We start from the raw sequence: 72089 nt of genomic DNA on the forward strand, positions 1-72089 counted from the left end.
CCCATACGTGGCAAGATCGGGATGGCTCAAATATTGATTACTTGGATTAGTGAGTCATCATGTTTCAAGGCTAGGCCATTGTCACTTTTATTGCTTTTTTAGTCTTTCAATTTTAGAATATGTTCGTTAGTTTAGGGGTTTGTCCTAGTCACATCTCATGTCAGACTTAGTTAATGTTCCGCGTATTATAATATCTACACTATTGGTACCTCTTATGCCATCTAAAGATTTAACACTTATGTTGGTTTATATTCTCTTTTATTTAGTTTCATTACGTCATGCTTATGTCAAGTGGATTGTCTAGGTCCTCTTGGGATCCTATTCACCATGTCACACCTAGGGAGGTACTTTGAGTCATGACATTATACTATTGGACAAAATGTATGGAAACAATAATCGTGCATGATTCAAATTTTAGTCTTCTGAATTTTGTCATTTAGTATGAAATTATGAACCTAGCCTTGAATTTTGATATTAAAGATTTAGAAACCCTATAAAAATGGGTTTTTGAGCATATGAATCACTCAAGTGAGGTTAGTAGGGTTGAATCTCCATGAAGGAGATTGATATGATTATGGAAACCTCATACTTGATAAAAAAAAACATAGCATTTAAATCATTGGTTAGACCGTCTAAAAAGGTAGAATTATGTGATTTTGAATACCCAAGACCTTTTTGTGAGGAAGTACGTGATTAAAGTGTCGTTATATTTTGTTTGTCTTAGACTTTGTGCATTGTGAGGCATTGAGAAAAGGAAAAACTCTAGCAATTTGTCTTGTTCTCTTCTAGTTCATTGGTTGAGATAGGTTACAACTTACTTGGAGTTAGCCTTTGCTTAATTGTTGATATGTAATGCACGTGGTATTAAATGTTGGTTGGTCTTCAGACAGTGTGATTTACAATTGAATTAAGAGTTTTGTGTATGAATGAACACATAAATGTTAAGCAGTCTATTTCACTGATGTAATAAAATATGAACATGTGAATATTCTATACTTATTGTGTTATCCTTAGAGATAACTGAAGAGGCTAGCATATTGGAATATGTGGCTATAGTAAGAATACATTTACTATTTAGATGATGAGTGAATAGAGGCTAATGTAAGCTTACAGAAAAGCGATTATGTGTGTGGTTAGATCGCGTACCACGCTGGTATAGTAAATAAACACCTAGGATCCACCACAAGTCACGATTAGATGGGAAAGAATAAGACCCTTTAGCATGTGTGAACAGATGAGAGTGAGCCTTATGATTATTTAGAGATAGAGAGAGTGCTAGGATGGATATAATTTCCATAGCTCTATTGACTTGTTTGTGTTTTGAAAAATGTGTTTTTGATCTTATATTGAATGGGGATTTGCTTACTCACTATTTTATGATTTGACAAACTTGTTAAGGTCTACCATTGTTAAAGGAATTATGTTAAGGGAGGGTATATAAAGATAGATAAATACACATCTATGCTTAAGTGTAAATTTGAATACTATGTACCTGATCATTTAATAGGTGATGGATCATGATATTGTAGAAGAATGACGAGGTGAAACTATATTTATGCTTAGTCGCTAATTTCGGCTTGATCATAATTAAGTAGCACTTGAGCCACTGATTCCCCACAATATTCTGCACTTCTAATACTTGTCACCGCTTCATCAATCTGATCCAAGTGATACACATCATGCATATCATTTGGATATTTCATTTATTTGTGAATATTGAAGCTCACTACTTTATCATTGACTCGTAACTTCAACTCACCACCTTCAACATCAACCAAAGCTTTTCCCGTGGCTAATAAAGGTCTACCAAAAATAATTGGCATCTCAATATCAATCTAATAATCAAGCACTACAAAATCAACTGGGAATACAAATTTGTTAACATTCACTAGCACATCATAGACCACACCTACGGGTCTCTTTATTGAATGATTAGCCATTTAGAGTCTCATGTTTGTTGGTTTCAGTTTCTCAAGCCCAAGTTTAGTAAATATCACCAATGGCATCAAATTTATAATTGCACCAAGATCACACAAGGCTTTTACAAAGGTGCACGCATCAATAGTGCATGGAATAGTGAAAGCTTCCGGAACCGCACCACAGTTTTGCGAAAATTCAAATGTTTCACAATCTGTAACCCTCTTCTTTGTTACCAATTCTTTCATATAGTTGGATTAACCAGGCGTTTCAGTCAAGGCTTCTACCAATGAGATATTCACTTTCAAATCTTTTGCTATTATCACAAACTTTTGGAATTTTTTGTTGTCATTTTTCATTTTCAATTTTTGAGAATAGGAGGTATAATCTTTATTTGAGGTAATGTGGATGAATCCTTAACACCACCTTCCTTCACATTTGTCTTTGACTCGCCTTCCACTTATTTTGCTTGTGCCTTACCCATTTCCTTCTGTGATTAATTATCAACAATCACCTTTTAACACTCCACATTATCGAACCTTATTATTTCTTGAAAAGTCTTTCCACTTCTAGTAACTATGGCCGAGACTTAGGTATCATCCCTTTAATTTTCATCTCCATGATTCATTGAACTCGCATAGGGAGTAGCATACAACACATTTTTCCTTCAAGCACCTTAATGGAAATGCATGTGAGCTTACGATAATGGACAAGGCTGAAACGTTGCTCTTCATCTCTTGCAAAATCATATCTAACCCCTCCACTTTGTCGGGAATTTTAGTCAACAAAACATTAGTGTGTGTATTCATTGGCTCGTGTAATTTGACGGGCTGCACACGTATAGCATTTTCACATTCTATTTCATACCACATCTCATTATTATTTTTACTCCAACCTTTATTTCCAGCAAGCATTGAGTAGCTAATCAGATAACCCTCTGAATTTCTACCTCTCATGTAACTCCCATCATTATACAATTTCCAAGATATTGCGTTCATTGAATTTGTCCCACCTCCAATAACATGTTGGATAACATGTCAAGTTGAGCAGTCAATTTAGCAATGCTTTTGTCACGCTCTTTGTTTGTTCTTCTTGTTCCTTCAACATGCCCGAGTGCAGAAGTGACACATAATCTTCACTCGTGTACCAAGCTTGGTTAATTTTGGTCATGTCATCAAGCAACCTCGATGCTTCCAAGAATTGGTGTTTAACTATACTTCCCCAAACAAGATGATCAAACAATCCTTTATTCACCATGTCAACACTTTAATAAAAATATTGTACCAACAACTCATTAGGGAAACTATGTTTTGGACATTGCAACAACATCCTCTTAAAGCGTAACCATGTTTTATGAGTGGGTTCTCTATTCACCCTTTCAAAATTCTGAATGTTTTTCCTCAATTTCATTATTTTAGATAGAGGAAGAACCTCTCAAGGAAAGCTTCAATCAATTCTTCCCATGAGGTAATAGACTTACTGAGTAATTCAATCAACCACCCAGTTTCTTCCCTTCTTAAAGAAAAAGAGAATAATTGCAACCGCATTGACTCTTGTGAAATACCATCAGCCGAAAAAGGGTTGCATACACTCACAAACTTACAGATATTCTCATTAGGAACTTCATGCTCGAATCCCCCAAATAGTCCTCCACTTCTAATAAGCTTCAACATAGACTTGGTTACGAAAAAAGTGGTGTTCTTATGCAGCGACAGTAACCAAATTGCTCCAACTTCATTGTTGATTTGAGAAACCACCTTGTCTTCTTTCCTAACATCATTATCTTTCCCAAGGCAACTAGAGTTGTCACCATTATGTGCACTCATCATTTCACCTATCAAGAGATCACAACAAGAGATCCAAGCGTAATTTTGTTCAACTACACAGCGGCACCATTTTTGATAACGCTCAAATGTTCTCGTTAAAACCAATTAAAAGGGAAAGATATCATCGTCAATAAAAATAACCAATGAAGAGTCCGAATTGAATCCCACAGGGGATGGTGTACGGTTAAAATTCAACTAGTGAGTTAAATCACAATTAATTCCAACGGAATTGATATAACAAATTGGCGGATTATTCCACCAAATTTTGCAACACTAATTTAGACATTCATTTAGCAATATTAAAATAAGCAAAGACTCACGAAATTAGTCGACTCTAGGGAAGTGTGAATTGAATATTGATCTCAATAGGGGTATTGTAGAATTGCTCATTAAAACCAAATAACCAAAAGATAGGCTAGGTCATCTTTAATGATGATAATCTTCTTTCAAACTTATTGAATCCTTTCTAGAATCTCCTTTCGATCTCATCTACATGCTATCCTAAAAAATCCAAAACCTTATATCTATAATTAAGTATAACTTAATGGCAACCATCGAACAGATTACCAACTCATATAAGTCTCTTCCGAGCACCAATGTAAGATCGAAGCTAAAATCAAGTTGGCCACCTTAAGTCATGAATTAATCACTTGGTAATCAGTCAAATCTACGATTAACAACCATAAAACAGAACAATTCAGTAAACTCACTATATAAAATCAACACCCAACCTCATAATTGCACCCCCAAAGAGTTTGGGGTTTTAGACACGCATCACAAAGTGTAGAGGAGTTTTACCTTGCATTAAATTAGCCATGGGTAACCTGAAATTGAGAAATTAAGAGTAAACCACTTTTAATTCAACCTCAATTTATCAAATTCAAGTTTACAAATTCATAAACCCCAAAACTAAAAGTGTTTCACTCAATAGGAAGTACTTCTCTCTCAAGAATATTCAGACTTTTTTACCAAAAATGAACTCCCTATTTCTCTTTCCTTTGGGCTATTTATAGTTTTCCAAATTTGACTCAAGACATAAATTTGTTTCTTACTCAAGGATGTTAGTTAGGTTCGTCAAATACATTCGGTGAATTGTCAATCCAGCTTCAGTTCACCTTATTTTTGCTTCAGGCTTCGGGTATTTGAACCTTATTCAGTGATCACGTACAATTTTTCTTTTATCAATTTGGCTAGGCACGATCATCACCTTTGCTCGCCTTTCGAACCTTCATTTTCTCAATTGGTACCATAAAATTTGGCAATATTCACCCTATTCGTCTTTTAAATAAGACCATCGCCACTTAACCTTTGGTTCGCCAATTAACCTTGAGAAATGACCTAGTGCGTGTCAACTTGGGCGATCCCAGACCCATTACACGATTCGCCCTTTATGTTTGGCAAAAAGCAGTGTAGCTTCTTTTCACATCTTTGGCCTTTCCTTCAAGCATTTATCCTTGCCTTGTCCATCAGCTTTTATAACTGCAAATAATCAAAATATAATCAGAATAGGACATAATTAGGCATTGAGGACACTAATTATTGAGCTAAACCCAAATGAGTTTAAATCTACAACTCATCACTTATCAAAGCAACCACACCAACTTCAACCCAACAAATAGGAGACCTACACCTCCTACTATAGAGAGCCTCAAAGGGAGTCATCCCAATGCTAGAATGATAGCTATTATTATAAGAAAACTCAACGAAAGGCAAGTGATAATTTCCAATTACCATTGAAGTCAATTACATAAGTTGTTAACATATTTTCTAAAGTTTGAATGGTATTCTAGCTTGCCCATGTGTCTAAGTATGAAAAGTCATATTAAGTTTCACTCGGGCACCAATACCCTTTTGAAATGACTTCCAAGACTGAGATGGAAGTCGAGCACTACAATCAGAGATAATGGACAAAGGAATTATATTCAACCTTATCATTTCCTGAATATAATGTTTGGCGTAATCTTCCGATGAGAATGAAGTCTTAATGAGAAAGAAGTGAGCTGATTTCATCATTCAATCTACAATAATCTAAATGGAATCAAATTATTGATGGGTGCGAGGTAAGCTCATGATGAATTCCATATTTAAATCTTCCCACTTCCTTGTAGGGATAGTAATGTCTTGAGCCAAACCACACAGTTTTTTATGCTCAACTTTTACTTGTTGACAATTCGGTCATTTAGCCACAAATTCTGCAATATCCTTCTTCATCCCATTCCACAAACAGACGTCCTAAAAATCATGATCTTAGTTGTTGTCAGGTGAATAGAATACTAAGAACTGTGAGCTTCTGTCGGAATCTGATTCCTCAACTCATCAACATTCATAACACATAACCGGCCTTGATATTGAAGGATACCATCTCCCCCGTGGGAGAAAGCCTTGATGGATTTTTTGGAAACCAACATCACCAAGTCAATTAGTAGTTGATCAAGATCTTCTTAGCCTCCACATCTAATACAAAAGACGATTCTGATCCATTATGAACCATTACACCATCCTCTTCAGAATCAACCAAGCGAATACCCAATTGGGACAATCTATGAACATCACATACTAACTCATTTTTATCATCCTCAACATGAGAAACACCTCCCATCAATAGTCGAATAAAAGCATCTTCCACCACATTCTTCTTATCAGATTGATAGAGGACACTCATGTCATAACTTTAAATAACTCAAGTCATCTAATTTGCCAAAGATTTGGATCCTTTTGAGTGAACACGCACTTCAAGATCTTGTGGTCGGTACACATCTACATCAACACTATATAAGTAATGTCTCCAAATCTTTAAGGGAAAAACTACCGCCGCTAATTTCAAATCATGGGTCGGATAAATCTTTTCATGCACCTTCAATTGCCTTGAAGCATAGGCGATGACTTTCTTATGTTGCATCAAACCATAACCAAGATCAATTCTTGAAGCATCACCATAAACCACAAAACCACTTGATCCTTTCGATCATTCAATATAGGGGCCGAAGTGAGTCTACCCTTTAATCCTTGAAAACTCTTCTCATAAGCTTTCGACCATAGGAATTTCACCTTCTTTTGAGTCAACGGTGTCAAATGCGAAGCAATAGAGGAAAATCCTTCCACAAACCTTCCATAATAACCGGCTAAACCCAAGAAACTATGTATGTCTAAAGCGAACAAAGGTCTAGGCCAATTCTTAACAACCTTGGTTTTCTTAGGATCGACTTGAATACCTTCAACAGAATAATATGGCCAAGGAAAGCAGCGAACCTCAACCGAAACTCACATTTTCTAAACTTAGCATACAACTCATGATCCTTGAGAATTCGCAACACAATCCTCAAAATCTCAACATGCTCATTCTCACTCCGTGAGTAATCCAAAATATCATCAATAAATACAATCACAAACATGTCAAGATATTGCTTAAAGACCATATTCATAAAATCCATACACGTCACTGGGGCATTAGTCAAACCAAAATACATTACCAAAAACTCATAATTACCATACCGAGTTAAAAAAGTCATCTTTAAAATGTCACTTCTTTCACCCACAATTGGTGATAACTCGACCGAAAGTCAATCTTAGAGAAGTAACTCATTGCTTGGAGTTGATCAAACAAATCATATATCCTTGGAATAGGATACTTATTCTTTACTGTGACCTTATTCAATTGTCGATAGTCAATGCACATTCGGAAGGAACCATCCTTCTTTCAGACAAACTGTACAGAAGCACCCCATGGAGAGATACTTGGTCTAATAAAACCCTTATCCAACAAATCCTTCAATTGATCCTATAACTCATTAAGTTCTGTCGGGGCCATACGATAAGAAGGAACAGAGATAAGTTGTTTATCTAAGAGGAGGTCAATACCAAAGTCTATTTCCCTTTCGTAAGGAATACTAGGAAGGTCATCGGGAAAAACTTCCAGAAACTCAATTACAATCGAAAATGGATCAAGAGTAAGGGTTTCAGAATCTGTATCCCTAACACAAACTAGATGATAAATGTAACCCTTAGAAATCAATATCCTAGCCTTTCGACAACAAACAAACTGACCCTTAGGCATAGAATTTACCCATTCCCATGACATGATAGGTTCGTTCGAAACCTTGAATGTGACCAATCGGGTCTGACAATCTTTGAAAGCATAACATGCATGAAGCCTATCCATCCCAAGAATAACTTCAAAATATAACATATCAATATCTACGAGATCAACATGACTAACTCTATGAGAAACAAAAACAGGGATTTTTTTGTTAACTCTCTTGGTAATAATAGAATCACCAATAGGAGTAGATACAAGAAAGAGATTCTAAAGGATTTCAGGACCAACACCAAATCTCATCGCCACATAAGGAGTACCTAAGGATAACATAGCACCCAGATCAAGCATAGCATATACATAAAAATGAAAGACTTTTAACATGTCGGTTACAACATCTCGGAACCACCCAAACCAGAACCACTAGGCTGAACTTTCCTACCATCCCTTCCCTTAGTATAAAGAAATGGGAAATCTCTTATCTTGTGACCATTCTTCCTACAATTAAAGCAACAATCTATACTGTCCAAAGATTTACCATCATGTTTCTTACGACACCATAAGCAACGGGAATAGAAGATCCATTATCACCACATATTTGAAGCTTAGGAGTTATACACCCTATCTTTGTTGAACTTTAAGGTCGGAGCATTGTAAGAACCTTAACTGAAAAACTTTTGCTGGAATTGAGGACACCCATGTCCAGCGAACCTAGAATGAAAAATGTCACCATACCCAGACCTTGCCCACTTGGACTCTTTTACCTTTTTCTTGAGATTTTCCTCTTTAATTTGTTAACCACGTATCATCAAATGAAAGATATCAATCTCTTTAAAGGACATGGTGCTACGATACTCTTTGACAATCAAGTCGAAAACACCCGATACAAATTTACCTATCCTTGCCCTAGAGTCGGCAACCATAGTTGGAGCATACTTAGCCAATTGAGAGAACGTCAAATCATACGTCTTCACATTGATATTCCGTTGTCGAAGATTAATGAACTCAAGAACTTTTGCTTCTCTCATTTCAACGGGAAACAAACAATCAACAAAAGCTACTTTCAATTTCTCCCAATCAAGAGGACCCACATCAACCTCCCTCTCGCTTTTTCATTGTTCAAACCAAACTTGAGCAACACTCTTGAGTTGATAAGAGGCCATTTCTCCCTCTCAACAGTAGACAATCCCATAATTCCTACTATCTTGTACATTTCATCAATGAACGCTTGAGGAACTCCAGAGGATTCACCTTAGTGAAGTCTTTTATCCTTGTCACCGTCGTATCCACATGTGGGTTCATGAGAGCAATAACTTCTCTATTTTCCTGAGTCGTCATAGCTTGAGCCAACACTTAGAAATTGGCTCATAATTCGGCATGAGTCACTTGCTCGGCCAAATTATTAACCAAGACTTGAGGAACCTCGGGCTCCACATTCTCACTTACATTGCTTCTCACATGAGCTCTTCGAGGTGCCATATCCTGAAAACCATCATACAATATTTAGGAGAAAGATCTTCTTTAAGATAGGCTCTATGGCACAACTTTAGAGTAAAAAGAAGTGAGGTTTTCAAAATGATTTGTCTCTTCTTATTCATAAATATGGTGTGCTTCACACTTATGAATAAAACACTACTCAACGCAACTTCTCAGATATCCTAGGACCTTTTTCTAAACCTTGTGTTGTGAATACCAACTTTGTCACTATCTAAAATACAACCTAGATGTGACATTTTGTATAAGACCCTGAGAGACCCTACACAAGCCACTTTACATATATATATATATATATATATATATATATATATATATATATATGATATAATAGAAAAAAGTAAAGGATCTCGTATGAATAGAAAAGTTTGACATAAAAGCGGAAATCTAAATAGTCTTGACAAGCTATCTACTACATCAAAAGAAGTGCTCGGTACGTAACACATACACCACATACAATGTCTAGAAACTAAAGCATAATAAAATGAAGCAAAGGGAAACATGGTCCTCGAAACATAAGGACTCACCAACTCCACGGATCTTCCCATGATCACCAACTAGCCACTAGCGGGAGGAAAAAAAGTGTCACACCTTACATTATTAAACAATGTAGGCACAAGTATGCATTAGTCCATGGAATGTACTAAGTATGAGGGATATGCATAAAACATGAAACATGATTTGAGGACATAATCGAAAACGTGATGTGCATGACCAACCTAAACATAGTAAAACCTTTTCAATGAAGAATCATGAACATGGTCAACATGAGAAGAGCTTCATAAACCTTGAAAAACAGCTTAGTTCATTTTGTGGGATAATTATTATTAATCGATATAGACCATGTAAGCTATAACATGAAATCTGGTGTCCTATTCCTGCACTGAAATGAGATGTCCTTGCTAGCCACGGCAAAGACCTTAAATTTCCAACTTAGATGGATCCATTAGTTATGTATTTCTAAGACAAACCTAAGGGGCACATAGTTAGGGATAAGGAGATTACTAAAAGAGACCCTACTTCTACTAACAGGAGAGCGTCCATCTCAATATCCTCTCGGTTCTAAGTAAAAATCCACACGGAACAGTCATAAACGTAGGCCTATCATCATCCATTGAAATGAAAAACTAAGTTACTAATCCATGCTAAAAAACACCATAGAGTAGCTCTTTTAACCATGTGTGACAAAACCTTTCACAATTTCATTGATTCTTATCTTAAAGCAACCTAGATGATAAAATCTTTCTTTTCATAGATCATGCATAATTTTCCTGAAAACATCATTCACAAGCTCATAACTCCTTCACCAATTCATGCATTCAAGGGTTCATAGTCAAAATCATGATCAATACATGGGCTCATGTCATATCAATTGGAAAGCAGGTAATTGAGTCCAAACAATCCAAATAAGATCGAACCCAAGAAAATGACACAATTAGAACCCATGAAGAATTGAATAAAAACCTAATCAATTTATGGAATTGAATTTGAAAAATAGAGCAATCTTTGGAGATCAATGGGTGAATAGAATCCATTGATGAAGCCCTACATACCTTTCTATTCAAATCCCAAAAATGATGGAGGAATTGGAGGTTTGATGCTTGGAAGCCCTAGCCTTTTTCTTCACCTTGGGAGAGAATTGGAGGATGTAAAGGTGGAAAGGATTTGAGTGAATGAGAGGATTGGGGAAGTTACAAGGGTGGAAGGGTAGTTATAAGGCTTAAAATGAGGGTCAAAATGACATGTGTAGGTATTAGATGCATAGAAAAAGACTCAAATTCCCTTAAAAATAACTACTGGATGGTTCCTACGCTCCGTACTGGTAAACTCTGAAACCAACTTCAGAAACCCAATTTTCACCTTGCTTCTCACGAGATCTTTCTACGGTCTGTCTAAATTCCTTCTGTTCATAGACCTTATCCATAGATCCCAATTTAAGTCCAAAATTTCATCAAGTCTGCAACACTCCTACGAAACCCATCTACGACTCGTCAATCTCCCTATGGCTCATCCTGTAAATTTGTAGGTCAAACTTCAGAAACTTGAATTTCCCAAATCTCAACCCTATTCCTAAGAGTACAATCTACAACCCATAGAACCTTTCAACGAGCCGTAGATTTGTCTCATATGACACAACTAGTAGCCAAAAATGAGACCTTCACTTTCCAAATTTGGCTTTGCAACTTCCGAGGTGTTACAATATATCCACCTTGGGAACATTCATGCTCAAATGAAACTCAAGCTAGCATGAATAGAGTATCAGAGAAACTAACAGCCGATCATGAATGCAAATCTCATCAAAATGCACATAAACATGGAGAATCACTCCAAGCTAAATCATAACATCAAAAATAAAGTTTTTCCTGAACATGCATGCATATGGAAACATGAGAATGACTAAAACACATGAATCAGATATAATAAACCATGAGGAACTAATACTTCAAGGTAGAATATGAGCAGAGGGAAAAAGATGGGGATACCGAGACATCATACCGTATTTGGTCGCCCAAGTAACATCCTCAACTAATTGATTCCTCAATAGAACCTTCACGGAAATAACTTCCTTATTTCTCAACTTCCATACCTGTCGGTCTAAAATATCAACCAGAAGCTCTTCATAGTAAATATTTTATTTAAATCCCAAACCTTCTAAAGGTACTATGGATGTTGGATTTCCAACACATTTCTTTACAAAGAGACAGAGATTCGGATGTACCGACGCTAAATCATTAGGCAAATCAAGTTCATAAACAACTTTGCTAATACGCCTCAGAATTTTATATGGTCCCACATAGCGGGGACTAAGCTTCCCTTATTTCCAAATCTCATTACACCCTTCATGGGTGAAATTTTCAAGTAGACCCAATGATCAACCTCAAACTTAGGCTCTCTTCTTCTAACATCGGCATAAGAGTTTTATCGACTTTGAGTTGTTCTAAACCTTACGCAAATAAGTTGAATCTTTTGCATAGCCTCGTACACCAACTTAGGCCCTATCAAAGCAACCTCTCAAACTTCAAATCAACGAATAGGAGATCTACACCTCTTGCCATAAAGAGCCTCAAATGGAGTCATCCTAATGCTAGAATGATAGTTATTACTATAAGCAAACTCAATCAAAGGCAAGTGATCATCCCAACTACCCTTGAAGTCAATTATAAAAGCTCTTAACATATCTTCTAAATTCTGAATGATACACTTGGCTTGTCCATCTGTTTGAGGATGAAAATTCGTGTTAAGTTTCACTCGGGTACCAAGACCCTTTTGAAATGACTTTTAAAACTGAGATGTAAACTGAGTACCATGATCGAAGATAATGGACAAAGGCACTCCATCAAATCTTACCATTTCCCAAATATAAAGCTTTGTGTAATCTTCCGATGAGAATGAAGTCTTAATGGGAAGAAAGTGAGCCAATTTTTTCTTTCGGTCCACAACAATCCAAATCGAATCAAACTGCTGACGGGTGCGAGGTAAGCCGGTGATTAAGTGCATATTCAAATCTTCCAACGTACATGTAGGGATAATAATATCTTGAGCCAAACCACCCAAATTTTTATGCTCAACTTTCACTTGTTGACAATTTGGATATTTAGCCATTAATTCCACAATATTCTTCTTCATCTCATTTCATCAGTAGACTTCCAACAAATCACGGTACATCTAAGTGGCTCCTGGGTAAATAGAATATCGAGAACTGTGAGCTTCTGTTAGAATCTGATTCCTCAATTCATTAATATTCGAAACACATAAACGACCTTGATATAGAAGAACACCATCTCCCCCTCCGGAGAAAGCCTCAATGACTTTTTCAGAAACCGAATTCTTCAAGTCAACTAGTACCGGATCAACATCTTGCTTAGCCTTCACATTTAATACAAAAGATGATTCCTACCCGTTATGAAATACTACACCACTTTTATCATAATCAACCAAGCGAACACCCAATCGGACCAATCTATGAACATCATGTACTAACTACTTCTTATCATCCTCAACATGAGCAATGACTCTCATCGATAGTCGACTAAGAGCATTAGCCACCACATTCACCTTACCTGGATGATAAAGGACACTCATGTTGTAATCTTTAAATAACTCAAGCCATCTTTTTTTATGAAGATTTGGATCTTTTTGAGTGAACACAAACTTCAAGATCTTGTGGTCGGTAACACATCTATGTGAACAACATATAAGTAATGACTCCAAATCTTTAAGGCAAACACTACCAATACCAATTCAAAATCATGGATAGGATAGTTCTTTTCATGAACCTTTAATTTCCTTGAAGCATAGGCTATGGCTTTCCCATGTTACATCAATACACAGCCAAGACCAATTCGTGAAGCATCACAATAAACCATCTGATCATTCTGGTAATGTTAATATAAGGGCCGCAGTGAGTCTATCCTTTAATTCTTAGAAACTCCTCTCACAAACTTCCGACCATAGGAATTTCACCTTATTTTGAGTCAATGTTATGAAAGGAGAAGCAATAGAGGAAAATCCTTCCACAGACCTTCTATAATAAACGGTTGAACCAAAGAAACTTCGTATGTCTGAAGGGGACAAAGGCCTAGGCAAATTCTTAACCACCTCGATTTTCATAGGATCGACTTGAATACCTTCACCAGAGACAATATGGACAAGGACAGCAATGGACCTCAACCAAAACTCACATTTTCTTAACTTAGCATACAACTCAAAATCCTAGAGAATTTGCAACACAATCCTCAAATGCTCAACATGCTCATTCTCACACCGTGACTAAATTTAAATATCATCAGTAAACACAATCACAAACATGTCAATATATTAATTATATACCTAATTCATAAAATTTATACACATCATCGAGGCATTAGTAAAAAAAAGACATTACCAAAAACGAAGAATGACCATACCGAGTTTTAAAAGTCATCTTCAGAATGTCACTCTCTTTCACCCTCAATTTGTGATAACCCGACCAAAGATCAATCTTAGAAAAGTAACTCACTCATTGGGGTTGATCAAACAAATAATCTATCGTTGTAATCAGATGCTTATTATTAACAGTGACTTTATTCAATTGTCTATAGTCAATGCACAATCGGAGAGAACCATCCTTCTTTTGGACAAACAATACCTGAGCAGCCCATGGAGAGATACTTGGTCTAATAAAACTCTTATTCAAAAAAATCCTTCAATTGATCCTTTAACTGCTTAAGTTTTGTCGGGGCCATACGATAAAGAGGAATAGATATAGGTTGTGTATCTGAGAGGAGGTCAATACTGAAGTCTATTTCCCTTTCGAGAGAAATACCAAGAAAGTCGTCAAGAAACACTTCTGGACACTCATTTAAAATCGAAACTGACTTAAGAGTAGGTGTTTTGGAATCTGTATCTTTAACCTGAACTAGGTGATAGTGGCAACCCTCAGAAATCATTTTCCTAACTTTTAGACAAGAAACATATTGACCCTTAGGCATAGAATTTCCCCCTTCCCATGACATCATAGGTCCATTCGGAACCTTGAATGTGACCAATCGGGTCCTACAATCTATCGAAGCATAACATGCATGAAGTTAATCCATCCCAAAAATAACATCAAAATCTAACATATCAAGCTCTACGAGTTCAATATGAATGACTCTATGAGAAACAGAAATAGGGAAATTTCTATGAACTCTCTTAGCAATAATAGAATCACCAACGACAGTAGAGACATGAAAGGGATTGAAAAGGATTTCAGGACCAACACCAAATCTCATGGCTACATAAGAAGTAACAAAGGATAATGTAGTATTCAGATCAAGCAAAGCATAGAATCAAAATGAAAGACTTTAAACATATCAGTCACAACATCTGAGGAACCCTCGTGATCCTATTGAGTCTTAAGAGCATAGAATGTGTTTTGCTTTGGAGCACTCAAACCGGAACAACTAGACTAAACTTGTATACCATCTCTTCCCTTGGTACCAAGCACTGGGCAATTTCTCATCTTGTGACCACTCTTTCCACAATTAGAGCAATCATCCATACCGGCCAAATATTTACCACCATGTTTCTTACCACACCTTGAGCAAGCGGGAATAGAAGATCCATTAACACTACCTCCTTGAAGTTTAGGGTTAGACACCCGATCTTCGTTGGATTTTGATATCGGAGCATTGGAAGAACCCTGACTGGAAAACTTTTTCTGGAGTTGAGGACACCCATGTCCATCGGACCTTGAATAAGAAAAGTCACCATCGTCGGTCGTTGCCCTATTTGACTCTATTGCCTTTCCCTTGAGCTTTTCCTCCTCAATTTTTTGGGAATGTATCAAATGAGATATATACATCTCCTTAATCAACACGATGGTACGACACTCTTTTACAACCAATTTGGAAACACCCGACACAAACTTATTCATCTTTGCCTTAGAGTTGGTAATCATAGTTGGAGCATACTTAGCCAATTGAGTGAAATTCAACGCATACTCCTTCACACTCATATTCCTTTTGTCTAAGATTAATGAACTCAATCACTTTTTCTTCTCTCGCTTCAAGAGGAAAAAATGCTCAAGAAAAGCTCCTTTGAATTTCTCCCAATCAAGATTACCCGCATCAACCATCCTCTCACTTTTCTATTGTTCAAACAAAACTTGAGTGACACCCTTGAGTTGATAAGTGGACAATTCCTCCCTCTCAGTGGTAGACAATCCCATAATTATTACTATCTTGTGCACTTCATCAATGAACTCTTAAGGATCCTCATCAATATTGGAACCATGGAAATCTAGAGGATTCATCCTAGTGAAGTCTTTTATCCTTGTCATCGTCGTACCCACTTTTGGTTTCACAGGTACAATGTTTTCTCTATTTTCTTGAGTCGCGTAGCTTGAGACAACACTTGGAAAGTGACCCGGAATTTGACATGAGTCACTTTCTCGGCCAAAGGATCAACCGGAACTTGAGGAAGCTTAGGCTCCACATTCTCACCCGCATTTCTTCTCACATAATCTCTTTGAGGGGACATATCCTGAAATGCATCGGACAAGATTCAGGAGAAAGATCTTTATAGAGATAGGATCTATGGCAGGACTTTAGAGTAATGAAAGAAGTGAGGTTTCTTAAATGCTTTGTAGCCTCTTCTTTATAAATTTGGTGTGCTTCATACTCATGAACAAGAATCTACTCAACGCTGCTTTTAAGATATCTTAGGACCTTTTTCTAAACCTTGTGCTATGAAAACCAAGTTTGTCATGATCTAAAGTACACCCTAGACATGACATGGCGTATAAAACCCCAAGAGGCCCACATAAAACACTTGACATACATATACATGATATAATAGAAAAAAGTAAAAAATCTCATATGAATAGAAAAGTTTGACATAAAAGCGTAAATACACCTAACCAAAAAGAATCTAACTAAAAAAAATACTACCATACACACTTCTTTGCATTAGTCGTGACTTCCAATAATGAAATTCTATAGAGGCACCAACGTCCATCCCCAGGCCCAACAGATGCACCTTCTGGCTTTTCTCTCTTTAAAAACATAATGCATAGAACACAATCTCCCCTCAGACATCGAATTTATGCAATAAGCGAAAAGGTATGATGTTTTACATATGACTTTCCAAGTGTATGATCTTAATTGATCAAGCCTTCTTCTAATTGTGTCATTCAAATTTCTTTTATGGGCAGAAATTCCAGGCCAGCATTGCTCCTCCTGCTAAATGCATTTAAAAATTGGAATAGGCTTTGGTGAAATTGCTCGCCACCGAACGAGTTGTAAGTTTCAAACATGTTGTTATTAGACTTAGAACATATAGGGCAGCGACACCTATAAAAAAATGGGGGAGACGAGTATAATATGTAAGTTAATTGTTATCTCAAAATCAGATAGGTTGATTCGCATGAAGAGACAAAATATATAATAATCATGTCACGGATAAAACTTTACTCTTATGGATAATCACAATGTAGAATTCCATATGCATTGTATGTTCGCTGTTCATAATTGTGGTGTCTTTCACCAAGTCAAAAAGAAACTAAATTGAACCATAAGTTTACTATTACTGTATAGTTCCACACAAACTATATGACAAAGTTAATGCAGTAAAAGTCAAATGAAGAGTTGACTCAAACATCATAACAAATGGGACAATGGTTCTACAGTGATTTCTCCACACATAAGTGATTATCATGCAGCTCCACCAAATAGCAAGATTATGTTTCTAAAACATCACAAAAGTAGATAAAGAGAAGTAATCCTAAAGCTTAAGGCATCAGAAAAATAAGGAGACTTTAAGATATGATTGAAAGTTAATTTACTTTGATGTCTCTTTTGAAAGAAATATTTATTCAAATGTATTGAAATCAAGCATACTATGCACGCATATGTTTGAAATCTTTCTAGCATAAGTTTCTTGAACTTCGAAGAGACAGGGTTGAATAAAGGTTAGATGCACATGAAAGAGAAAGAAGTTGTTAGAATGTATGCATCCACCAGTGATCATAGGACTAGGTCCAGCATAGAATAATAGTGCAGAAAATAAATATCTCAAAGTAGATCAGGCACAATGATTTTACGTGGAAACCCCCTTGCTCATAGGTGGTGAAAACCACGACTTGTACTCACAGGATTTCAACCCAAACTCAATTTCGTTCAATTGGAGCAAAGTTTAAGATTGCAAACTGTTGAAACCTAGGAATTGAAACTCTTTAATCCCTTCCCCCTTACTGTAGCAACTCTACTACAAAGGAAAACTAAGCAATAACTTTATTGCTTACTAAACCAACTAACTCTAGTTGATCTAGACTTTAAGAACCAAACAAGGCTAACTCTAGCCACCAACTCCAATATCAACAATGAGAGCTAAACAAGAAGCAACCCTGCTGCACCCAAACATCAACTAACTCTAGTTGACACTCCTAAGCAAGTCTACCCAAGAGAACATCAAAACAATGATGTAAAAAGGCTTGACTAAAACATACATGATTCTACTAACTAACCCTAGTTAATACGACTCAAACTAAAGACTTAGACAAGCAACCGATCTACTATCCTTTATAACTTAGAAGTAGATTTACAATATTAGCACATAAGACACAAAGCTCAAAATACAACAAATATGCTTCAACACTCCATCGGGTCCCTTGTTGAGTATGAGCAGTGTTCTTTATATGGCTTCTTATTTTTAAGCTTATGAATTTTCAGAAATTCAAAACTTTGTTTGACAGATCTTGAGTTTGTGTCTTGTGAGAAGAGACTATATCAAAATGGATACAAACCCCTTGGGACGACACCATTAGTTAATAGCCTGCTTCTTTAAAAAGACGTTCACTAACCACATCAGAGTTGGCAGCTTTTCGACAGCTGTCCTTTCATCTTTTTTCATGTAGCATTCTTTTCGGGACCAAGTCCTTTGTAGTGTGTTCTTTGATGCGTGAGTTATTGAAAAGACTTGCTAATTCTCTCTCTTTTTGAATGAATAATGTTGTTTGTTTATTGTTGTATATATCAATAACCAACAATAGTTTTGACCACTAAAACATACAACCTCGTCCGCCCTTCCTATTGGTGAAGTATGAGCACTTTTCACCAACCAACCTGACAAGACAGCTTTACAGTTGTACACCATTTTGAACCTGGACGAGAGCACTCTGGTAGGAATCGGATCCCTGCATTTGTGAGAATCATCAAAATACCTAGAATACAACATTTTCCCCCTTTTTATGACGACAAATAGACATACCTCACACTGAGTTTATTCATTCATTTCCCCTGTCACCAGTCCCAATACTAGAAGACTTAGTCTTTCATTGATCTTGTCCAATGTTAGATCCTGAAGTTTTTTAAATCATCAAAATTTAACATCTGCTTCAAAATAACATTTTCCCTCTTTTTGATGATGACAAACTTATTCAACTTCTTCTCCCTTTCACCAGTTCCCCTATTAGCATGACTCTTCAGGTAACTGGCATTAGTCCCCTTGTTTCATCATTCCCGAAGTTTATTAAATCATCAAAACTTCACATCAACAATGAAATAGAATTTTCCCCCTTTTTGATGATGACAAACTTGTTCAACTTCTTCCCCCCTTCCCCAGTTTCTCCTATCAGCCTGACCATGTCCTCTTCAAGTAACTAGCATTGATTCCCCCTATCGGCATGACCATGTCCTCTTCAAGTAGCTAACATTTATCTCATACCTTAACAATTTTCCCCCTTTTGACAACATAGAAAAAAGGTTAAAGAAGTAAACCAAATTGACAGAAATGCAATTCAAGAAAATTCATGGCCACTTGGGCAACACTGAGCATGAGTAAAAATGCATAAAGTAATGAGACAAGTTAGTAGAAAAAAGGCCCTTTTCATTCATAAATAAAGGATTATCAATCAAAGCATTTCAAATATTATTACGAATGAGAATCAGGACAATACCCATAGAGCTTCAATAGAAAAGGAGGAACGAGGACTGACACGGGAATTTAGGAAGAGAGAGGGGCTTACGAACAAGGGATTGAAAGAGTAAGATTAGGAGAGGATTTACCTCTGTATGGTTTCTTAGAAGCCTCTCTTGAAGTTCACATTCTTTTCTGCCTGGGATTTATGTTGAACCTTCAGGGCTGCCAGTTCTTCTCAACCTGGTCCCTATGATTATGTTTTCAGAAGTTGAGCCTTCAAACTAACTATTTTAGTATCCCTATTAGCAAGAGCAACTGTCATAGCTTCAAATCAAGCTTGAGTTTCTCATGTTCCACCAACAACATAGACATATTACTTTTGTTACTTATCTTCCTTTCAACACATTCACATTCCAAGTCAAAAGGTACCAATATCTCATGCCATATTTACCATCCTTAGCAGATATGATCTTATGCATATATTCTAGCATATTGAAAAGAATATTGGTAAACTCAAAATTACACAAGGCCTCCAAGATGAACAGATTAGTAGCCGAGGAACCATTTCATTTTTTTATCTAGGAAACAGCACCTTATTAACAAACTCAAAGAACAATTGATATTCCCTTTTAAGATGCTTCTTAGGAATACTTGTACCACTGAGATTTTGGAGTTTGTTGATTTCCTGAGTAAACTATAGTAAGACAGATCCTCCAACAATCAACTGGTCCCTTCCCTGGACATATTCAGAATGTCTCCCAAAATTTCCTCATTCAGATGAAAGGGATAGTTACCTACCTAAGTATTTAGACTCCCATAAGTAACAACCATGATGTAATAGAAATCACTCACTTCTGACTCTTACCACACATGTAAGTGACCTTCAAACAAATGGGTCCCTCCCTGAATCTCTACATCATCAAACAGACTCCTCATGCCTAATTTGGTTTTTCATTTCAAGGTTAGATACCCTCCCATTCGCAATACTTTGAGTTCTCAGGATATCAGCCTTTTCCTTTTTGGATGATGAATACTTTGAGTTCTCAGGATATCAGCCTTTTCCTTTTTGGATATCATCTTTTCCACCTTCTTTTTTTGCTTGCTGAACCTGGTCCCTCTTCACACTCAAAAATATCTTCATCGGGAAATTCTCTAGTAGGAACAAAGGGTTTAGACATTTTGAAGTGTTTTTGAGAAAGGAGAAAAGAGGGTTTTAAAATTTTCTGATTTTGGAAGGGGTTTTGAATTCTCTAGGGAGATTGAAAGAAATCGAAGTGAAAGGGTGTATCAGGTGAAGAAAAGTGTCATTTAGTATTCAAAAGATGGTAAAATGGTTAGATACGTGGATGACCGATATGTGGCAATTGCAACGATTCTCATGTATAATTCAAAATGCAATGTTAATAGTGCACGGACCGAGTCCCTCTCTGTAGTTTGATTGTAATTGCCTAGATCTATCCCGACCTCCCTTTTCCTTCAGCACTTTCTCCATATGTGTATACCAACAAAAGGTATACGAATGAATATTCTAAAACATACATAACTGAAAACCAAGGATACCTGCTCCCTTTGCATATTCATGAGAGGGTTGATTGCTTCAGGCAAGATCTATTTAGTCAAGTTTCAGCATCCCTAATCTTCAATTTGTTTATCTCGGCCAGTTTCTCTAAGAGATTCAGGCTGTTGTTTGATCCATATGAGTTGAGCATACCAAGTTGCATCTGCTACATACTCTCCCTCAGTTATTGAAAGAGCAACCGAAGCAGCATCACCATATTCTTCCAAAATAATCTCCTGATGGATAAAGTAGAACTAGGTCCCTATTTTCTTCAAATGTCTCAAGATTCTGTTAACAACCTTCAAGTGGGATTCCTTGGGACAAGCTTTGTATCTTGTACACACTCCAACACTGAACACAATGTCTGATCTACTAGCAATGAGAAATAGCAAGAATCCAATTATTCCTCTATACATTGTATCATTAACATATGGACCAAGTCTATAAGCATCCAGCTTCGAGTTGGTCTCCATAGGAGTATCAATTGTCTTAGCATCCATAATGTGGAACTTCTTCAGCAACTTGCTGAACTTTTCTTGACAAACAAAGGTACCTTTAGAAGTTTGCCTGATCTCTTTTGAACCATTGTCAAAGAGGAACTTGGACAACCTGTCAGCTGGTTAGGGAACCAAGTGTCATACTTAGCTTTTTTCAAACTTAGTTTGATCAGCTTCTTCATTCTCACCTTCAAAATATGCATTATTAGTTTGAATTGCATCACCTTTGTTAAGCAATCTACCAGACCAGGTCCCTCATCAGGTTCATCATTTGTATCAGTTTCTTTGGGATTGCTGGATTCATGAAGAGGATATTCTTCAGCAAGATCACTGTTAAGACCATCTCTCTAAATCTGCTTCTTCCATCTCCGAATCTTCTTTGTTTTTCAACTTCTCAATTCTTCTAGACTCATCAAAAATCACATGAACACCTTTTTCAATGCACACAAATTTTTTTTAAAATTTTTTTACACCAGATGAGCCTTGTTGGAGGAAGAATATCTCAAAAATACTCTTTCATCATTATTGGGATCAAACTTCCCAATATCATCCCTCCCATTGTTTAGAACAAATCATTTACAACCAAAAGCCTTTAGATAACTCAATTTAGGCTTTCTATTGTTGAGCAGTACATAAGGAGTTTTGTTGAGGATTTACCTGATCAAACACATGTTGGTAAAATAGAAACATAGTCCAAGTGAACCTTGAGAAGTCATCCACGATCTCAAAAATATACTTCCTTCCTTCTATGCTCTAAATCTTCACTAGACCATGCAGATACATATGGAGCAGCTCAAGAGGTCTAATTATATTCACTTGCTTCTTCTATTTGAATGATGAGTTGGTTTGCTTCCCCTTAGTACGAGTATCACAAACTTTTTCATTTGCAAATTTTATCTCTGGAAGACTATGAACTAGGTCCCTTTAAACAAATTTGTTCGGTGGAGAAGCACTCGCATGACCAAGTCTCATATGTCATAGATCAGTATTCTCACCTTGAGCACTAAGGAAAGTGAGAATGTTACTACGAACAGTGCTTAGAGCAACAATAAACATGTTCTTGCATCTCTTTTATGTCAAAATCACCATCTGAGAGATCAAGTTGTGACCACACATTTATATGATAAGAAATTAACTGTATTTCATTAATCACAAATAAAGATTGTACTTCAACCATTGATTTAGTACACAACTTCAATAAAGTGTTCTACGGACTTTCAAGTCCTGCCTACACCAAGAATGTACACATTCTTGCCATTGCCAAAAGAGACACAGCCACCTTTAAGTGCCTTGAGATAGAGGAAGTTTTTAGTTTATCCATTCATGTGCTTTGAGCATCCACTATTCATGAACCAACATTGACTGATGTTACCTCCTCTTACTTGCACAACAAATCACTTGTTAGCCTTGGGAACCATTTGAGATGAGTTCCCAATAAGCAGATAACGGAGTGATAAGAAAATCGTTTGTCCAGTAAGGCAGACTGGTTTTCTTCCACTCAGGACCAAAAGCAAGACCAGGTCCCTTCTTCTGTATATTCCTCTGTTTGGAGTAGTTTGAACAACTTCCTTCATGTTTTTTTCCAGACAGGACAATCTTTCTTAAGATGTTCATTTCGACCACAATACACACATAGCAAATTATCAGCAACAAAAACATATTTGTTGTGAGGATAGTATGGGAGATCTATCTTCCCACAACCCATCCCTCTTCTACTATTGTTACCCTGACTTATTAAATTTGTAAGAATAATAGAAGAAGTGTTCCATTTGAGGGATATGTTTGGTTCCTCTTTTACATAAACTAGGTCCCTCTCCAAAACAAGATTTCATTCTAGAGTCAATTTCATCTTCATTTCAGCAGTGTGCAGCTTATTTTCAAGCTCCAGCTGCAAGCTGTTGGCCTCGTTTTTTCCTTTAGAAACCATAGTAGTCACCTTATTTATCTTTTCCTTCAGTTCTAGATTTTCAACTTCTAGAACAACCATTTGTTTTTCAATATCAAATATTTGGGTAACTAGAGAAATTTTTCCACCTTGAGAGATGGCTGGGCTATTGTTCACGAGATCATTCTGAGTCGTTAGCTCACTGATCAAATCAATTAGTACAACAGCTAGCTTTCTCAATTTACTAATGGAAAAGGTATTCAAGTTTTGCTTGAAATATGATAAGGTTACAACTTCATTAGCATCTTCATCACCTAACTTTGCCATGAAAGCATCATCAATGTGTTCAAAATCATCTAAATCGCTTAAGATATTTTCCCAGACATTGAGATCTTTCTTCACCGCATGATCAATAGTTTCTCTTCTGCTTGACTTGCCAGCAACGTGGTCCCTTCTTTTGCCCTTGTCTCTCAAAATGAGGCCATCCTTTCTTCTATGCATCTTATGAACTTGAAGATATTCAAATAGTGCATCAAGTGTCACTACTTCAGGGTCCCCTGTCTCATCATCAATCACAAATTCATTTATCCAAGATCTGGGAAGAATTTCCAGTATCTTAGAGACTTGCTTGCACGCAGGGATAGGTTCTTCCAGGAACATAAGCTCATTTGTAATGGTGGAGAATCTAGTACGCATTTCATGAATAGATTCACCTTCTTTTATGGTGAAACTTTCAAATTGAGTAGTGAAGAGATCTAACTTAGATTTCTTTGTTTCCTCAGTACCCTCGTACATTGTTCTCAACCGATCTCGGGTTTCCTTGGCTGATTCACAAGACGAAATCAGATCATATTCATTTACTCCAATGCCACACATCGATAGCTTCTTGTCTTTGTGATTTTTCTCAACTTTTATTTTGTCGAAGTCATTATATTGCTAACAAATTTTGGGAACGACTCTTGTGACATATCAATCTTTACTTCCATAGTTGGCACATAAGGACCTTCACAAATAACATACCATGAATGAATATCCTCAGCCATGAGATAGTCACTCATTCGAATATTCCACCATCTATACAACTGACCATCAAAAAGAGGTGGCCTTGTAGGAGACTGACTTTTTTGCAAGTTCAGTGGAGTCACTATTCTTCGTAGGAATCTCCCTCTTGGTGTTAACCATATAGAGAACTCAGGTTGTGATACCAATTGTTAGAATGTATCCGATCACCAGAGATCACAAAACCAGGTCCCTAGACTAAATAATAGTGCAGAAAATAAATAGCTCAAAGTAGATCAGGCACAATGATTTTACGTGAAAACCCCCTTGCTCAAAGGCGGTGAAAAGCACGACCTGTACTCACAGAATTTCAATCCAAACTCCATTTCATTCAAACGGAGCAAAGTTTCAGATTACAAACTCTTGCAACCTAGGAATTCAAACTCTTTAATCCCTTCCCCATTACTGTAGCAACTCTACTACAAAGGAAAACTAAGCAATAATTATATTGCCCACTAAACCAAATAACTCTAGTTGATCTAGACTCTAAGAACCCAACAAGGCTAACTCTAGCCACCAACTCCCATCTCAACAATGAGAGATAAACAAGGAGCAACTTTGCAGCACCCAAACATCAACTAACTCTAGTTGACACTCCTAGGCAACTCTACCCAAGAGAACATCAAAACAATGATGTAAAAAGGCTTGACAAGAACATAGATGATTCGACTAACTAACTCTAGCTAATGCGACTCAAACTAAAGACTTAGACAAGCAACCGATCTACTATCCTTTATAACATCGGAGTAGATTTACAGTATAAGCACATAAGACATAAAGCTCAAAATACAACAAAGACGCTTCAGCACTCCATCGGGTCCCTTGTTGAGTATGATCAGTGTTCTTCAGATGGCTTCTTCTTTTTGAGCTTATGAATTTTCAGAAGTTCAAAACTTTGTTTGAAATCTTAAGTGTGTGTCTTGTGAGAAGAGACTATATCAAAATGGACACAAACCTCTTGGGACAACACCATTGGCTAAGAGCCTGCTTCTCTAAAAAGACGTGCACCAACCACATCAGAGTTGGCAGCTTTTTGACAGCTGCCTTTTCATCTTATTCATGTACGTAGTCTTTTCGGAACTAGGTCTCCTGTAGTGTGTTCTTTGATGCGTGAGTTCTTGAAAAGAATTCCTAGCTCTCTCTCTTTTTGAATGAATAATGTTGTTTGTTTATTGTTGTATATATCAATCACCAATAAGAGTTTTGTCCACTGAAACAAACAACCTCGTCCGTCCTTCCTATTGGTGAAGTACGCTGCACTTTTCACCAACCAACCTGACAAGACAGCTTTACAACTATACACCACTTTGAACCTAGACGAGAGCACTCTGCCAAGGACTGGGTTCCTGCATTTGTGAGGATCATCAAAACACCTAGAATACAATATTTTCCCCTTTTTTATAACAATAAAAAAACATTCCTCACATTGAGTTTATTCATTCATTTCCCCTGTCATCAGTCCCAATCCAGAAGACTGGGTCTTTCATGGATCTGGTCCCATGTTAGATCTTGAAATTTGTTAAATTATCAAAACTTAATATCAACTTCAAAATAACAGAAGTTGTTGAGATTAAATAAAAAATTATGATGGCTTAGTGAAAAATCAAAGAATATTAATTAGTGACCTGAAGACAAGTGATTTTGCTTTATTATGATCAAGGTTTTCTACCAGCTCAACTTTATATACAATTTACCTCTATATACACACTTACATTACTGCCTCTAAAGATACACACCTCATTAAAGTTTTGATACTATGTGATTTAATAGTCCAACTGATTGAAATATTACACCTTACAATCCATCTCTGTTTAACTTAGTTTGCATTTAAAACTGATACATAGTCCATTTAAATTATTCACTTTTACAACAAAAAAAAAAGAAGAAATAGATGGTTACATGATCCTTTTGGAACAAACCATACCTGAAACTGTTGCTGGAAAAATAATATGTACATGGACTGTAATTTGTCCCAAGGAGTTCTAGAAGCCACAACCATTTCCATCTCATTTTATCCCCTACATAGCGTGCAAATATCCTTAGTTTTCCACTTCTCGTCGGTTACAACATATGACATTCTCAACATAGGTAACACTCGATCCATTTATATTGTAAATTATTTTGTATTTTCCATTAAATTTGAAAAATGGCTAATAGCACTAGGTTCTTGGCGTTACAAAATAGTTTGTATCGTGTGCTTTCTGTTTTCTTATGACTTGTACTAATACAAAATACACCTGGAATTAACATTGATAATCACTTTCCCCTCTATTCTTCTAAGCATCCAGATTCAGCACACATGACGACTGAAACTAAACTATCAAAATAAAGTGTGTCGATTAACAAGATACCAAAACAATCTGTTGATTGAATTATGAGAATTATAGTTATTCAAAGGGGTTACGTAATATCATACAAGAATTCAATGCATGAAGATGATAATATTAATTGACGAAGACGTAATATCATTAACATGCTTACTTATTGTTCATATTTACATTACTAATGACATCACCCATTGGATAAATGAATACTACGGGACAAAGATTCAACCAACACTCACTTTAACAAGTATATCCAAACATGGAAGGACTTGTTGAAGCCAAATAAGAGTTATTACATTGCTAATGGTCAATTAGATCGGGTCAACCTCAACTACTCTTTGGTGTCCAAAGAAGTTGAATTGTCTTTTACAGACCACACAATGACCATGACATTACACCTCACAAATTCATTGATGGCTTTGTATCTTTGAAACTCCTAGAGAAATTGCAAAATGACACCATATTTGGTAAATCTCCAAATGAATAATTGACTATTTACATTCTCAAATACATAAGACCTTTCACTAATTTACATGACATCTATTCAGACTTGATTTGCGTGTTGATCATGGTGAATCCCGTCATTGAAAAAGGCGATACTAAAAGACAAAAAATTATTGTTACAAATGAGCTATAAGTTGAAATTATGAATTTTTCATTGTTTATAGAGATATATGGTGATATATTTAATTACAATGTTCTTGTAACTGAAAATCTAGCATGGACCATATAACTGTCACTCTAGGGGGAGTTTTTTTTGCAGTAAATGACAATTCTTGAAAGATGATCAATCGATTCAAGGCTTATGTGACGTTAAAGTCTCAAACTACAAAAATATCAGACAACCTTGATCATACACAACTTTCACGGGGATGTTAGCCAATGAAGAACAAGTTAAGCACGTTTAAATAAAACTAAGCTACTACATACTTCGAGAAAATACGAGACATCTAAGTCATACAAGTAAAGAGATCTATTCATTTTTAAGAAAAAGAAAAAACGGGGATTGGATTGATGATAAAAGAAAGCATTCACTCCTCTTTTCTATCTTGCATCTATAGTATTTTTGCCTTGGTGGATTTCTTTCTCAGTTAATAAATGTCTGGAATCTTGGGTTACTAATTGGTGGAATATTGGGCAATCCCAAATTGTCTTGAATAATATTCAAGAAAAGAGTCTTCTAGAAAAAATCAGAGAATTAGAGGAACTCCTCTTCTTGGACGAAATGATCAAGGAATACTCGGAAACACATCTCGAAGAGTTTGGGATAGGAATCCATAAAGAAACGATCCAATTAATCACGATACAAAATGAGAATCGTATCATGGGGATGGCGAAAGGAGAGCCCCAATTGGTAGAAAAAAACCCACAACCCCTTGTGGTTATCCTGCACTTGGAAGAAGAAGTAGAAACCAAACAAATTAGTTCTACGTACAAACTTATAATTACTTACCTAATATGGAGAAGATATCTAAGAATACAACTTTGAGACAACTACGAGTGATATAATTTTATACAATGACGCGTACTGAGTCTGAAATCAACACATTACCAAATGGTAGGCTAACTCATTTACATGCTAAGTAATATAAAGTAGTCCAGAGCAAATAAGTAAAGATTCGTAACATGACAAGCATAATTGAGTTGTAAAGTAAATGTCTATTCGAGTGATTACTTGTTCTGCCCTCTACTTATTCTAAAATAATTGGTACTACCTAAATATCATTCATAGTCGATAGCTGCAAAATCAATTGCAACAAGACCAATTATGGTCGAATGTTGTCACCTTTGTAAATAGTGTACATCCATGAAAGTTCATCTTTCAACTCAAAGTTCACCGCATATATCAACACCTCCTTCTACTATAATTTTCAATGCAATATCTATTTTTTCAAATATAAATGCAAGGTCAAACAATTCCAAATGTTGGATTGTATCTACCATAATGTGTTCTCGCATGACCAACTATATAGCACTTCTAAGAATGGTCACGACGAAAGTATTGGTTTATGACAGAACAATCACATCAAAAGACAGGGACGACATACACAAGAAATATTGGCGTATTAGGTGAGATACAATTGATAACATTTTGAAAGTAATGAACCTGCAGAAAACATAAACATTACGTGAAGCTAATGAAACTTTCATTAATTTTATCCATAGGTTCAGCTAATAAAACTTTCATTAGTTTTACTCATAGGTTCAATTGGATAAGAGACGAGATGACCATCACCATGCAAATTTCAAACAAGACATGTAAACTTAGTAAATAATAAGTATGATACAAATGACTTCGTCCTATTGAAAGGTAACCTCTATTTTATGACTAGTCATAAGTAAAGTTTCAAGAAAATGATCTTAAATATAGGAATCCAAAGACCTTTTTTTATATATATTTATAATCTCATCCAAAAATTTAAACAAAACGAACTAAATAAAATAATCAAAATAACTAAAAATGTATTGACCAAGCACAAAAAAGAATTTGCCCAAATTTTAGATGTAAAAATCCGGTGATATATGTCATCAATGTATAGATCAATCTTCACCAATAGTGTAGAACTTAGAATTGATGGAAAGACCTCTTTTGTATATTTAAAATCTCATTCAAAGAAAATAAACGTTGAGTAAGCACAAAAAGGACCCGACCCAAATACTAAATCTAAAAATCTAACATTGTACTGATCAGTCATCTCCAATAGTCTATAACTCTGATGAAATGTTGTTGGAGGTATATCAGCAATACCTCAACTTGCTCCACAAGTTTTGGCTATTAAATTTTGATTTCCAACATCGCCTCATCATGCTGTCTTTCATTCTATTATTGTTTTTTTTTCTAATTGAATTGGAATTGAGTGCACAACCAAAATTTCTCCAGCAATTTTCACGCATCTCTAATGACGATGATCAAAACATTCTTCCATTTTTAGACTTTAGAGAAATGAATGGCTGGCTGGCTAACTGTGAAATAAACTTTATAACGATAACTTTGCTGAACCAAGGATACAATGACCCACAATTGGGTGCTAACTACTTGGAAGAACGGAATCACAAATCAAAACACATGTACACATGCTACGTCAAAGAAAACTTTATCCAAGGAATGGGGTGAGGTGAATGAGACAATCTACTCCAATGTCTTCAGAAGCCTAAACAGACCAGCAGCCTCTCTAATCCTTGAGAACTCGATGCAAAATGCTTGTACTTCAATGAACAGATCTTGGACTGCAACAAACAACACACAAATTAAGTGCTCAACCAAACATTAAGAAGGAATCTGATGGACCAGAATTCAGTGAGAGAAGCAAACATTAACCCAAGCATAAAGGTATCGTTTGGTTTCAAGACAAGTTATGATGGGATAATTTCATAGTATATGTTTGGTTTGTTGTATTAAAAATAATATGCATTGCATAATTTCTAAGAATAAGTTGTTTCTTTACAAAAATACCCTCCATAAATGTAAAAGATGTGAAAAGTGATGTACAAAAAGGATTTGAGGGGGTATTTGTCATTTTAACTATTTTATCCCAGGCCTAATTATTAGTCCTGGGATAAGTTATCCGAGTACCAATTATTAATCCTGGAATAACTTGCTCTGGGATAAAATAGTTAAAATGATAAATATACCCCTTCAAACCCTTTCTGTACATCACTTTTCACATCCTTTACACTTATGGAGGATATAATTGTAAACAAACAACTTATCCCAATACTAATTATTAATCCTGGGATAAGTTATCCGAAGCTTTGTAACCAACCAAGGTATTAAGGGGTACTAAAAATTTATCCCAGGATTATATCTTTATCCATCACACTACACGTGTCCTAAAGGCTGGTTTGATGCAACTAGCCTCTCACAATTATTATCCCAGTCATCCTCTGTGCAACCCCATAGATAGATTGGCTCTCACGCCCCAGAGTTGAGTTCTCAAACTACTCAATATAAACTGTATGCAATATATGTAGTTTTTCTATCTATTTATTATATCACTAAAGTAATGATAATAGACACTTACCATTAATGATCTTATTCCGGATCAAGCTCTGTAGGAAAACACAGACCAGTCTTACTAGTCTGTTTTGCATATATCTATCCTGAAATTTTGGAAAAGAATGATGTAATCACACAAACCATGAGAATATCATCATAGATTCTAGGAACACTAATTATGCTAGTAAAAGGAAATCAATGTGTGTATGTCACGGGTCCTCTCCTTCCTACATTAGAAGAAATATATGTAGGTAAACTGAAATCTGAACAGAGGCAATGAGATCATGTCTGTCTCTTCCCCTCTTACATCTCCCATGTATACAACACTAGAGCCACTGCCACCAACTAATATATGACAGAGAAGAATAGAGTAAAACAGATTCACATCCCTTTTGCTATGATATTAAACATCAGTTCACTGACTTCACCTCTTCACCAGCTATAACAAAAATAACTACATGATCGAAACAGAATGAGACACAAAGGTCATTACAATCTTCAGAAGCAGGATAGTTGCAGTCAAAGCTTACACTGTTTACCCACATTGGCAGTAGTTCACTCCTTAAACATGTTTTATGATAAAGAAAGTCTGCAAAGAACCTATAGAAATACCAAGTTTTGTCTACTAAAACACCAATCTGAAATTGATATGCACAATATGGTTGAGAAACTAACTCAAGAATAGCATGGTGACCCAAGTAACTCATGGTCAGTGAAGAGTTTGATTGAATCACACTCTAAATGACCTAACAATTGCCAGTCAAATAAATTAAGTGAAGGTTCAATTAATAAGGAAGAAGTTAAGCAGATAGAGGACCTTGATGTTCTCGCAGGAAGATATACAATTGGTGATGTACATATGTATGAATTCAGTTGGCAATTCAACTGCTTGAGTGAGCCTGTTAACAACTTCCATAGAATGAAGACTCATCTCCATATTAACAAGAACTGTAAAATATCTGCAACCACAAATAAACTGCAGAATCTCAGAACATGTGAAGTTTGGTGCTCGCACATCCAAACAAAATACAGAATGCTAGCTCTGCAACTTCCAACAAAAAGTTCAAATAAACCACCCAATTGACACTTATAATATATGAACTAGTATATGGGGCTCTGAAATCGTGATCAAAAGGGTATCAGGTATGCAAATCAATGAACAAGGGAACAAGGAACAAAGGCATACTCTGCAATCTCTGGTGAATTGACCAGTTTAACCAGAACTTCAACTGCAATAACAGGATTGTTCTCCACAAGTTCCTGAAAAATATACATAATTCTTCTGAATCAAGCACAGCCACTAGTTATTAGTCACTCACAATACATTTAAGGTTGCAGAGTTCATACTGGCAGTTTCCTTGGTGTCAACCCACAATGGTAGACAAGTTTTGGATCATTCGCCAACTCCAATAGTACTTGCTGGTCAAGAGAACAAGAAACAATTTCAAAAAATGCCTAATGGATGCAATACAAGTCTCAACAAATGTGCATGAAAAAGAATTCTGCACCTAATGAGCTTTTTCACAATCATTACTCTCTTGATAGTCATAACAAAACAAAGAACTTTCTATGCTAAACCAAAACTTCCCATAAAGAATTATTTTGAACAAGGAATGAACAACTCCCATGTAACGAAAAGATCTGAAAGAATACTATCTGACCAGCTGGGTGCAGAGCTTCTTCATTCTATCAAGAAAATTGATTCAAGCAGTGAGCGACTACCAAACAACAACAGCAAATCTATGGCAAAGTGCATCCAGTTTCTAACCAAACATGGTAACCTAGGGCTAGAATAAGGCAACATGAAAAGTGATCAAGTTGAGCCTAGATTTCAGTCGGAGAGCATAAAGGAAAACCTTTCATTGTTGGTAACAAATTCAACAATATCACTGAGGAGATATCACATGCGGTTATATGATAATATTGAGTTATATCATTGTCCCATGTGGTATATAGGACTTCCAAAGTACTTTAAAAGTTTTTGGTTGGTGGCTCAAATTCTTCCGCACGATATCAAAGAAGACAATTGGTAAGCTCATTCTCACTCATAAGTTCATCATGTACTGTCAACAATTACACCTCAACTGCAAACAAAATGGGGTCAGCAACATGAATCCTCACCAACAATGTTGCTCCATTTAAGTTCATCTTAGGCTAATATCATACAAAGAAAAAATAAATGACAATGTCACTCCCCGAAAAAAGTTAAACGAGTGAGAGGATGTTAAGCCATATGGTTGTTCCACATGGAATTTATAAGATTTTCCAGGAGTTAATAAAGGTTTTAGGCTTATTCCACAAATTGTCTTAAAAGTTTTAGTTGCATGCTTAAATTCGTTCACAAGTACAAATAAGTGGCAAGGAGGAGAAACTTCATTAGCTACAAAGTTAGTAGAAGATTGATCCCTTTTTTTGCTGACCGAGAAATCCGTCTGGAGCAGACATTTTGAGTCAACAACCTTCAAAACTCGGGGATGTTGAGTATGCCCCCTACACTTCTCCACTAATATACCATAGTTCACCTAGGGGCCAATTGGTAGAGGATTATTAATCCTATTCTAACATACTTTATCTAGCGTAAGAAGGAACTTAAAACTTATCCAGAAAATAGACTTCCTCTATTATTTTCAAGACTATATTAAAAAATGTCACAAACACCACACCCACACCTTCATCTTCCTTTCCTTTCTTTTACAATGGCCAACACCACCCACCATCATCTATATTCCCCTTTATCCAAACCTTTTTTAGATCTAACGGATAGATTTCTTCAAAGCTCAAGTTGCTTCATCTTCCCTTCTTCGCAATGTCATCCACTGCTCTCGTTCTTTTTGTATTTTTGATGAAGTGATTTCAATAGAAAAAAGCATCAAGAAGATTGAGTTGTGATAAGATATGTCATTGAATGTTACCTTAATCAAAAAAAAAAAAAGATATGTCATTGAAGCTTACAAAAAGTTCTTGGCTTTTATACAACAAAAGCTGACTATGCCCAAAGGAGCTAATAAGTCCAGAAACTGATCTGGACTATTAACTGAGTACAATCTAGACCATCAAAATAAACTAGCAATACATTTAACCTTTAAAGAGCCACAAGATATGTCATTGAAGCTTACAAAAAAGTTCTTTGCTTAATTAAAAAAAAAAAAAAAAAGGATATGTCATTGAAGCTTTCAAAAATGTTCTTCGCTTTTATACAACAAAATCTGACTATGCCCAAAGCTAGGGAGCTAATAAGTCCAGAAACTGAATCTGGACTATTAACTGAGTACAATCTAGACCATCAAAATAAACTAGCACTACATTTAACCTTTAAAGAGCCACAAGATATGTCATTGAAGCTTACAAAAAAGTTCTTGGCTGAATCAAAAAAAAAAAAAAAAGGATATGTCATTGAAGCTTTCAAAAAAGTAAAGCTTATCAAGACTATGCCACCCAAAGCTAGGGAGCTAATAAGTCCAGAAACTGACCAAGACTATTAACTGAGTACAATCTAGACCATCAAAATAAACTAGCAATACATTTAGCCTTTAAAGAGCCACAAGAGTAGAGACACCATCAAAACGTCTCCTGTTCCTTTAATGTTCAAATACTCCAAACGAAATGCAAGTCGGTATCATTCTCCAGATAGTCTTGATGGATTTATCAACTCCACAAACACCAGCACATATATGCTTCCCTAACTGATCGAGTGGCCTATTTTGAGGCCAAAAATGCACATGAGCATGCACCTAATACCAGAGGCAACTTCACAATGTAGAAAAAAAGATGGCCAGGATTTTCAGTTTCCCTTTGACATATGTAACAACTATTGGGTGGCTAAAACTGCTCTCTTCTAGTACACTCTCATCAAAAAAGTCGCTACAATTTATCTTTTTCCAATTCGCAAATGTATTTGAAGCATTGCATCCAAAATATTGTATTGGAATCAATGATGACTCATTCATACTGGACATCAGTTCCCAAAACGAAGTTGCATGCCATTAGGCATGATCCAAATCCCTAACTCACAACATCAAGATCTGACCCAAACAAGGCAGTAAGTCGGTTCGTTCAGTCGGTGACTTTGCCTTTAGTCAAGTTCAACTAGAGAACAAAAACAGTTAGCTTTGGTGGAGAACTGAGGCAATAAAATGACATCACAAGGAAATGAGAGTTCGGCGAGCAACAATCAACCAATTGGTGATGACTCAACAGGGGGGAGGAGGGAAGAAGCTGGGAAAGACAGTTTGCCTTTTTTTCTTTCATTCTGTCTTTTCCTCATCATTTCTATTTTATTCTGATTTTCATGTTATTTTTATGAAGTAAGATGGTTTCATTAAAAAGGCATGAAGAAGATGCAATAAGTATAAAAGATCTGTAGTAGTTAGCTTCGCTACGTAAGTGAACTATATTAAGACCAAAGAGCTAATGAAGTCCAAAAAGATCACCAGTACTATTTACAAGGGTTATGATGTTCCAACAAAAGATGCTAACTAAACATCTAGCTTTCAAGGAGTATGTAGGAGTTGAGATTCCATTAAAACATCAGTGATTCCTCAGTCTGAGAACACCAAAAAAAAGTTGATGAGATCATTTTCCAGATCCTTTTGATGGCCTTATCAACTCTCCAGAAACACTAGCACTCTGAAGCTTCTTTGATAGTTTTGGCATAATCCAACTCGGTCCAAAAGCTGAATGGAAAATGCTCCAAAGGTTTGTTGCAACTGTGCAGTGAAGGAAAAGGTAACTAATGCTCTCGGAGCTATACAGGCAAGTGAAACATCTGTTCAAAGCTGAAAGTTTCTACTACCAAGGTTATCTTGTGTCAAACATGCACAATCTCATGCTATCCAGGTAAAGTAATTATCTTGATAGGTAATCTAGTCCCCGCACACATGCTTCCGAGGCCATCCTCTACCCATTCTATGCATAAATGTGGTTTTAGGCTACTCTGATTGTGATCTTGCCCTATCTAGTTATAGTTCTTCTAGGTTGCAACCTTCAAGAGAAGCGAGGGTTAGTAAATCACCGATTTCTCAATCTTGCAAATTCCCCCTGAAGGGAGATTTTCCAAGTAATGCCGCCTTCCCAGTTTTGAGCAATAGTGAAGTCTAGATTGCAGGAAATGTATCCATCTGTAAGGAGTTCCCAAGCCAACAATCCTCCCAGAATTTACCATGGGAGCCATTCCAAACTTTATAAGTATTTCTGAAAAGATTCACTTCCAATGCTTGCTAATAATTTTCCAAGGACAAACACCATGATGGATTGTGATTTTTTTTAACACCAGTGATTGTGAACTCCATATTTAGCATTGATGACTTCCTTGCAAAAGCCAGGCTTCTCCCGCTGGTATCTCCATAACCATTTTATAAGCATGCTATTATGGTGGGACTTCAAATCACTAATACCCAATCCACCTTGAGAATTTAGTCAAGTGACTTTGGACCAATTTACCAAGTGAAATTTGTAACATCAGATCATTTTTCCAAGTGAAATTTGTGACAATGTTTCCTACCCGACAAACTGTTTTCCTATATCTGTCCAGCTACTTAAGAACTGAATTTAGAATGGTAAATAATGACGTGTAATAGGTTGATATGATGTCTAGCACACTATAACAAAATTCTGATTATAATATTTTTTTTAGTTGCAACAATCATAGCGAGCACTTCATAAGAGTGATTAACACTAACTTTGGCCACATCAAAATCATCACGACCACATAAGCATGGCTAAGCATCAGAGAGGTTTATTAAGTCATTCTGTCAGGTAAAGATACTTAAATAGGAAAACCAGGAACTCAGGAGCTGGTTTTAAAATCGGGACAATTGCAGATGTTAATTTAAGCATTAAGACGAATTAATTTAGGGGTATGGGTCCCGCAAGTATATGATATTGAAACAGTGTATGTTGATGGTCAGGTGCCTCTCAATTTACAATTAAACTGAACGAGCATGGATAAAACTATTCATGTTGTGTTACATTCCAGAGAAAATACTATAGGCGACCAGCAGCGAGAACAGTTGACAGTGGAAATGGACAAAGCAACTAGGTTCAGAACCATCTTTGATGGACTCGTTCGAGTGATTATGAGAATTCTGTAAGTTGTTAGCTCGAAGTTAGACGAGGTGCACAAAATCTGGCCCGGACACCATGGTCATCGGGAAAAAAATTGACGAGCTGGATACACTTTCTCTCTAGGCAGAGACCAACACAACAATGAACATAAAAACATAGACTAGCCAGAAAATTGCCATTCCTCCTCAAGCCAATGTTATACATCTTTGAATTGATGATAAAAGAGTCATTGGAGATGAATTGCATGTTAATACAATTGCTGCAGACAAGGAGATAGCACACACATTTGGTAAGTTCCTAAAATTCAAATAGCCATTTAAGTGACAAGTATATACATGGAAGACAAGAAAATGTCAAGGACTCAGCAAAGGCATTGAGGACACAGGGACATGGTCCACAAGAATAATAGGCCTAAGGCAACCACACATGAAAGCTGGTCTAAGAAAGTGACTAAATATAAAGTGAAGTTGGAGAATTTCAGTTATAGGACCTTATACAAAATGAACCTCAACTCACCAAATATAAACTTATTCAGCTTTGTAGCAATTGAAGTTTTGGTCATCTCTTACAAAGAGGCTAAAATCTCAAATTGACCTACTTAAACGAGAGGAGAGCCAAATAGCGAAATTGATTTGGTACCACGGGCAAAACAAATTCAAGGGACCACTGCTCTTTAAATGGGGAGCTAAGCCTAAGAAACGAAGAATTGCTTAGAGGAAGTTCTCATTGAGATATGCAAAAGGTCCATTACTGGCATGGTCAGAGGACAAGGTCAACCACGTGTTTCAGACACACACACCTAATGGAGATGGAGACATCATGTTGACTTTGAAAATCATATATTAAGCCAGCATCTGGATGCTAACTTTGAAGGCTTTTGAGGATGGTATTGGTTAGTGTCACACATTTTGGTAATGGTCAGCGTCCCACGTTGGTTGAAGGAATGAATTGTTGTTTCCTTTTATGGTATTGGGTGACAATCCGCAGGAATCAACAGAAAAGGCAAATCCCCGCCTAATCAGTGGAACATTGTTCACCGGGATAGAAGGCCGGTCCCAACCAGTCTACAAAATGGGGTAGTGTTCAGCCTTGGTGCCCTCACCTCACGAGCTATACTTTTGAGGTTGAGTTATGCCTAGATCCTTTTTCCAAATAGAGGACAAAGCACGAAATTCTTTATTATAAGATTAATAAGTGTCACCAAGAGGCCAAAGGCATCCAGGTTATGGTGGGATATCTTTAGATGGTTTTGGCGTTTCTTGGATAATAATGCCAAGATGTGAGAAGGAGGTGATGTTCTGTTGGAAGAATGGCACTGGGAGAAGAAGGCATAAAGCTATTTAACTATCCTAACTCAGTGTTGTGGAGAAAAAGAAGCGGGAAAAAAGTGACAAGGGTGTGCTTCACCGAAGCGAGAAGTGTGAAGCGAAGCGCACTCTTTTTTCAACTAAAGCGCTATTTAGTACAAAAACAAAAAATATCAAATATGCAATATAAATAACCAAGAACTCAATAGAAATAACATATTTGGCAAATTTTTCAATTCTTACATTAAAAAGTAAATATAATTTACTTCCCAAAAAAAAAAGGGAACAAGGAAAACAGAGACAGAACAGTAAAAAAAATTATAAAGTAGAGGGAAAATTGCAGAATATGGACAAAAACAAAGCATAGCAGAGAAAGCAATACAAAGCAGAGAAAAAAATTGCAAAACTGAAAGAAAAAAAAATAGAGAAGATTATATTGCAAAACAGGGAAAACTGCAGACTGCAAATTGAAAAAAAAACTGTAGCCAGAGAAAAGAAGAAGATATGAACTGAACTTGCAGTCGCTTGAAAGAGTGTCACAACAAGATAAGTGAAATAGAGGGACATGTTTGGAAAGAAGGCGCGAAGTGTTTTTACGAAATAAAAAATAACCTAGTTACTGTCAACCTAGATTAAGCAGAAAAGCGAGCTTTTTCTCGCTTTTACTGAAGTCTCACTTCTCGCTTCTCGCTTCTGGGACTGAAGCGCTCGCTTTTTTACCATAGCTTTGCTTCACTGCAAAAAAGTGATACAGCTTCGCTTTGCTTTGCTTCTCGATTTAAGCGACGAAGCGCGCGCTTTTAATAACACTGTCCTAAGTAGTTCCATGTGTTCCTTTGAAGCTTCAACAAAATACTGAAACCAACCACTTTAGGACTTTTTAAGGCTAGTTTTAACTCACCTCATTAAATTCTGACCGCGCTCAACCCAATCATACCAAGTTTCTGCACCATAATTAACCTAGTAATATCGTAAGACTTTATCCAGTATTAAAGGACTGATGCTCTAATGAGGAACTTCTACTGAAAGGGTAATGAAGACAAGAAGAAGATTCATCTAGTCAAGTGGGAGGAGCTCACAATGAGCAAGAAAGAAGGAGGTGTGAGCATTAGAGACGTGAAGATGAAGAACAAAAGTTTGATGATGAAATGGTTATGGAAACTGGCAACAACCGACAATTTGCTATGGAAGGAGGTCATCATTACCCAGTATAAAATGGAGAATAAATGGACAACAAATGTTGTGAACACACGATACGGTTGTAGTGTTTGGAGATCCATCAGGAACTTTTAGCCACTAGTTTTAACCAATCTAGTTTAAAGTTGGAAATGGCCTGAAGAATTCATTTTGGAATAATAAATGGATTGGACATGAACCCTTGAAACAGCTCTGCCCAGATCTTTACACCTTATGCCAACAAAAACAAGATACTGTGGTTGACATGTGAACAAGACAAGGATTGAACCTACACCTTAGAGGACATTTGAATAGGGAAATGGAAAGAATAGTAGCTACACCTTAGAGGACATTTGAATTGGAAAATAGAAAGAATAGTAGCCTTCTATACCACAGTTGCACAATTCAACAACTTATCAACAAAGGGGCATTCAGTGTCAATTCTGCATATAAGGATCTAAACTTCTCAAACAATCAGGAGGAAGGGTGGCCATGGAAGATGATATGAAGAGTGAAAGTGTCTCACAATGTGAACTACTTTCCTTTATTTCTGGCTAAGAAAATAGCATTGACACATGAAAAAAAAGAGCTTCCAACAAAAAAGGAGTTATTGTTGGAACAGAGATGGTAATGCAACAAAAAAGGAGGAAAGATGGAAGATTGTCCCAGCATGTATCAAGTGGTCAATATGGAGGGAAAGAAATGAGAGATGATTTGAGGATAAGCAGAGCAAAATTCAGAAATTTAAGATGAATTGTTTTTCTCTTTACTATTTTTGAATTAAATAGGACTTGATAAGGTGAAGATATTTTTGATGTTTTAGACTATTTGTAAGCAAAGTAACAAATAGGAGATCTAGATGTAAGTTGTAATACTTTTGAAGGGGGTCTACACTCTTTGATGCAGCATACCTGTGGCTATATAGTTTAGCAGTTACCATTCTCAAAAAATAGTGTCGTATGGTGGAAGAAGAGATTAATGCCCGAATGATTCCAAGTGTTGCAACTATTAGGTGACCATAATTGAAAACCAAAAGGATGTAAGATAGGGCCCACCAAATCAGCCCACTCCCCCCCCACCCCCACCCCACCCCGAAAATTCCACCTTATTTACTTTAGTTAGATCACTTTAAAGCGTATTGAACAAAGTGATGGCAGTCTTATAGCCTGTTTGGATAAGCTTTTGGCTTATAAACAAAAGTGATAAGTTAGAAATCCTCACTTACGGCTTTTGCCTTATTTTTATCATTTTAGCTTAAAATCAAGTGGTTTCAAGCACTTTTTAATTTACCCAAACACTAAAAAAGTGCATAAAAGCTATTTTGGCTTAAAAGCACTTCAAATAGGTCAATCAAAATAGGCTCTTTCCTGCACCTAGCGATTTACTAGCATATTAAATTTAGTATGACTAGACCCATTGATAAATTCAAGGGGATGGCAGCCGCCTCTTCTAGGCTATAATATAAAGGGGAGCTTTCTTCTTCATTATCCAACTTTGAATTAATATTAATATTAATAATAGTAGCCTACCCTTTGATATTCTCTTTAGGGTTTCGCCCTTTTTGTTCTACCTTGAACCATAGCTTGCATTTCTTCAATGGTAAGATTCCTTGTTTGTGCTTCTTCCCTCTTATTCTTCATCTTCTTAACTGAATCACTGCTGCTTTTAATATTTAACAAGGTTTCAAATATCAAATACTTGAGCTTGTGTTCTTCTCATTCAAGAATCAATTCTTCTCTTTCTAACTTCTAAGTTAAAGTCTATCGCTAACAGTGTAATTATCAAGTGGTATCAGAGCTTTGAATGGTTTGGTATTCTTATACTTGCCCGATCTATTGATTTGAACCATAAAAAAGACTAAAAAAACTGCTACAATAACTAGGTATTGTAGCAATCTGCAAATCTTATTGTTTTGGGGCTTTTCAAGTTGGGCTTTTCAAACTCGAACAGTATCCATTTCCCATCTCATGTTCAACCCGTGTGTTTGCTTCCTCAATCTATAAGAGCCATCTTCTGATTTCTGATAGAGTTGGTGTCTCACCTCTAGCCTCAAAGATACCCACCAAGCTCCTCTTTAACACTTCGCTACACTCCTTTGGGCTGTAACTAATGCATATTCTATCCCCCTTCTTTATTACCCTCTCTACTACTGATTCTTTACACTCTTTATTAGCCCATTCATTGCTCTCAAGTATCTCAGCATAAGGAATGTTTCTGTCCACCAACCTGTGTTCCCCAAAGTTAACGACATTCCTGTGGGGCACTATTGATGTATCTCCCCACCTTTTCCCCAATATTCATCCACACTGAGTTATGCTCCAGGTGCTTTTTTTGTGAAATAGAAACAGAGACAACAAACCATCTCTTCCTCCATTGCAGAGTGACACAGAAATTGTGGCAGGTCTTTTTGAATTTGAGGGGAATCAGCTGGTCCATGCCAAGACACACCTCAGATTTTCTAGCATGCTGGAATAGAGAAGGGAATACATCATGTCACAAGGAGAGATGGAATATTGTCCCTGCTTGCATCTGGTGGACAATTTGGAAGGAAAGGAACCAGAGATGCTTCGAAAACAAGAGCATCCCTTTCCAGAGTTTGAAGTTGAACCGTCTTATAACCCTTTATTTTTGGTGTAATCATGTCCTCCCCAAAGAGATGGAGGCTATTACTGACTTTTTAGATAGTTTAGGAGGGGTATAAATGATAGATCTTTTGGTTTTGCTTACTGTATACTCCTGTTGTAATTACTACTGAAATACACCATTGGTGTATTGTTGTCTATAAAATGTTAACTTTCTCAAAAAAAAAAATCCACCCTGAGTTAAACGAAACTCAGGAATAATAATAACTGCCCTCCTTCTGCCTCTCAAATTTATCAGACTGATGTGACGACCATATTAATTATAGTTCCTAAAGCAGAACACTTCTAAGAAAACATATTTTCTTCTTCCACCGCTTCACCATATTCCCCTTTGTCTGGGATACTTCACGCAAGACCTGAGAAATGTTAACTTTCTCAAAAAAAAAATCCACCCTGAGTTAAACGAAACTCAGGAATAATAATAACTGCCCTCCTTCTGCCTCTCAAATTTATCAGACTGATGTGACGACCATATTAGTTATAGTTCCTAAAGCAGAACACTTCTAAGAAAACATATTTTCTTCTTCCACCGCTTCACGATATTCCCCTTTGTCTGGGATGCTTCACGCAAGACCTGAGCAATCCATTTACATTGGTTATTAAAAAAAAAAAAAAAAGTACCATCCATCCTGCTTTGATCTACTATTTCCCTGGGTTGACAATGTTCATAGTTGGCATGGTCAAATTGCAAAAATAAAATAGGTCTAGATACCATTCAACAAGGAATGTAGTTGAACCTCCAAATCCTTCAAGGAAAAAAATGGTCTAAATGCCATTCAGCCAGGTATGTAGTTGAACCTCCAAATCTTTCTTCTTCTTTTTTGTGGAAATTTAGAACCATAAAACCAAGGTGGTTTAATAAGTACAAATAAGCAAACTTGACCTTCTCCAGATAACCAGTTCCCCCTAGTCACTTTTCTCATTGGTATGCAACCCTATGTTTTTCTCACGAAGGTCAAACATGGTAATATCCACAAGGAATGGCCACAGAAATCCAAGAAAAAAAGACGATGCTCGACTTACTTATCAGGGAAAAAGCATTTATTTTGTGAATCACCTCATGTAAATAATAATAAAACTTAAACAAGCCCGCATTTAACAATATCCAACAGGAAGCATATGCACCTCTTGTTGAGCAGGTACAAGTGGACCTTTTAGAGCTTTTGCAATCAAATCCCTGACTGCTGCTCCTCTGCTAGTATCGGCACACATTCCATGATCCCATAGAAGCTCATAATTGTAATCGGGGTTTAGCCACACTAGCTGCACCAAATATGAGGGTATATCTAACAGAACTCCAGAAATTGATCAACTTATTCCCTGGACATAAGCACACGTAGTCCTTACCTCTCCATCCAATACAGGAAGCCTGGGAGGATGAGGCCTTATCCATTGAGGTCCTAATCCTTCCAATGACAAATTTGATAACAATCCAGTTATCGTCTCATCAACATCCCCAGATCCAATTTTAGGTTTAGATCCAGGGAGAAGATCAAACCTGAAATTACCCAAAGCTAAATATTACACAATGTCCAAGAATAAGAAAGCAATGATGACAGATGACAAACTTCTCCAACTGTGGTTCTGTGAAGGGGAAACCAAGAAAAATGGGGGGGGGGATCTAAACAGAATGCCAAGAAATAAAAGTGAGGAACTATACTCTAATGAATTGCTGTCACAGCCACGAGGTACATCAGGGTCTGGAATGCTATTTTTCACAGAATTGTTCCCAATGAAGCATTGAAACTGTTCTGGTAGAGCTTTACTGCCATACTGCTGTTGCAACTGCTCTCGCTGTGGGAAAGACTGAGAAGTTGAAAATTGAGACCAAAGAGGGTAAGTTATATGCATATGTAACCACCAGTAATAAAAAAGAAGATATGAGAATATCAAGGCAATTTGCTGTTGATAGTTTTAAATTAATTGCACTACATATACCCATATTGTGGAGTCAAATTTCTTATAAGCACATGAATATTTTAGACGATTGGTCACTTACAAGTTGTGAAGTATCGAACATTTTCATGTAATCTGTTGCCGATTGTTTAAGAACCTGCAATGAGTCATTAATTCTGAAACGGTTCTAATATTGAATAACCTCAAAATAATCACTCGTGGTACTCAAGTTAAACACCAAGATATGTTAAAACATACATTATAAACCAAATAACACTAACCAAACTTGTAATATTTTTTTCCTTTTCTTTGTGCCCAGAAGTGAGTGGGACGGGGCATAAATTAATTCCTGAATTCTGACAAGCTTAAAATACAAAAGGTATGAAGAAAGAAAATTTATATAGACATAGCATATCCCAAGTGTCTTTTGCATATTAGAATCCAACTTCACTTCAATACTACAGTACAGTAAGGTTTAGTTATTCTGTCCTTGTCCCCCTTTTGGATGATGAAACATTTCAAGGACAAATGAAATATCTAGGTAGAACTTGCTCAGCAACAGAAAATTTCCTTCTGGAGATAAGAGCAGTGCAGCTGCTGAACTACATACAAGACCATGGCTCTATTTCCCTAACACAATAAACGCTAATTAGCAATCTATCATACAGGCAAAAACCACCATACCCAGGAAGTCCTGTGGCCGATTCTTAAGAAAAGGTATATGACCAAATCATAATAAATCGAAATAACTATTATATTCTCTTATGAATGAGGAAATTCATCATACAGACAACTACAGCCCTTAGGTTAAAAATGATCTCACACAAAAATAACTCTACTATAAGCTTTAAACATCAGATATAGCAAATAATTAAAACCAGGGCTTTTAACCCTCTAAACAAGACCAATTGTACACACAACAGGGAAACAATAAGTAAACCTCTCTGCTACTGGTTGAGCAGGCTGGGCCTAACAACTGAAGAATAAAAGCCCTTTCACGTTGTTCAGCTCCTTCATCACAGGCAGCCTGCAAATAAGCAAAACAAAGAACCACAGTGAAAAAATCAATGGTCACTTAATCACAACTATCAAGGAATTCAACCAAGAATGTATCATGCAAATCATATATAGAGCTTATCACTTACAGGTGAAGAAAGTGATTTACTAACTTCATAGCTCTTGAAAGCTCATTAAAAATAAGTGTGGCTGGGAAGAGAGTAAATGAGATGGACAGTTCGTGAACACTTACAAACGATCAGCTACCAAAGCAGTACATTTCTGAATTCTCTCAGTATTCATCTACAGCTCATAGAAAAATAAATTGTGCCTCTTTCTTTTTTCTTTTTTGTCTTTTTTGAGTCAGGAGCCTTACAATTTTCAGTCTTAACATTTAAAATTTACCCACAGATATAGCTAATACTACCCCTTCACTTGAAAATATTGACAAATTGCATGCACCTAAATATCCAAGTCATAATAAGAATTTTATAGAGTCCAAAGCTGGTAAGGACAATCCGGAATCTGCTCAGCTTCATACCATATACCTCTCCTCGTTACCATCTAATCAGCAACTAAGCTTGATTACATCTAAGTTATAGATCCTGCTTTTTTTTTCAAGATAGTCATGAACTGATCCTGCTTGTACTGTGATGGCTCCATAACTGTCTTAATCTGCCACAGACATTTAGAGTCTGCATTTATGTGTTAAAAGAACATTGAAAGCTTCCCCAGTGCACACCCGAACAGTCTACATATGGATGCCCCTTAAAAAATTCTTTATACTCCCTAAAATTTAATGAAACATTTTACCCGTATACATAATATATGTTACATGTTTTACACTGCTGAGATGATTCTTGGGTTTCTTTTTTCCTTTTCTGGAAATGTGGTGTTCGAGACATCTTTCGCAATTTTACTGGATACCTGCTAGTTTCTACCTCCCAACAGCAGAGGTACGTAACTATATATCCACTAAGATTTGAACCTGGGACCTCATGGTTCTCAACCCCTTCATTGACCATTAGACCAACACCCTTGGGTTGCATATTCTTGGGTTTTGTTAATAAATAAAATGACATTACCTTCTCGAAAATGTTGGGTTTTCTCCCTCACCTTCTTGAGTTAAACCTTGAAACAGCAATTTAGTACATATTGCCGGCTATCTTCTTTTGTTGGAAAATCATGCTATTGCTGACTTTCATAAGATTAAGACAGTTATAGGAGCCAAAAAAACTAGAGGCAAAAGGAAGATTATTATATTTAGATCAAGATCAGGCAAACTAGAGTCCAGAGTTGCAACAGATTTCCCTTCCAATTGCACTCTATTTGCATCCTCACCAAATCAATTGTTGCACTTCATGTTGCTCGGACTCGGGTGCAGGTACCCGATACGAGTGCGGATCCATAGGTGGGGTGCTTCATCACATAAATTTTAGAATCCAGAGGTGTGAATCCGAGCGCGGTAGGGTGCTAGGATGCAACCAATAAATGTATATTACGACATATATAAGTATATATTTCAATTAATTAAAGTTATCAAACTAAAGCCAATCAAATTTAATTCTTTATAAACACCTAGTATTTATTCATAAGACATCTTGTGTAATAGCAAAGCACTCTCGCACTTTATATAACTATCTTTCTCTTCACTGTCTATATGTGAGATAGAAACTCAAATATTAAGCTAAATACCCAATGATCTATACTTATTTGCTACTCTTATAGATGTAGTCAAAGCACCCAAGATAATTTGACCAAATCTGGTATGGATCCAACACCCACACACAAATTCGACACGGGTGCAGCAGAGATTTTTGAAAGGGTCCGAGCAACATAAGGCCTTCAATTCATTTTCTTCATGAATACCTTTCTGCCATCTCTTAGTCAGGTCTAACTTTGTAGCCCCATCACCTCCCTCAAGATATAACTAAGATTTAGGAAGACCTGCAACTACCCATTTTTTCAACTCAATACTTGTCGCAATTGTGTTGTACAAACCTCAGTTCATGGAAACTAAGGAAAATAGAAGAGAACAATTTCCAATAGAGGTATGCTTGATTTTATAATAAAGGAACCACAAGCAGGAACCAAGGATGCTGAAGGGTATTTGCATGAGACATTATATTGTTGGTAACAAAGCAAAATCTAGCATGAGCACAAATCACATAAGAATCCACAAAAAAGGAGAAATTTAAGAAGAAATCTTTCAGAGAACATATGCAGCTAATATTGGAATTAATATATTTTGCATATTACAGGGCATCATCCCAATTTGCAGCACATAAAATGATAGCAAATGGAATCATAATGAACATTAAAAACAGCACTTACATTTACCAGCAACGAAATGAATGGATTTGAAGAAGGCTCTTGAGAGGAATAAACCTGCAGAAGAATTGCAAAAGCAACTAATCTCTGTGCTGGTTTAAGAAGTTTTTCCTGCAGAGAAGATGATATAATTAGTTTAATAGCTATAACTTGCAAAACTTGTCTTCTCTACAAGATACAACGTGAGTAAAGGTCACCTAATCATTCAACTAAACAAACATTTGGAAACCTTCTAATATTCTACAATATATGAATCCATGAAGAACAGGTACAACTTCTAGGTGTCATTGAAAAGAATACAGTACAAAGGAAATACATAGTTTCTCAAGCAACTTTTAAATACCACTTACAAAAGGATAAGAGGATGTATGTAGCGACTTTTCCTGAATGTGGAAAACAAGGACAATAGGAAATTCTATAACCCAGCCAAACCTCTGTGCTGGTTCCAATTTCAAAAGAACAGAAGACAGTTCCCTCCAACATGCAAAACTCTGATTGCAATTTCTTTTTTTTCCTTTCTTGTGACAACACTAGTGCACACCAGCTTGTGTGCACCTCAACTAATTCACCAGATAGACTTAATTTAACTCTATCCACAAACACTTAAACAGATGGGAGGAATTCATGTACTGTCACTTCTGGTGGGACTAGAAGGTTGTGTTGTTATCTATGTTACTCGGACTCTTCAAAAATGCCAACAGGTGCGTGTCGGATTCGCCAAAAGTAGTGTATTTTTGAAGAATCCGAGACGGGTGCGGCATCAAAAGTGAAGAGTCCGCGCAACTAAGGTTGTTATTTAACTCTCAACCACAAGGCCACACTTGGGTTCTTGATGGCAATTTCTTCAAACAGCTAAATATTAAGATTGCGTACACAACACCCTAGCCAGCTAGATATTAAAATTCCTCAAATAAATCTAATAAAATTAGTTATTAGCAAATCTTGCAAGTGAAAACTTTCTAAATGCACTAATATCTTTTGCTTGAAAACTCAGTTCCTGCTAGAATAGCAGATCTTTTCAAAGCATAAAGGAACATTTTGTTTGTTTCTTTTATTCATATTCCTTTGTGTTTCCAGAAAAAAAGCAGCTGGAATTTAGAAGTTACAATTGATAGTTGGAAATCTGCATTTCTTTGAAGTTCAAAAATTTAATGTCTCCAAATTCTTTGCTGGAATTGCTTAAATCATTAAATTAAAATGCTTTTCCTTGTGGAATAAAACCAGACTTCCAAATGAAGTTTATAAAATGTCAAAAAATAGTCACCACATACACGAACTAGAAAACCCTAAATGGAGAGGAAAAATCCTTGTGTCACATCACACAGCAATTGAAACCCTAAATTAATTTCAAAGGTACTGCTCTTCGGAAAGATAGAGATGGAGAAAGAGAGAGAGAGATTTACGTCAAGTATTAAGGCGAGAGAGATGCAGGCATAAAATTGTCGATGGGGAGGGAAACTGGAAGTGAAGTCGGCGACGATCTCATCGAACGGACGATGATCTCCGGCTTTGAGCAACGTCAACAGCATGTTCGATTCTTCTTTTCCTAACATCTTCTTCTTCTTCTCTCTCACTCAACTCCGCACTTGTTTCTTCTATCTTTCAAAAACTCTGAGTTGTGTCAAAATAAACATAAACATTACAATGGAGATAACTTTGCAAAATATCACTTGCGCATATTTACTTTTTTTTTCTAATTCATTTTTTGGTCAAACTATCTAAAATTCAATTAAAGTATTACATCATTATGGGTTAATAATTTCTTTCTTGAGCAACTTTCATATATGGTAAACATAAAAATTATATTTGTATGTTATATCTATAGTTTGCATAATTGCGTTCCATAGCAAATTTTATGTTTGCTATGGAGCTTTTGATTTGTATAATTCGTTACAAACATCTAATTTTATACAAATTGTCCAGTTTTGTATAAATTCGTTTATACATTATAATTTATATAATAAGATATGTATTTGTATAATTATAAGTGTATAGAACAAAAATATATGTATTTGTATTTGTATATACACTTTTCTCCTGTTTTATACAAACAAAAACAAAAACACATTTTATACATTTTATACCGAAATGTATGAAATGACTAATTGTATACGAATCAGATGGCAAAAAAAAGGGATGTTTGCTGCGAATTACAATTAAAATAAATTATGGCTATAACATTTAATTTGAATTAATAGTTTGCTATTACATACAATTTTCTCTTCTTTTATTCTATCTTGCACTAGTAATTACTTGCTTCAAAATGTCTCTAGTGTTACTTAATTAATTAGGTCAAAAATACATTTTTCTCGTACTATATTATATTTTTCCTATTTTAACAAAAAATTTCCTAAATAGTGTTAGGCCTTATTTTTTTTCATAAGATTAAGACGTTTGAATCTGAATGCACATATGAATATTAAGATTTGCATTGAGATTAAAATGTGAGAATTTGAATACACATTTGAATATTCAGATGTTGTTTCTAGGTCTGAACGTTGAATGTTTAAGATTGTTTGTTTTCTATACCTGAATGTACATAAATTATCTTTTTTTTTTTAAATTAGAAATTAAACACTATATTAATAAAAAAATTATAACCCAAAACCAAGATAACTTCATCCAAAAAGTTGTTTCGAGAATAAGAGTATAACCCCCCCCCCCCCACACCCACACATACACTCAAACGATATGTCTATCTTCTCAAACAATTTTTTCACAAGATGTGACAACTTCTCCCGAAGAAGTTTTTATACCAAAGGAACCCTTTAGTTGTTGTTTCAAAAATAAACATACAAGAAATTTTTTCCTTTTTTTTATTTTCACGATTTTACTCAATATTTGTGACAAGAAGAGTTCTTCATAAATATCAATTCACCCAAAAATATTTTATATATATATTAAAAATACTAGATAAATACTTGTAAGAGATTATGGAAACTTACTTATTCAAAAGAAAAAAATGGTATTTGGTTGGAAAAGGGGAGCAAGAACTTGAAACTTTGCCCTAGAAGAAAATCGGGGAAGAAGATAAATTCTTTTTTTCTAAAATAACGTTAATTATTTTAATAGAGTCAACTGGTATTAAAACTTTGATATAGATTTGATTCGTTTAGACTCATTAAGACCCATTTGGAGGCTTTATAAGAAAATAAAACATATGTACTTAATGGGTTGAATCTGAATGATTAAAATTCAGACATTAAAAACAAACACACTTAATATGTTGAATCTGAATGATTAAGATTCAGACTTTCGTTAAGTGCAAACAAATGAGGCCTTATAGTGATTAATAAATTAAGAATGATGTAATATATCATAATTTTAAACGTTCAAGAATCGTATCTCAAGTTTTGAAGTTAAGCGAGTTGTGAAATAAAAGTTGACAAAAATTATCGCAAGTTCTGTTTAAAAGATTTCTCTGAAATTTGGGTCAAATGTCTCGGACCTTTTCTCCAATATGTAAAGAGTTATGGGACTCGCAGCCTATCAAATAAAGGTTTATGAGTCTAGTTTCCAATGCATCAAATCGTTCGTCCAGGCGACTTCAAAATAGAGAGATATTCACGTTTTTGTAATGAATGTGCAGTTGAGACGACTAGTGGACCCCTAGGTCAGTGGAAGGTTATAAAATCTTTATCTTCTTCATTCTAATTCATTTTCAGTTCGTACAAACCCACCAAAATCAGAAATTTACACCTTTAATCATTTATATACATTGATAATCTCATCTTGGATCTTTAACGAAAATTGTCCTACGTCACGAGCTTGTCATTTTGAATTTTTTTCTTTGTAAATTGTGCGGCATACCTCTGTGGAGATTGTGGCAGCAAGGTTTTGCTGTGTTTTGAGGTTTTTAGTTGTATTCCGAGCTTAAGATCAAGATAAGACCCTCATTTCAATGATTCTAGCTTCAATAAGCCGCAAATAGTAAGCTACAACAAAAATCCATATCTTTTGTCTGTTTATCGCGGTACCTTATATTATTGTGTGTTGATTGTGGTCCTGCTATTGAAGGGGGTTTCAAATAAAAGTCGATAGACCACTTGAATTCATCAAAAAAGGTATGCTAAGGCTATTCGCTTCTTTCAACATGCTTCCTTAAAGCTATGAGCGATGTAAAGAGATTGTTGTTATCGTTGATGTACTTGTAGCCATAATTGTTGGTGATTGGATGCTCGAGTTGTTATATTCCTCTCTTTTTGAGATTCTTATTATGTTGGTAGCAACTTGTTAGGCATGGCTTATAAATTATTCGTATAGGTTGTTTATAACTAAACTCTTCACTTTCGGCCTGTTGAATTGTTATTGTTGCCCTCGGGGCTATTGTGGTTAGTTGCAGGAATGTGATTTTTGCCAGTAAGGCTATATTTTTGCCTAAGAAGGCTATGTGATTTTTGCCTACGGGGCTATATTTTGCGTAAGAGAGCTATGTGATCTTTGCATATGGAGTTATGTTGTTGCCAAAAAGGACTATGTGATCTTTGCCTACGGGGCAATGTTGTTGCCTAAGAGGGTTATTGTCATGACTCAAGACTATCACATAGACGTGACAAGGTGAATAGAATCCCAAATAATTCTAAACGAGCCACATGACATAGCATGACACTAAGATAACAACATAACTAAATAAAATATATAAGAGGAAGATAAATCTCAAATGACAATCTCAACATAAAAGAAAACCTAAGTACAAAGACTAAATGCGAAAATAGTAATTTCTGACAACAAACCTCTATTATACATGGGTGTGGCTAGGACAAGTCCTAGCTCACGAAACAATTTGAAACTAAAATAAGTCTGAAAAGAATATAAAAGCATAAGTGGTATGTCCCTGAACTATGATGACTCACCAATCCCAAGCAAAGCTGAATGGAGTTTATGCTAACCGCAAGTTGGATGAGAAGCGCCAGAACCTATATAATAAAACAATCTAGGTACAAGTTCATTTGGCTAATCGTCGATCATGCTTCATCTCACCTTCTCTTATTCTAGGCTTCAGGTGTTTGAACCTCAGTCGATGGGCTTGTTCGAGTCTACCTTTCATGTTACGCAAATCACCAAGTACCACCTTGGTTCACCTTTCAAGCCTTCAATTTTCCTCCTTGTACTGTCGCTTTCAGTGATGGTCAGCAAGGTCACCGTTCTCATTCGGTGAGTCGCCTTTTGTTTTGGAGCTCACCGACCTATCTTGATAAATACAAGTGTTGTGCACTATCACTTTGGGCGAGGTCATGCTCACTAGGTGATCCACATTTCTTTCTTAGCGATCATCAATGTAAATTCACACTTCTTTTCACACTTTCGGTCATTCTTTCAAACATTTATCCTTGACTTGTCCATTTGTCTTCATAGTTGCAAATCATCAAAATATCATCATATCATCAGGACAAAATTAGGCATTGAGGACACTAATATTTGAGCTTAATAGGCCTCAAAGGAGTGCAAATCTACCACTCATCACACCTGAGTTAGTTCTTCCAAGTAGTGATTAAGTCTCTTGGTAATTCAGCCAATCATTTCCAAGTTTCCCCCATTGAGAGAAGGGAAAGAGCCTCAATCAAATGGACTCTTGGGTGATACTTGAAAGTAAATGTATCACATTCATCCACAAAGTTGTGAATATGCTCATGGGGATCCTCATGAGCTAGACCTCCAAACATTTCCTTCATTTGGAGAAATTTAAGCATGGTTCCGGTTACATGAAACATAGCTTTCCCCACGGTTGGGGGTAACCGGGTAGCTCCTGTATTGCATTGAAGTTCACATCATCTAAATTTCCCACATTTTAATTTTGCCCATGTTAGCTAGCATCATTGTTTCGAATGGCACTGATGCCTTCACCTATAAAGAGAAAAACAATGGAACAAATGGTAATAAGAGTATTCTACTATACTAATTCAGTTCACAAAATCACTTCACTAAAAGAATTCTAAGCACCGCTCCCCGTCAACAACTTCATTTTGTATAACACTCAAATTATTTGTAAAATCACTAAACTAGTAAGTAGTCATTAGCAATCTAATTACTGAACGTACGAGGAACCCCGACAAGGAATGGTATATGAAAGATTTCAATTATGAAGTCAAATTGTGTCCTTATTCATTGTACATAGATGGTAAAAAGGGTGGGTAAATTCCAAATATCAAATTAAGATTATTTACTAACCAATTTCGACAATTTTAACTAAAACAAGTGTTTAGCAAGCAAATAGACTAATAATCTAGGAGTGTGCGGAGGTGGGTATTGATTTCAAAAGTTGGGTCAATGTGATTACTCAATAACCTTTATTACCCATGGGTAGGTTGGGCCAATCTCAAACACATATTGTATTTCTCAATCACAACATGTTTATCACAAGAATTCCTCTCAAACATTCCTACGTATAATTTACTAAACAACCCATTACCTTGACATAGATCTTCTCTTGAGCAAGTCTAGCATTTAGAGGTGAAACCCCAAATTTGTTTCTCAAGCAAATAAGGAATTCCAAACTAATATGCAAGCATCAAATCAATTACCCACTTCATACAGTCTCTCTCAAGCAATATATGAATATCTGAAGTAGAATTAAGTTTGTCACCTCAATTCATAAATTAACACATAACAATCAAGTTGAATCCATGAAATCAAAATAAAATAGAGAAATACACACTATTCCACCAATTTAATCAAAACTCAACTCCATTTGCACACCCCTAGAATAGGGGTTTTTAGCTAATCATGTTAAAAGTAAAAGAAAATATACTGAAAACATTCTCAGCCATCAGGTAGTTGATTTACAACTTCAATTTAAGAGATTGATACGTCCAAACTTACACCTCAAATAAGAAGTATAAACGATTGATGTTAATTAATGAACTCAACAAGAGTTGAGGTTGATCGAACAAGGAATTACAGAAGAAACAAACCTACTAGTTCTTATGTTCAGTTGCGATTGATATTCCCAAAAATAAAATTGCATAAAGTAAATATTGGGTTTGTTTTAATATCCAAGTAACCAATCGTATTTAGAGTTAAATAGTAACAGTAACACGTGACAATCCCAAGGTTTGGTTATCAATTTAGAGTAGACTACGATTGTGTTCCCATGACCTCTAGACTACAACTTATATTTTGCACAAATAACGGTATTTTGATACAATGCATGTAGTCTTAGCAAGTTACATACACCTAAACACTTTTCAGCCTTTTTAGGTGAATATCACTCATATCTTCTCGATTTCAGAGTGTTTCAGTTTTAACCCTTGCTTAATTGTTTAGAAAACTATTAACTCTCGAGCTCAAATCTTCAAAAACAAGTTATTCAATTGCGAAGTTCATTCGTCTGCTTGTTCACTCTCATGAAAACTTGCGCATCTCTCAATTATTAAGTCATATTGATGAATGGTTTAGTGCGTTGGAAACTAGACTCATAGACCTTCGATTTCATAGGTAATGGGTATTCTAAATCTTTATATATTAGGAGAAAATGTTTAGACATCTGACCCTAAATTACAGAGAACTCGACATTTACAATAGCTTTTGTCGACTTTTATTTTGAACCTTTCTTGAACTTAAGACTTAACATAAAAACATTGTGCACTCAAAATAACTCATATAACATTCTTCCTAATATGCTAGGTAGTTTAGACTTATTCCAAAAGTACAAGTAAATTCCAACTTTCAAATGGGTGGGGTGTCACAGCCTGGATACAATGGTCTGTGACAACATATTCAGTATAGAAGTATGTACAGCCTACCCAACCCTTAGACATAGCCTACCTAGCGTGTAGACTCGCTTTTCTCAACCTGAAGGCTTGGTTTACCTGGTCCGTAGGCTCGGTATAAGAATAAATATGTATGTTAAAGAACCCCTGCAATATCAGTGTATATTATGGCCAAAACAAGTTCATAGGCGGCATTCTGACGATAAAACATTACAACAATAACAAGTAATCATAATTAATCAATACAAAATCATAACCTACTTTTCTAGGTAACTAAGGAGTAGAGTGTCGTCGATAGACATTATATCATATGGTTGCAGCCAACTCAACATGACAGGTCTACAAGTCAACTAATGATAATACACTAGCCATAACAAGCTTAGGCCATTAGGATCATGCCAGAAGAGAAATAATAGCCTTAACATCCCTTTCAACAAATGTCCAAAAGTTTTCTCTATGATGCTTGGCCAACCAAAGTAATGCAATAATACGAAAATCAACAAGGCTATAAGAATGAACCATAAGTAATTGATAAGACGCTAATGCCACACTCGTGACCAACAAAGTTGAAACAATAAAATGAGTCGAAAAGTAACAATAATTAGCAGCTAAATCCATTTAATACATTTCGACAACGTCTCGAAGGAGCACAATCTCCCGAGGCAACATAACTAGGCGTACTTCACGCCGTTCAATCCAACAACCATCGTACGCGACTCCAATAAGAATCAAACCAACCCCCAATAACCTCCGGCACCTTAACACCATCAATAAACAACAATAACAGTGAAACAAATAAGACAAAGGGGCTGCCCACAACCACAATATCGAAAATAACACCACCTGGCTTAAAAATCTATAAAAATTATACTATACATGGAACTATGAAGAAGGGTTGTAAAAATATGATTGCCTCAACCAAAATGTATGAAATAATAATACTAAGATTCTGCCTCTTTGCAACTACAATAACGTAGCCCAAATCAAGAAGAAAATTATACAACAACGTTGATCTCACGACGTAGAGTAACTTTCGTTAAACTTTTGAGTTGAAAGAACCAACACCCTTGGAGGATTTAGTAGCTTGAGTTCTGATTTTTCTGGGTTTTTTTATCGGTTCTAATGAAAAAAAAAGGAGATGGGTGTATTTAAAGAATAACTGACTTAGGGGTTGGGGCCCACTTCGAGGTGTCGACTTGTGTAGTCTCACGAAAACCTGGATATCTCTCAATTATGAAGTCGTATTGATGAATGGTTTAGTGCATTGGAAAATATACTTGTAGATCTTCGATTTGATAGGCCATGAGTATTCCAACTCTTTATATATTAGAAAAAATTTGTTGAGACATCTGACCCTAAATTACAGAAAATTCCTTTACGACATTTACACTAACTTTTGTCGACTTTTATTTTGCAACTTCCTTGAACTTAAAACTTAACACACAAAAATTGTGCACTCAAAATAACTGATATAACATCCTTCCTAATATGGGAGGTAGTCTTAGACTTATTCCAAAAGTACGAGTTAATTCCAACGTTCAAACAGGTGGGGTGTCACAGCCTGGATACAATGGTCCATGTTAACAAATTCAATATAGGAGTATGTATGCAGCTTTGAGACCATAGTACCCTAAAATATAATGGAAGAATTTGACAACTTATCCTGCAATCCATCCATAACACAAATTTTGTTTATGGCTAGCTCAACACCAACGATTACCAGTTGTTGATAGGCCACAAAAATTTGGTATAGCAATTCCTAATGCTTGTGTATTCTATGTTGATCCTTTGGAAAATCTGACTCATCTATTGTTTGAATGCCCAACTACTCACGCACTTTGGAGTATGCTGTTAAGATGGGTGGGTGATTATAAGCTTATTGCGAGCTGGCAAGAAGAGGTGGTTAATGCATTTGATTGGGCTAAGAAGAGATCTGGGAGAGGGGGCATACTCAGTAGCCTATTTGTAATAGTGGTTACATTGATATGAAGGGGAAGGAACTTAATGCGCTTTCAAGGAGGTCAGTTCAAAAATGATAGAATATCAAGAGAGGTTGCAATCTACATACACACAATAGGAGAAAGAAAAAAGAAGTGACAAGACTACCTCCAATAGTTAAACCATATGCCCTGAGACAGGCCTATATTTATCTTTCTTACCATGTTTGTTGATTGTTAAATACAGGCTTAGATCAATGTTTTTCTTTTAGAACCACCTGTTTTAGTCCCTACGATGGTGTTGCTTTAGGCTATAGAGATTGTGAGAAACGATGGTCTAATCCTGTTTTAGCATTGTAATGTTGCAGTTTTTGGTAATCAATAAAAGTTGTTTATTTACCAAATAATAATAATAATAATACAACAAATAATAACAATAATAACAAATAATAATAATTTAACAACAACAACAATAACAAATAATAACAATAATAAACAATAATAACAATAACAAAAACAAATAATAACAAAAACCATAACAAACAATAATAATAAATAAAAATAATAACAAATAATAACAATAAAAAATAATAACAATAAAATAACAATAACAATAACAATAATAATACTTATAATTATAATAATAATGCTAACAATAATAATAATAACAATTATTATTATTATTATTATTATAAATAATAACAATAATTATAACAACAACAACAACCCAGGCCAGAGTTCTTTTAAAAAGAAGTTAATCCCCCAAATACCCCTCCCCTGTATTCAGTCTTACCCCTTCCCAACCAATGTAACTCTACACATCCGTCACCTTCCCCTTACAACTTTCACCTCCACCAAACCTCTCTCCTTCACTTGTTGTAACTCCTCCTTCCTCTGCACAAACTACCATCCCCTTTATTACTTCTACCAGTCGCAATCGTTCTTCGCCGCTGTCTTCATAATCTAACAAATTTCCGCGCTCAATGCAGGTATGGTGCTCTTAACCTGCACTCTTCAAATTAAATCTTTCATCATATATTCACTTTCTCTCTAACACACCCTGTGCCTTAATTTCAATCACCTGTAAATTCCATGGTTGCGCTGCCTCACCCTCACCAACCTCCATTAAAGTATCTCAAATGTGGACCCGATTCTACCCGGATCAGATTTTGCCCAGAGCCTTCAGCAGGACCAAATCGTTCATATGAGTTCAATAACTGCCATGATTTTGTCCACCCGTACATTCATACGGAATTTATTTGATGCAATATTGTACATATTCTATGTTTCCCTTCTTTACTCTTTCTTGCACGAGGGCTGTATTGTTTATATTTTAAAAAAAAACTTGCACTTATTTGATGCAATGTCAACCATATTCCAAAGTTCTCTTATATGCTCTTTCTTGCATGAGGGTTGTATTGTTATTATTCTTAAAAACACTCTTTTGTTATTTGTTCAATATTCATAATTCAGCCCGAGTTCACTTGTGTTTCACTGCTATTAATATCTTCCTTAATTTTTAATGCATCCCTGTTGCAAATGTCGAAATCAACAAGACCTCTGCATCAAACTTTTACCAATGGAATTTGACTAGAACTAAAATTTAATCAACAACCATATTTCATTCTATCTTCTATACAATTCATAATTATAGTACTTCAACATTTAAATCTAATTTTCAAATATAAACATTATAAGTTAAATTACTTATGGAATATGTTTTAACGTTTTTTTGTTAATTGATAGTTTGTGTTTGAATGTAACAGTTGCTATCGTTTACTTGTCTAACTCTCACCTCCTGCACCTTAATTTTCAATCACTCGCTAAACGGTAATTATCGACTTCCTGTAAGATTGTACCTTGTTTTACGGTTCATATTTTCATTCGCTGATTGTGTTGCTTCTTCCAACCAGAACACACTTCCTCAATGCCTTTTAGGCCTTCTACTATGGACAACTCTTGATATGGTCACAACGGATGCAACGAAACACAATCATATTCCAGTCATTTCAGGTATTCTAATGTAAACATGTCACGACCCAGGGGTACCCCCTAGATGTAACAAGGCGTATGAGACCCCGAGAGGCCTTATACAAGCCACTTAGCATATCATGACGTAAGATAATAGAAAATGGTGTGGAAATTTAAAGCATTTTCAATAATATCAAAGTTTCATAAAACGAAGCGGAAGTCTTTAACACTTGTCTCAAACCATCTAATACTTGAATAGTCTTAGGGACACATCCCATACAATAGTTCTAAAACATAAAAGAAGGACATAAAGTAAAGGTGGTCAAATCCTCGATGCTATGAGGACTCACCAAATCTTCACTTGCTTGCTCTACTAAGAACCTAGCCACAGGGATGGAAGTCAATATTGCCGGACCCTACATTTGATAAGAATGTAGACAAGAGTATGTGTTAGTATAAGAATGTACTAAATATGATGGCTAGCATAACTCATCAACATAAGCACAACATAGGCATTAGTCAACATATGACATATACCATAAGCATAAAAGATAACCATATAAGTCATAAGAATATTCAATGCACATAAATCAACATACTATAAGAAGAACACTTCCCAAGTAACCTCAACTTGTTCTTACTCAATACACAGGTCATCACCTCTAGTCATACATATCAATGAAGGCAACTCAAGCAACAATCCAAGCTAACCTAACATCATAATAAGTAAATCTCATATTAAAATATACTTACGATACTTCCTTGAAGTAATCTTGTTTCATCATAAACATGCTACTTTGATTAGGGATTAGTCCCTCATTAGCTATTCTTACTATTCATGGAAGAGTACCTCTTACTAGTCCAATGACATATCATCACTCATGAATGGTTACGATTTACCAATTCAAGGCTAACAAGGAAAAGCACCTCAATATGATAAACCAAGCTATCATGGAAAACATCCTCTCATGCAAGTCCAAGCTACTCAAGGAAGGGTACTATTGCTCAATCCAAGCTATCATGAAGTGGTGTGGCCTCACCAAGTCAAGTTATCATGCAAGCATCTTCTCATGCTAGTTCAAGATAACCTTTGGAAGGGTACGATTTCTCAATCGAAGGCTATCCATGAGTTCTACTATCTCAAGATACCATGCATGATCTTGTCTTACCAAGTCAAGCTATTCATGAAGGGACCTCATATCACAACTTCAACATATTATAGTTCATACATGTTTTGATTCATTTTAGGTGAGCAATCATTCAACCTAGAATCATTCAATGTGAGAAAACCTTTCACAATATACATTCATACATACATAAGGTAAATCATGTAGGTAAAGTCCTTCCATAACAATTCTATTTACTAATCTACCATTATCATATAAGCTTCACTCTCAAAGCCTTAACATTCATAGTTCATCATATTAGCTTTACTCTCAAAGCCCTAGCATTTCAACATTCATAACTACAAGCCTCACTCTCAAAACAATACTTCTCGTGATCATCACATATTCCCAGATCTCAAGACATTCTAATTACATGTTTCATTCTTACACAACTCTATTCATATGTCATCATATATTCTCAATCTCAAGCACTGCTAGTCATGATTCATCATATATACTTTAATCTAATTCAATTCATGTCTATATACTCTAATCTCAAGCAATCTATCATGTATTTCATCAATCCTAGAAGATTACATCTAAATCCTCAATTTCATGGCATAAAACCTATCTATGTCAAATTCATCTTAGAATCACAGGTTAGGCATGAATACATGTATAATCATACTAAAAATATGCAATTCTATCATAAACAATAATAAACAACCATAATCCACTCAATTGAATCATAACTGATATACCATGCGTTTACAATATTTTCGATGCATTTCACTTAGAGTTTATGTGTGTCTTGAGCTATTTTGTTAATAGAAATAATATTTTTATGAACTCTTTTGTAGGAAATTGGTTCGGAAGCAGTTGAGAGAAAATGGACTGAAATTGGCAGCAACAATAACCAACGGAACCAACCATGGACCGTAAGTCAAGTGATGGTCCGTAGGTGGTACATCGCAGGTAGAAGATCAGGGAATTCTGACCAAGTGTGGAACCACGAAGCTTACCACGAATCGTAGATCAATTGACTCCCCGTCCTGCACATCTGTCATTTGGGGGTCAGAGAGTTGAAGTTCCAGTACCAGATTTATTTTCTAAGTGTTGGTCCACGGAGGTAGACCACAGACCGTAGGTTGAACCATGGTCCGTAGGCCAAGCTCTCACTCAAAACCACATCCCACACTAATTTTCCTTATTTTGTTTCCTAGTTGGTTTGGGATTTTTTTCATTAAATATTAGTTGTAAATTCCATTTTTGGGAGTTAGACATTATTGTATACTTCTAGTTTTGGTCTTTTGGGAATTAATTTGCAAACTCTTAGCAATTTAATTTCCAAAAGTTGGTTTATGCAATGACACTTTGAATTTCAATTCAAGTTTTGGGTTTTCATCTATTCTAACTGTAAGTTCATGAATTCTTTTAATCTAATTATGAAATGTGAACTCTCAAGCATTAGTAGCTAAACCCACAACTAGGGTTGTGGGAACCATGAGCAATTAACAAAGTATGAATAATAATTAAGTAATTCTTGAATAGTGTTTATGCATGTATTGTTAATCCTTTCATTTAAAAGTCTTTTTAACGGGTGCAAATGTTAGAAGTCGCCTCGTTCCTACTTGCCGGACCAAGGAGATAATGAATGAGAAAAGGATTAAACAACAGAGATTTAGTGGATGTTATCTAATAGTCCAATTTCAATTAAAGTGAGGGTGAAAACTAAACTAAATTGATATGATGACTAATCTAGGGTTAAGGTAAGGGTTAGTAAAGCGTACACCTGTAGACGGACCAAGTTGCGTGGTGAAATTCCCTATTTGGAGGACCAAACACTTAGGGATACCTAACTTACCAACTTTGCATGTCAAACACTAGGAAATGATTACTATTATTAGGATTACTGCGTTAAAAGCTTGTGGGGAACACACATACCCTAGTTTCCATCTTATATTAATTTCTCAAACTGTTAATCTTGCTTACTCGTTACTTATTGATTTAAATCAACAATCTGTTACTTGTTTACAATAACCCTCTTTTTACTTTTCTCAGAAATAATTTGACTAAAAAGATATAATTGTGAGTTAAGTTTAAGTCTAAACTATATTCCTCATGGGATCGACCCCAACCTACATGTTGGGTTTTTTATTTGACAACGATCGCTTATACTTCTTTAGGGAGGTGTAATTTGAGCTTATCAAATTTTGCGCCGCTGCCAGGGAATTTGTCTTGTAGATTGAGTTTAACTACATTATTGAACTTTAGTCAAGTATTTCCCGATTTTACGTTTTGTTTTGTTTTTGTTTTCTACAGGTTTCAACTCTAGTGTATGCCAAGTACACGGAGTCGAGGAGAACCCTTGACCCCCTACGATCCTGAACTGAGAAGAACTCTGAGGAAAATGAATTATCTAGGGGTACATAATAATCCAATCAGAGAGGATCACAAAGATGAAGTTGAATTGCAGCCTCCTAGGGTTGTTGATGCCACTCATATTCATGGTGGTATTGCAGAAAGGGTGCAGAATCCGCCAACACCGAGGTTTCGTGATAACTACAGGGTTGACTACAATACAGTTGAATCAGAAGGGCCTATTGTTCTTCCTCTTCTACCTCCGGGGCATATATTTGTGGTGACCAACAGTCTTATGCAAATGCTTACAACAAGAGGGTTGTTTTTTGGTCTAGCTTGGAAAGATCCATGGGGTCACATGGCTAAATTGAAAAGTGTATGTAAGAGTTGTGTGGGATGACTAGAATTGAATATGAATGTCATATGTTTGAGAGTTTTCCCTCTGTCATTGACTGGTGATGCTGCAGTGTGGTTTTCTGAGCTACTATACAATTCGATTCATACATGGGACCAATTGCATAAGGTGTTCATGGCGAAGTATTTTCCGGTGTCTAAGAAGTTAAATCACAAGGATAAACTGAATAATTTCTTAGCACTACCTAGAGAGTTCGTAAGTAGTTCATGGGATAAGTTCACTGCGTTCATAAGAAGTGTTCTGAATCATCGCATAGATGATGAGTCACTGAAGGAGTACTTCTACAGAGGTTAGGATGATAATGGAAAGGTTGTGCTTGATACTATTGCTGGAGGATCATATGGTGAGTGCACTTTTGAGGAGATCGCTGAAAAACTAGAGAAGATTTCCCAAAATAATAAGGCATAGAACACTAGAAAGGCAAATACTCGTAGAAGCATGTTCGCGGTCCAAACTGCAACAAATAAAGTGAATAATGACATTCATGAAGAGATGGCTCAAATGAGGACAAAATTAGGCTTGGTATTGAAACACGTGAGTCGAAATGCAGAAAAGGTGAATGCGATAAATTATATAACTAGAGCTCCACCACCGCTAGTTGAGGAATGTTACTATGAGGAGGATGCAAACTTAGTGAATGATCAGATGGGGGGTTTTCGAACCAACGGCCAAGGTTCCAATACGGATAATTGGCACCAAGGTAAAGGAAACCAAGGTCAGAACTATGGCAACTACAAATGAGAGGGAAACTATGTCCAGGATGGGAACTACAATCGTGATAAAAACTACAACTGGAACAACTATGGCAACAAGAATGAGAGAAGTAGGCCCTATGTTTCACCTGGTAATAGAGAATTCGGTAATAGAGAGGTTTGTAGTAGTATGTCACACATTGAGGATATGATGCAAAAGATGATGAAGAGGTTTGATACAACTGATGAGAATGTGAAAGAGATGCAAAATAACTTGTCTGGAATCGGTAAAAAAGTTGATGCCCATGCAGTGTCAATCAAGCAACTTAAGCAGCAGTTTAGTCAGTTGTCTACTACTGTGAACCCACATCAACTTGGCACACTTCCTAGCAACACCATCCAAAATCCGAAGAATGATGGGCATTGTATGACAATCACTACTCGCGAAGGTAAATAGACCATTGATCCCCCTATGCCGTCTGAGGTTGAAAGTATGGTAGAAAAAGATGCGGATGAGATTGAGGTTACTGGATAGTTGAAAGATGCAACAGAGAAGGGAGCGGAGGTGACCCAAAAAGTTGTTCCCATGCCTAAACCTCCACCTCCATTCCCACAGAGACTGGTGAAAAAGACCGAAGAAGGAAAATACCGCAGGTTCATAACTATGTTGAAACAGCTTTCCATAAATGTTCCGTTGATAGAAGCTTTGGAGCAAATGCCTGGGTATGAAAAATTCATGAAGGACTTGGTGACCAAAAAAAGGGCTGTCAATTTTGAGGATGAAGAAAGGTTACAACATTGTAGTGTTATTGCTACTAGGTCACTTGTGTAAAAGAAATAGGATCCTGGAGCCTTCACTATTCCTTGTACCATCCGTATGTTGCACTTTGTGAAGGCTTTGTGTGATTTGGGTGCCAACATTAATATGCTTCCATTGTCGATTTATAAGAAGTTGGGTTTAAAAGCTCCAAAACCGACTGCGATACGTTTACTTATGGCTGATAGAACTGTGAAAAGGCCCATTGGATTGTTGCAAAGATGTCCTTGTGAAAGTAGAGTCATTCATCTTTCCGGCGGACTTTTTGATCTTAGATTGTGAGATTGATTTTGAGGTTCCCATTATCTTAGGGTGACCATTTCTTGCTAATGGGTGTATGTTGGTTGATATGGAGAGAGGGTAGATAAAGTTCTGATTAAACAATGAAGAGGTAACTTTTAACATCTATAGGTCTATGAAATATGAAAGTGATCATAAATCGGTATCTATGGTGAATCACATTGTGGGGAAAAAATCTGAGGTATCCATTGAGGAAAGGTTAGGTGTTGATGCACTAGTAGCGGTGATGAACAACTTTGACAGTGATGGTATTGATGAGTATGATGAGCTAGTTGCACACTTGATAGGTTCGAGTTTCATTCCAAACCAAAAAGACTGGAGTTAGATATGAAGAATCGAGACTCCCCACCTGAAAAACCGTTTGTAGATGAGCCTCCAAAATTGGAACTCAAGGCTTTACCATCCCACTTGAGGTATGTATTCTTGGAGAAATATAGCACTTTGCCTGTGATCATTGTTGCTGACTTGAGTGAAGGGAAAATAGAGGTCGTGGTATCAGTACCGGAGTGGTTTAAGAGGGCTATTGGATGGATTATTACAGACATTATTGGGATTTCACCGGGCATTTGTTCTCACAAAATCCAACTTACGCCGGACAGTAAGCCAAGTATTGAGCACCAAAGGAGACTAAATCCCCCTATGCAAGAGGTAGTGTAAAAGGAAATTATTAAATGGTTGGATGCTGGAGTCATGTACCCCATTGCAAATAATAGTTGGGTCTGTCCTGTTTAGTGTGTACCTAAGAGGTAGGATCATTGTTGTTTCTAAAGCGAAAAAGAAGCTGGTTCCAATGAGGCTAGTGAATGGATGGAGAGTATGCATAGACTACCGCAAACTAAATGCCCGGATAGAAAAAGATCACTTTCTGATTCCTTTCATGGAACAGATGCAGGATCGTCTTGCTAGTAAGGGTTGGTATTGTTTTCTAGATGGGTATTTGGGCTAGAATCAAATCTCTATAGCTCCAGAAGATCAAGAGAAGACCACTTCACTTGTCCATATGAGACTTTTACCTTCAAAAGGAAGGCATTTGGGTAGTGTAATGCTCTAGCGACTTTTAGAGGTGCATGATGTCGATATTTTCAGATATGGTGGAGACACAATTGAGGTATTTATGGATGATTTCTCTATGGCGGGTGACTCATTTGATGGTTGTTTGATGCATATGGCTGAGGTACTGAAATGATACGAAGAGTGCCATTGTGTGTTCAATTGGGAAAAGTGCCACCTCATAGTGAAAGAGGGTATAGTTCTGGTTCATTGGATTTCGCAGAAAGGTATTGAGGTTGATAGAGACACAATTGAGGTAATAGAAAAGCTTTCACCACCCATCTCTGTCAAAGGTGTTCATAGTTTTCTTGGGCATGCAGGTTTCTACCGGAGGTTCATAAAAGATTTCTCAAAAATTGCACACCCATTGTGCAAGCTACTCGAAAAGGAGTGTAAGTTTGATTTTGATGATGCTTGTCTGAGAGAATTTGGAGAGTTAAAAGAAAAGTTAGTATCAACACCTATCATTATTTCACCGAATTGGGGGCAACCGTTCGAAGTGATGTGTGATGCGAGTGGAGTGGCACTTGGTGAGGTACTAGGACAGAGGCGAGAGAAGATTCTTCATCCTATTTACTATGCCAACAAAGCTATGAATATGGCTCAAAAGAACTATGCCATGACTGAACATGAACTCCTTGTTGTGGTTTTCGCATTCGAAAAATTTAGATCCTACTTTCTTGGTACTAAAGTCATAGTGCATAGTGAACATTTTACATTGAGGTATCTGATGGCTAAAAAAGATGCAAAACCGAGGTTGGTTAGATGGGTGCTTTTGTTGCAAGAGTTTGATTCTGAGGTAAAGGATTCAAAGGGAACATAAAACCAAGTCGCCGATCATTTGTCCAAATTGGAGGAGGAAGCTATGCTTAAGCTAGAAGATGGGGTTGAGATTAATGATGTGTTCCCTGATGAACAAGTATTGGCTGCCTCTTATGATCTTATCCCTTGGTTCACAAATTTTGCTAATTACTTGGCAAGCGATTTGGTTCCATCGGATTTGTCATTTCACCAATGGAAAAAGTTTATATCTGATGTGAATAAGTTCTATAGGGATGAGCCTTACTTGTTTCGTGTTTATGGTGATGGGATTATTCGTCACTGTGTGCCTTAGGTTGATACTCGAGGCATGTCATTCACCGCCTTTTGGTGGGGACCATAGTGTTATTCAGATTGCTCATAAGATCTTGCAGCGTGGGTATTACTGGCCTATCATCCACCGAGATGCTCATGATTTCGCCAAGTCTTGTGATAGTTGCTAGAGAAGGAGGAATTTCAAAGAAGCAAGAACTACCTATGAACCCGATAATATTGGTGATTGAGATATTGGATGTCGAGGATCTTGACTTCATGGGTCCGTTTGTGAGTTCGCATGGGATGAAGTATATTCTAGTTGTGGTTGACTATGTATCGAAATTGGTGGAAGCAATTGCGCTTTCAAACATTGAGAGAAAGAGTGTCACCGTATTCCTGAAAAAGAGTATCTTATCCAGATTTGGTACACCTAAGGCAATTATCAGCGATGAAGGTTCTCACTTTTGTAACAAGTAGTTCAAGGTGTTGCTAGAGAAATATGGGGTTCGTCACAATGTAGCCACTCCTTATCATCCGTAGTCTAGTGGGCAAGTTGAGGTGTCAAATAGATAGATAAAGAAAATTCTTGCAAAGACTGTGAACGCCAACTTAATTGATTGGTCAAGAAGGGTTGATGATGCTCTATAGGCCTATCGCACCGCATTCAAGACTCCCATAGGTATGTCCCCCTACCAACTTGTATATGGGAAGTCATGTCATTTGTATGTAGAGCTACAACATAAAGCAATGTGGGCGCTAAAGAAGTTGAATTTGGATTGGGGCACCGCATCGAGTCAAAAATTGAATGACATGAATGAGCTTGATTAGTTTCGCCTAAAAACATATGAAAGTTCAGCCTTGTACAAGGAGAAGATAAAGAAGTACCATGATCAGAATATTGAAAAGTGTGAATTTGTTGTCGGTGATCTGGTGCTCTTATTTAATTCAAGGTTGCACTTATTTTCTAGCAAGCTTAAGTACAAGTGGACGGGGCCATTCAGAGTAACTCAAGTATTTCCGCATGGAGCGGTTGAGCTCGAGAACAAGGAAGGAACGAGGTTTAAGGTTCAAGCTCTACCATCCCACTTGTGGTATGTATTCTTGGGGAATGATAGCACGTTGCCTGTGATCATTGCTGCTGACTTGAGTGAAGAGAAAATAGAGGTCGTGATATCGATACTGAAGTGGTTTAAGAGGGCTATTGGATGGGCTATTGCGGACATTATTGGGATTCCACCGACATTTGTTCTCACAAAATCCAACTTACGTTATACAGTAAGCCAAGTATTGAGAACCAAAGGAGACTAAATCCCCCTATGCAAGATGTAGTGAAATTTTTTTATTAAATGGTTAGATGCTGGAGTCATATACCTTATTGCAGATAATAGTTGGGTCTGTCCTGTTCAGTGTGTACCTAAGAAAGGTGGGATCACAGTTGTTCCTAATGCGAAAAACAAGCTGGTTCCAATAAGGCCAGTGACTGGATGGAGAGTATGCATAGACTACCGCAAGTTAAGTGCCCGGATAGAAAAAAATCACTTTCTAATGCCTTTCATGGACCAGATGCTGGATCGTCTTGCTGGTAAGGGTTCATATTGTTTTTTAGATGGGTATTCAGGCTACAATCAAATCTCCATAGCTCCGGAAGATCAAGAGAAGACCATATTCACTTGTTCATATGGGACTTTTGCCTTCAAAAGAATGCCATTTGGGTTGTGTATTGCTCCAACGACTTTTAGAGGTGCATGATGTCGATATTCTCAGATATGGTGGAGACACAATTGAGGTATTTATGGATGATTTCTCTGTGGTGGGTGACTCGTTTGATGGTTGTTTGATCTATCTGGCTGAGGTACTGAAACAATACGAAGAGTGTAATCTTGTGTTCAATTGGAAAAAGTGCCACCTTATGGTTAAAGAGGGTATAGTTCTGGGTCATTGGATTTCGCAGAAAGGTATTGAGGTTGATAGAGCCAAAGTTGAGGTAATAGAAAAGCTTCCACCACCCATCTCTGTCAAAGATGTTCAGAGTTTTCTTGGGCATGCAGGTTTCTACTAGAGGTTCATAAAAGATTTCTCAAAAATTGCACACCCCTTGTGCAAGCTACGCGAAAAAGAGTGTAAGTTTGATTTTGATGATGCTTGTCTGAGAGCATTTGTAGATTTAAAAGAAAATTAGTATTAACACCTATCATTATTTTTCCGGATTGGGGGAAACAATTTGAAGTGATGTGTGATGCGAGTGGAGTGGCGCTTGGTGTGGTACTAGGACAGAGGCGAGAGAAGATTTTTCATCCTATTTACTATGCCAGCAAAGCTCTGAATGTGGCTCAAAATAACTATACCGTGTCTGAGCAGGAACTCCTTGCTGTGGTTTTCACATTCGAAAAATTTAGATCCTACTTGCTTGGTACTAAGGTCATAGTGCTTACTGACCATTCTGCATTGAGGTATCTGATGGCTAAAAAAGATGCAAAACGAAGGTTTATTAGATGGGTGCTTTTGTTGCAAGAGTTTGATTTTGAGGTAAAGGATACAAAGGGAACATAAAATCAAGTCGCCGATCATTTGTCCAAATTGGAGGAGGAAGCTATGCTTAAGCTAGGAAATGGGGCTGAGATTAATGATGCGTTCCCTGATGAACCGGTATTGGCTGCCTCTTATGATCTTATCCCTTAGTTCACAGATTTTGCTAATTACTTGGCAAGCGATTTGGTTCCATCGGATTTGTCATTTCACCAAAGGAAAAAGTTTATGTCTAATGTGAAGAAGTTCTTTTGGGATGAGCCTTACTTGTTTCGTGTTTGTGCTCATGGCATTATTTGTCATTGTGTGCCTGACGTTGAGATGATAAGTATACTCGAAGAGTGTCATTCATCACCTTTTGGTGGGCACCATAGTGGTATTCGAACTGCTCATAAGATCTTGCAGTGGGTATTACTGGCCTACTATCCACCAAGATGCTCATGATTTCACCAAGTCTTGTGATCATTGCCAACGAGAAAGAGGAATTTCAAAGAAGCAAGAACTACCTATGAACCCGATAATATTGGTGATTGAGATATTGGATGTCTATGGTCTTGACTTCATGGGTTCCTTTGTGAGTTCGCATGGGATGAAGTATATTCTAGTTACGATTGACTATGTATCGAAATAGGTGGAAGTAATTTCGCTTTCAAACAATGAGGGAAAGAGTGTCACCACATTCCTGAAAAAGAGTATTTTCTCCAGATTTGGTACACCTAGGGCAATTAGCAGCGATTAAGGTTCTTACTTTTGTAACAAGTTGTTCAAGTCGTTGCTAGAGAAATATGGTTTTCGTCACAATGTACCCACTCCTTATCATCCACAGTCTAGTGGGCAAGTTGAGGTGTCAAATAGATAGATAAAGCAAATTATTGCAAAAACTGTGAACACCAACATAACTGATTGGTCAAGAAGGGTTGATAATGATCTATGGGCCTATCGCACCACATTCAAGACTCCTATAGGTATGTCCCTCTACCAACTTGTATATGGGATGATATTTGCCTGTAGAGCTAGAGCATAAAGCAATGTGGGCGCTAAAGAAGTTGAATTTGGATTGGGGTGCCACATCGAGTCAAAGATTGAATGACATGAATGCGCTTGATGAGTTTCGCCTAAAAGCATATGAAAGTTCAGGCTTGTACAAGAAGAAGATAAAGAAGTACCATGATCAGAAGATTGAAAAGCGTGAATTTATTGCCGGTGATCTGGTGCTCTTATTTAATTCAAGGTTGCACTTGTTTTCTGGCAAGCTTAAGTACAAGTGGACGGGGCCATTCAGAGTAACTCAAGTATTTCCATATAGAGTGGTTGAGCTCGGGAACAAGGAAGGAACGAGGGTCAAGGTGAACGGACATGGGATAAAAGTCTACCTGGGAAATGTGAGAGTGTACATGAACTGATAGAGGCCTGTTATCTTGATGAAGTTTAAGTAATGAAGGTGTTTGTGTCGTGTCGCGATGTTAAATCAAGTGCTGCTTGGGAGACAACCCAAGATGTACAGTCTAGCCAACTATAGGATTTTCTTTTCCATATAGGATTTTTTCTTCTTTCTTTTTTGATTTTTGTAGCCCTTTAGATAGGTGTTTATTATTTTTTTCTATTTAGTGTTGGCTAGATATAGAATAGGGTCCGTCTCTAAAAAGTGTCTAGAAAATGTAAAAAGAAAGTCCTAATAGTTGCTACATATGCAGGGACGAAAAAGCAAAATCTATAGAAAATAAATTGTTGCAGTGGTCTAGGGGTCCCATCGACGGTCCTTTGGTCAATCCACGGACCGTGGATGGAATCCGTAGATCCCAAGTAAGTGTCTAATTTTTTTGAATTGTCGGAGTGACTTACGAACCCAATCGACGGACCGTAGGTTGACCCACGGACCATCAACGGGGTCTCGTGGGTCCAAGTTAGGGTTTCTACCTGACCCAATCCAGACCCCAAATAAATAAAACCCTTCTTTTCAAATTGTTTTCCCACTTCCATTTTTTCTACCCAACCGTTTTAAGCCCTCCATTTACCCCATCATCTCACTTTAAAACTTTCCATTACATCCATAATTCCCTCACCTTCCATTTCTAATCACTCCCAAATTCCATCACTTCTATTTTCTCTCCCATAACTTTCAAGGTTCGGATTCGGTGTCAACGTTGTTTTAGGAGTGTTTCTACTTGATCACACACTCATACCATTGTTGCTGACTAGTAAGGTAAATTGATTCCTCCTAAGATTTGAATATTTCATTATTTCAAATTGGAGTCACAATGAAGAACTTGACCTTGGGGTGTTAAATTACTTGTTAAAATGTTGCTTTTAGTTTAGAAAAACCCTTTGAATGATGGTATCTGAGTGTGTAGTTAGATTTAATAAACTAATTAGGGTGATGGGTCTAGTTGGAAGTTTTGACTTAGGGTTGTTAAATGTTTATGTGTTGAATGTGAAAAATTGCATGATCACAACCTTACGGATGATGAACTACCATATATTATGTTGAAATGCATGATTAGACTTAGTTTGATTGAGTAATTGTTGGACTTGTGGTTTGAATAAAAGTTGAAGTGTTATGCCTGGCACAACAGTGATCAACGACCTCCACCCACGGACCGTAGGTAGGGGTTCATTGATCAGTAGCACACGATTTTTGTGTTAAGTCTTGAACCACGGTATGGACTACGGTTTGTCGTTTGATCGACAGACCGTTCTGCACATCCGTGGTTGACCATTTGCAATTGATTTTTTTTTTAATGCTGACCTAC

General features: G+C 36.5%; 1 protein-coding gene across 1 annotated transcript; it reads right to left on the minus strand.

Annotated features, from left to right (window-relative positions):
* Window positions 1-29926: 29926 nt before the first annotated feature.
* Window positions 29927-49082, minus strand: LOC125833260 (uncharacterized). Its single transcript, XM_049512407.1, has 12 exons — window positions 48785-49082; window positions 47385-47492; window positions 44995-45081; window positions 44158-44211; window positions 43819-43964; window positions 43506-43656; window positions 43284-43421; window positions 32318-32389; window positions 32157-32230; window positions 31788-31929; window positions 30996-31074; window positions 29927-30201 (listed from the first exon to the last, which is right to left on the minus strand). Exons 1-12 carry the CDS (start codon window positions 48932-48934, stop codon window positions 30104-30106), a joined length of 1299 nt encoding a protein of 432 aa, XP_049368364.1. The 5' UTR covers window positions 48935-49082; the 3' UTR covers window positions 29927-30103.
* Window positions 49083-72089: the final 23007 nt, after the last annotated feature.

This window comes from Solanum verrucosum, unplaced genomic scaffold (assembly GCF_900185275.1).
Source record: "Solanum verrucosum unplaced genomic scaffold, falcon-dt-bn FXZP01000097.1, whole genome shotgun sequence".
Taxonomy (NCBI): Eukaryota; Viridiplantae; Streptophyta; class Magnoliopsida; order Solanales; family Solanaceae; genus Solanum; species Solanum verrucosum.

Coding starts and splice junctions, on each gene's coding strand:
- LOC125833260 (XM_049512407.1), bottom strand. CDS start 48,934: ATGTTAGGAAAAGAAGAATCGAACATGCTGTTGACGTTGCTCAAAGCC. Junction 43,965..44,157: donor TGTTCGATACTTCACAACTT/GTAAGTGACCAA, acceptor TCAACTTCTCAG/TCTTTCCCACAGCGAGAGCA. Junction 30,202..30,995: donor CCGGAATAAGATCATTAATG/GTAAGTGTCTAT, acceptor TGTTTGTTGCAG/TCCAAGATCTGTTCATTGAA.